The sequence below is a fragment of the Grampus griseus genome, assembly GCF_964374135.1.
Source record: "Grampus griseus genome assembly, chromosome: 11".
In the NCBI taxonomy this organism is placed as follows: domain Eukaryota; kingdom Metazoa; phylum Chordata; class Mammalia; order Artiodactyla; family Delphinidae; genus Grampus; species Grampus griseus.
Window position 1 is genome coordinate 91,399,405 of NC_139005.1, and position 70,181 is coordinate 91,469,585.

Here is a 70,181-nt window from a genome sequence, read left to right on the forward strand (position 1 = left end):
CTCACAGTTTCTGGTTCAGGAGGTCTGAAGTGGGCCAAAGAATTTGTGTTTCTAACAAGCTCCCAGTACTGCTAACAAGTTTCTAACTGCAGGTCTTGGGACTGCACTTTGAGAACCACTGGACTAAATGCTATTAAGAAGGTTACATTATGGTAAGTGAAATAAGTCAGAGAAAGACAAATACTGTACCATACCACTTATATGTGCAATCTAAAAAAAAATACAACAAGTACTTCCCTGGTGGCGCAGTGCTTAAGAATCCGCCTGCCAATGCAGGGGACACTGGTTCGAGCCCTGGTCCAGGAAGATCCCACATGCCGTGGAGAAACTAAGCCCATGGGCCACAACTGAGCCTGTGCTCGCGAGCCCGTGAGCCACAACTACTGAGGCTGCGTGCTGCAACTACTGAAGCCCACCCACTTACAACCCGTGGTCCGCAACAAGAGAAGCCACTGCGGTAAGAAGCCTGCGCACCACCACAAAGAGTAGCCCCTGCTCGCCACGACTAGAGAAAGCCCGCATGCAGCAACGAAGACCCAACACAGCCAAAAATAAATAAGTTAATTAATTAATTTAAAAATTACAACAAACTAGTGAATATAACAAAAAAGAAGCAGACTCACAGATATAGAGAACAAACTAGTGGTTACCAGTGGGGAGAGGGAAGGGGGAGGGGCAATATGGGGGTGGAGGATTAAGAGGTGCAAACTGTTAGGTATAAAATAAGCTACATATGAAATGATATGTTTTATAACATGTGGAAATATTTTGTTAAAAAAGTCAATATTTTATAAAAACTATAAATGGAGTATAACCTTTAAAAATTGTGAATCACTATACTGTACACCTGTAAATTACATAATATTGTACAACAAATATACTTCAATAAAAAAAAAAAAGAACGTTATAGAACCAGTAAGGGAAACCGAGAGTCAGGCATAGAGGCTACACAGCAAGAAGCAAACCCAAACCACACGATGGGACAGCTCCAGGGAAGGCCCACCTGAAGGTTGCCCACTGACCTGAGGTGCTGGGCACCTACCACCCCACCATTCATCGCTCTTGCTAGAAAATGGACTTGGCATGTCACCAACCCCAACCCATCATCCCCAGCCTGGTGCCTGCAACCCAAGTCTCTTGCATGTGTCACTTCTAACTGGCAGAGCCTGAGTCTTGTGCCTGCTTCCCAGCTGCAAAAGAGGCAGGAAAAGGAGGTAAGAATCATAATGTGAAAATGTTCCCAAACATAGGAAGGGTTTTCAAAAATGTCAGGCAGCCACAGAGCCCGATGAACATGGATTTAGTGTGCCTACTTCATGTATATCAGGAAAAATTGTGATGGGGAAAATTGTTATTTACAGTCCCTCCCTGCCATTGAAAGAGGGTAGATCTTAAGCAGGGTCCTTTGTCTACTTAGGAGGTAATAATAATCATCACTAACATTTATCTGGTGTTTATTCTGTGCCAGGCTTTGTTGTTAAATGCTTTATAGATATTAACGTATTTAATCCTCAGGACAGCTCTTTCTGGTAGACATTGTTATTAGTCACCCATTTAACAGATGAAGAAATTGAGGCATGTAGAGGCGAGGCCGCTTATCCGAGGCCACACCTGTAATAGGAATTAGAACTGAGATGTGAACCCAGCTCGTCTGACTCTGGAGATTTGCTCTTAGCAGCGATGCTCAACTCCTTCCTGGGGTAAAAAGGCTAAAAGACTCCAAGAACTCGTGCTACATAGAGAAAGAAAAGTAGTGAAAAGGCTAAATGTCAGAGCCAGGGAGACTAGAGTGGCTGCCTAAGGAAAGGGGGAGAGAGAGAGAGCTATTGCTGCCCAGAGCGGACTGTACAGGGAGAATCAAGGGGACTAACGGGCACTTTTGTTCAATTTCCTGCCTCCTGTGCACTGTAACCCTCCTTCACAGCCCCACATGACTCACTAAAGTCTCACGGAGTTGTTTTGCCTGTGGAAGGAGGCCTGAAACCCCTGAAAGCTCCTGCCAGGTGAGCACAGGGATGAGAGCAATAGCTCCTCAGGGGGCTCAGTCACATTCGGGAGATGGAATCTTCCGAGAGGGGCAGTCATTTGCCTGAGGTCACCCAGCAAGTAGATATTAGAGTCTGGATTTGAATTCAGCTTAGCCTGCCCTCAAAGCCCAGACTCTTTCCACTAGGAAGCCTGAATGGTTGGTTTCCGTATACATTCTTTTTTAAAGTTCTTTTCCAGTATGGTTTATCACAGGGTATGAAATATAGTTCCCTGTGCTATAGGGTAGGACCTTGTTGTTTATCCATTCTATATATAATGGTTTGCATCTGCTAACCCCAAATTCCCAATCTAACCCTCTCCCACCCCCCTCCCCCTTGGCAACCACAACTCTGTTCTCTATGTCTGTGAGTCTGTTTCTGTTTTGTAAATAAGTTCATTTGTGTCATATTTTAGATTCCACATATAAGTGATATCATATATTTGTCTTTCTCTGTCTGACTTACTTCACTTAGTATGATAATCTCTAGGTCCATATGTTGCTGCCAATGGCATTATTTCATATTTTTAGTGGCTGAGTAATATTCCATTGTATTTATGTACCACGTCTTCCTTATCCACTGAATGGTTGGTTTAAAGTGTTCCATGCCCCCTTGAGAAATGTCCTTGTCCCAGAGGCATAAATTGAGACCCTAAAGAGTCTAAAAAATGATACAAATGAACTTACTTACAAAACGGAAACAGACTCAGGACATAGAAAACAAATTTACAATTACCAAAGGGGAAAAGGGCGGGGAGGGATAAATTAGGAGTTTGGGATTAGCAGATACACACTACTATACATAAAAGACATAAACAACAAGGTCTTACTGTATAGCACAGGGAACTATAGTCAATATCTTGTAATAAACTATAATAGAAAAGAAAAAAAAAGAATTACTGGATGGGCTTGGGGGAGGGTGGGCAGGGGCTTTCCCAAGAGTCTGTTACAAGTCAGGGCCCCAGGGGGACTCTTCCCCATGGCTTGTAGGGAGCTGACCACTTCCCACCCCCCGCCCCGGGCCCAGCCAGCTTCCTCCAAATTCTATGGCTGGGCCGTTACCCATCAGGCCATCAGTGGCCATGACGGTGATGTTTATTGGTCAATTCGATGTGGTGCTGGCCCCAGGCCTTAAGCCTCACGGCACAGACGCAAAGAAAACCCAAAAGAAAATCTGCGACATGTGGGAAATTCAAGTATTTCCTCGGGGCCTCGTCTGCCTGGTCTCAGGAGGTTTCTGCCTGTCTGTTGGCCTTTGTCTAAGCCTCTCTGTCTTTTTCTCACACCTCTTTCTACTTTGTCTCTAACGTGCTCTCCCTCTCCTGCTTCTCTGACGCTTTTCTCCTGCCTCTTCCTCTCTGCATCTCATGCTCTCCAATCTTCTGTCACCCTCTGTCTCTGGTTCTCGCCTCTGCCTCTTTTTCTCTTTCTCTCCCAACTCCCTCTGCCTCCCTTCCCCTTTGCCCTGTCCTTCCTCTTCTCCATGCCTGCCTTCCTCTCTCTCCCCTTCTCCTCTTCCTCCCTCCTTCCTCCCCCATCCCTGCCCCCTCTCCCCAGGAGCTCCTGTGCAGAGACCCAGCCAGCCTCTCTGAGAGACAAGGCTCCCCAGGGGCCCAGCAGGAAATGCAGTTTCCCCTCTGACCCTGTCAGCTGGCCTGGGGGGCTGCAGCATGCCTCCCTCCCGCTCCACTCAGGCAGCCTGTGCAGGCTCCCGGGGCTCAGGAGGGAGGATCTCACTTTTGAGGGGCTCTGAGGACCGCCTTTCCCAGGAGCGTGGAGAGAAGGGAGCTGGGCTGGGGCCGGGGGAGGGGGGAGGAGAAGCCCAAGTTCACTGAGCACCTACTGGGTGTTGGCACTGCATCAGGGCCTGGGGGCGGGGGGAGCATCAATGGCTACAGTCCCTTTCCAGGAAGACAGAAGGACCCATAAGGGCAAGGAACTGGGGGGCGGGGTGACACGAACCAAAGCCTGGGGGCAAAGAGCGGTCTCTGCAGAGCTGGGGCTTCCGGGCCATCCAGGGGGGGAAGAACCACCCGCACGGGTTTGCGCTGTTCTTAATATATTTTTACATCCGCTGGATGACCCTTAGGAGAGGCGGTGGGGTGGTTAGAAAACGTCCAGGGGTCAGAGTCAGAGGTCTGGCTTCCGATTCAATTTCCACCTTGCTGCCTGCATGACCTTGGACATGTCCCATGACCTCTCCCAGCCTGTTTCTTCATGTATGAAGTAGGTGCAAAAGACCTGCTCACTGCAGTGTTACAGAGTAGATGGGGGGATTAAAGGAGGGGTTATTGGAGAGAGCTCAGAGCCCTGACCCTTGAACCTCGGCCCCGTAGCCACCTCTTCTTTGCCTCCTGGGTAGCCTCTGTCCAACTGTGGTGACAGGGGCGTGAAATCCCTGCAAAATGTCAAGTGTGTATTTAGCGTCTTCTATAGGCTCTGCTCTGCACCTGCCCCCCTTCCTGATCTCCTAGTTTCATAGAGATCTTTTTTAAAAATTTATGTTATTGAAGTACAGTGATTTACAATGTTGTGTTAATTTCTGCTGTACAGCAAAGTGACTGTTTTATATATGTAGATATTCATACATATATTCTTTTTCGTACTCTTTTCCATTACGGTTTATCACAGGATAGTGAACACAGTTCTCTGTGCTGTACAGTAGGACCTTGTTCTTTATCCATTCTCTGTATCACAGTTTGCATCTGCTAATCCCAACCTCCCCCTCCATCCCTCCCCCACCCCACCTCCCCCTCCCCTTGACAACCACAAGTCTGTTCTCATAGAGATCTTTTGTAGAGGAGTGGTCCCAGCACAAGCAGCACCAGAACCACCTGGGAACTTGTTAGGGCACTTGTTAGTTAGTTAGTTAGTTAGGCCCCTCCCCAGACTAACTAAAGCAGAAACTCTGGGGTGGGGACCCTAGGTTCTAAGGAGCCCTGCAGGGGCTTCCAATGTTCAGTCAATTTGAGAACCCTGGGATGGACCCCCACCTGCAAGGTAGATACGCTAATAGTATCCCCGTGGCACAGGTGAGGTTGTGAGGCTCAGGGAGGTGACTGGCTCACCCAAGGCCACGCAGGTAAGAGGTGCTAGAGCTCAGGCTGGAACCGAGAAAAGTCAGTGCTCTTTCCACGTCGCCCTGCACCTCCAGCCCTGGACACTTCACAGGGCCCAGGGCACAGGTGCTTCCAGGGAAGTTCCACCCAGCCACTCCCAGGGCACTGCCCTGCCCAGGGACCTCTCCCTCTTCACCTGCCATGTGTCACTTGGTGCAGGGCCCTGCATTCGGCTCCAGTCTCAGGGTCTGATAACTAATTTACACTCAGGTAGAAATGGCTGATAATTCCTTCAGGGGTGCCTGCTGCTTTTTAGGGGCTGTTCATGGTAACCAGGAAGAAAGAGAGCTCATGGCAGGGTTCCAGGCTCCTTGTCAGGAACGCGTGTGTGTTTTTGTGGGAGGGCTGTGGACCTCCAAGCACAGGCAGAATGGTGTCAATGGTGTCGTGGAAACAGTACAGGCCCTGCCACAGCTGGGTCATCCCTGCCTAGGAGCCTGGGCAAGCCACTTCATTTCCCTAAACCTTCATTTGCTTACCTGTAAACAGGCAGGATTCCTATCTGGTTCCCTTAGGAGAGTCCATGAGATAGGCTTTATCAGGTGGCCCTGCCCTCCCCGGATTGCCCTGGCAGGCTGCTGTGAGCAGAGCCCAATCAGGGCAGAGTCACCCCATGTTATAAAGTAGGCAGGTCCCTTTCTGGGACAGCACTTACTGCCACCCATCTGTACCACCTGCCAAAGGACTGCCCAGGGTCTGAGTGCCTGGCAGTCCCTGCTTCTGGAAGCCTTTTGTGTTGCTGGTCTGAGCTCCAGGCGAGCCCTGGGCTGGGAGTTAGGGCCCTTAATGTCTGCAGGGAGAAGTCATCAGGGAAGGCTTCCTGGAGGAGGCGGTACCACAAAAGAAAAGTACTCAGAAGTACCTCCCTGCAGACATACATATAGAATGACCTCCCCACCCCACCCCCACACTTCTTTCCTTGCTCTAGTAATTCCCCCCTTTCAGATCTGTCGGGAGGTTTTCATTGCTCCTAGCACAGTGCCTGACACACCCAATAAATGGGGGTTGAATTCATTTGAATTCCAGTCAATCAGGAGAGGTAAGAGAAAGAGAGATGAAAGGGGTACCAGCGGCTTTCCAGAGATGGGGGCCACAGCTGGAAGGGGCTCTTTTCCAGGAAGGCCTGCAGATGGCAAACAGCTGGCCGAGGGTGTCTGTGACTCACCCCACTCCCACAGGCTGGTGGATGCTGCAGTCAGGCTGAGACAGGAGTCAAAGGCCTAAAGGAATTTTGATAAGGACAACACAAGCCCTGGAGTATTTCCAGAATGCAGGAGGTTAAGCGTGCGGGGAGCTGGGTCAGGACAAAGCTGGGTCAGGGCAAAACTGCCTGATTATGTTACTTATTTAATTTATTTGCCTGGATAAAATATTCACGTGGTACAAAATTCAAAAGGTACAAAGAAGGCACCATGAAAAGTCTCCCACTCTCCCATTCCTGCCACCCAGGCCCGCTCCCCAGAGGCAGCCTGTGTTTCCAGTTGCTTCTACAGACATCCTTCCTCTCCTTTTCTCCACTTTTTTTTTTTTTTTTTGCTGTACGCGGGCCTCTCACTGTTGTGGCCTCTCCCGTTGCGGAGCACAGGCTCCGGACGCGCAGGCTCAGCGGCCATGGCTCACGGGCCCAGCCGCTCCGCGGCACGTGGGATCCTCCCGGACCGGGGCACGAACCCGTGTCCCCTGCATCGGCAGGCGGACTCTCAACCACTGCGATACCAGGGAAGCCCCCTCCCTTGACCTTTGATGCTCATCGTGACCCTGCCTCAGCCCACCTGTCCCAGCTCATCTCCTGATGTTCTGGCCGCCACCCTAACAGGCCACCCGCTTCCTTGCCTCCACACTTCCCCGCTGGGACACTTTGGGTCACGTGGAAAAAGTCAGGTAGAAGAACTGGGTCCAAATATCCGCTGTGTTACCTGCTGTGTGACCTTGGGCAAGTCACGTCACCCCTCTGAGTCTCCCTTTCCTCAGCTGTAAAGTGAGGAAAGGTCTAAAGCCTACGTCTCAGCCTAGCGCCTGCCACACTATAGACTAATTAATGTGCGATATTTGAAGGAAGGAGGGAAGGAAGAGGGGTATTTATTGTGCCCCCAGCGTGACACTGAGGGAGACACAGTGGATAGTGTGGTGAACACGCTGCTTCGCTGGAGATTTTTCTCGAATGGGCTGCGGATGTGGTTAATGGCAGCAGGCGGTGAAGTAACTGGGGCTTTGCAACCGTGGGCAGGATTCGCCCCCACCCCCGCAGCGGAGCCGATGACCTTGGGCCAGGAATGAGGGTGGGGAATTACCCTAATGTGACAGCAGAGGAAAGGAGACCTTCCCAATCCGCCCTCCCCCACCTCCCACCCCAGTCACTCGGCTGCAAGTGGTGGGAGCCTGAACTCTCCTTTTACAGGCCACCCTGGCTCTCCCTTGCGTCCCTAACACTTAGCATTGGAGGAGGCGAGGCCGGGGGCCCTCAGAGAAGGCGGTGAAAGGAGAGGCCTTCACAGGCCTCACCCGCAGCGAGGCCCAGCCCAGCGGCCCTTGGCAGTGCCCCAGCCTCAGGTGTGCCCCTCGGCAGGGAAGGCCTGGCTGGGCCTCTCTCCTGCCACTCTCTGTGGGATGAAGGGCAGAGCAAACGCCCCCAGTCTCGCTGGTCCCGCCTGGACTCTCCACCTGCCAGCGCTTCTCAAACCAGCAGCACCTGATGTAAAAGGAGCGGGAGGGCGCGGGGAGGGGAGGAAGGAGGGGGCCGCGGCTCAAGGACTAACCAGAGGTCCCCTCGACAGTCCCTTCGGGTCTCCATTGTTTTCTTCAGAAACCTTGGGAATTTTGCTTTCCACTCCCTAGTACCTCAGTGTTGGTTTTCCTAGAACCCGATTCCTTCCCCTCCTGCCACGAAGGGTGGGAATAAACCTGACTGCAGAGAGGGTACCATTCCTTTCTAGCCGTGGCATCCCTCACGCCCTGGCACAGCCCCTGTCCCACAGACACCCTCCTCCCTCCATACAAGCCAGCCTTTCCTTCCTCTCTTCCCAGATCTTACCCCGCACCGCGTCACCAAAGTCCTCTGAACCCTGACCTCCACTGTGCATCACGGTCATTTGTTTCTCTGGCTGCCTCGGCCTCCACAGTGGCCTCCCTCGAGGGCGGGGCCGCAGACTGCCTCCCATTGTGCCCCCAGCCCTCAGCACAGGCCTAGCGCTTAGGTGGACCATGTGGGGGAGAGATGAGAGAATGAATGAATGAATGAACGGGAAGGGTGGCGGCCTCTCGGGGGCTGTGGTCAGCCTCCCAGAGGTGTTCCCATCCTAATCCGGGAAACCTGCAAATATGCTGCCTTATAAGGCAAAAGGAACCTTGCGGGTGTGTTTAAGTTAAAGATGCAGTGATGGGAAGAAATTCCGCTGCGGACCACAGCTTCAGCCTGGGCCTGAACGTTCTGCAGGCCCTTCCTGATGGCCTGCCTTGCCGATTTCAGGCCCGTCTGGACAGCTCCCACAGCTGCAGGAGCCAGGTCCTTACCATCGGTCCATCCATCACTCAGTACTGTCCACTGAAAAAGAGCGCACCCTGAAAGGTGAGAATTCTGTTATATTCTGTGACCTTACTGAGACCACAGCCCGGGAGGCAGCCTCTCGGGTAGCTCTGAGGGACTATTGCAAAGAAGTAAAGGAGGAGCCAGGATATAGGAGTTTTTGCTGAAAACAAACGAACAACAAACGAACAACAAAAAACACATGTAGTCGAACATCAAAAGATTACTGCTAACCACAAAAAACCCAGACATCTCAAGTTAATGATAGTTCTTTTCTGTGTATGGGAAGATGCAAGCATCTGGAATAACTGGAATTATTCCTTTGATGTACATCTTCACTATCTAGGGCCAGTGGCCTGTTTTCCTCCATCCTGAATCCCCTCAGCGTGCACCTTTGGAAGTAGCTGCAGGGGCTGATGGCCTGATGGCAGGCAATCTTCATTGTTCGCTGAAGTAGTAGGTGACCTTTTTTTTTGTCCACAGCATATATGTAGCCTACTGGTTCTGTTTCTTTTGTTGAATCCTGAACGATGCATGGGGCAAGGGAAATTGGCCTCTGAGGTCTCCATCTGGGAGACCACTCAGAATGGGGTCCTGGTGGGCAGAGGGGAGCCAGCCTAGGAACAGTCTAGGACATCATGTGCCCCTCGGCTGGGGTCTACGTGGGGCCCGGGTCTCCATGGAGGCTGGTCCGCTGACCTTGGCCGTGGGAGAGGTGGAGGTGGAGTATAGATCCCACAGGCAGCTGAGCAAATCCAGGAGTGGGGGATGGCAGGCAGCAGAGCTGGGGAATGGGGGAGGGGAGGGGGTAAGGCCTGGAGCCCCTGGATGCTGGGAGAGGTCTCTGGGGAAGAGAGAGTGCCTAGAGGTACTGGTAAAGCTGGACCAAATCCTGCCCATCTGACCAGCTGTGTGGCCGAGCTGGGCCCTGGGGACCCAGCAGAAGATAAGGGGCAGCCGCTGCCCTCATGGGTCATACTGTCCCCTCCCCGGGTTGCCCAGTAAGTGCGGTGCCTGGCACACAATAAATAGTTACTGAACACATTGCCTGAGACGAGGCTGTGTCCATAGAGACCCTAAAATGAGGCATTTGACATGAAGTCCTGGGAATAGAGAAAAGGATGGAACAGAGCTGGGATGAGAAGGGCCCTGGACTGGGAGGTGGGGTGCCTAGAGGCCGAAGGACCAGCCCTCCCCACGCCCCGGTAGCCGGGAGCCAGAGCTGGAGCCACTGTGGGAGGGACAGTTCCCTTCCTGCCTGCTCTCCATCCATCCACCCTGTGGATCAATTTCCTTTTTAGGGACAGACCTCTCCTCCCCCACAGGGTAATCAGAGCCAGGATCTCTGCCGCCCACACCCCAGACCTCGTTTTCCCCCGACCTCTCCTAGGCTGTGGTTTTAGCAAACAACTGGATCCTTCTAGAGCTGGGAGGCCTGGCCCCTTCCTTCTTAGTGGTGGTAAGAAATTCTCTGCATTCCCGAGTCAAGGGGCCAGAGGCCATTCTTGCTCAGCCCAGGGACAGAGCCTGAGATGCAAAATTAAGTCTGAACCCTGACACCCCTCCCAGGCTCTCCAGATCCTTTGGCTGCCAGCGCACAGCCCTAGAATGTTAGAGAGACAGCTCCTGTCTTCAGAGCTGCCCAGAGGAGGGTCCTGCCTGATTCCTGCGGGTCTCCCAGTGAGACCCCGCCCAGCCTGGCACTGAGGAGATGCCCCAGATGAATTTATTGATGGGTAAACAAGAGCAGGGCAGGTGAGACCTGGGGTGTCTGTGAGGCGCTGCACCTGTGTCGATAGTGAGCTTGGGGAGTGTGCCCCGGGAGTCAGGAGCGGCTGCAGGCCAGCTGTGTGGACTTGCATTTCCTCCTCGTAAAACCCTACCACTGGACTATCGTCACATACTCATAACTCAGATGAGAGGGATGAAGCCCAGAGAGGGTAAGTAACTTGTCCAAAGGCACACAGCAGGTAAGTGCAGGGGCCAGTCCTGGGACTTCAGAGTCCCCACTTTTAAGCACTAGGCACATTGCCTCAGGGGAGAGAGGAGAAGGAAAGGTCTGGAAGGGGAGCAAGATTGAACAAGCTCTACCTCCCAAGGCTGTGAGGCCTCTGGTTGGTGAGTCTGGGGTGGGGGCCCAAGGAGACAGGAGGCTGGAGAGGTCAGCAGGGGACTCAGAGTTTCCACACTCACATGTCCCATCTATTGGGTTTCCAGGTAGGGTGTCCTTTGGAGAAACAGTTTGCTGCTGATACATACGTTGAAAAAACGCAGAAAAAAGAAAAAGAAAAACCACAGGCTCAGCCGACCTCTAAAGCCCTCCTAGCAGTAAGGTTTGACGATGACCCGCATCAGGCCTGGGGGCAGATGGAGGGCGACTTGCTCAGGTTACTCCCGAAGTGGTGGGGGCAGGTGTGTGGGCAGCAGACGCGCCGGGCCGGGGGTCAAGACGTCCCTGTCCTGATGCAGACCCTGAGGCTCACCTGCAGCCTCAGATAACGCGACCCCTGCGCACCTGGAGTGTTGCTGGGTCTATAGGACAGTGACCGTCTATGGAGCGCTTGCTAGTACATCACCTCAGTGACTCACCCCCGAGATTCACAAGGAGCCCTTTGCAGATGGCTCCTGGGAAAATGATGAGGACGAGCTCTTACATCTGGACCACTCTTTACAACTTGCAAAATGCTCTCGCATACCTAATCCCCGCCCCCCCCCCCACCCGAGCCTCACACAAGCCCAGAAGACGCAGGCTTTATTATCCCGTTTAAAGACGAAGAAACTTGGGCTTCCCTGGTGGCGCAGTGGTTGAGAGTCCGTCTGCCCATGCAGGGGACATGGGTTCGTGCCCCGGTCCGGGAGGATCCCACGTGCCGCGGAGTGGCTGGGCCAGTGAGCCATGGCCACTGAGCCTGCGCGTCCGGAGCCTGTGCTCCGCAACGGGAGAGGCCACAACAGTGAGAGGCCCATGTACCGCAAAAAAAAAAAAAAAAAAGGAAGCAGAGGTTGGAGCCATGTGATTTGAAGATGGCGGGTGGGGCTATCAGCCAAGGAGTGTGTACAGCTTCTGGAAGCCAGAAAAGGCAAGGAAACAGATTCTTACCTGGAGAGAAAGAATACAACCCTGCTGACACCTTGATATTAGCCCCATAAGAGTCATTTTGGACTTCTGACCTCCAGAATTAATTGTCAGTTAATACATCTGTCTTATTTTAAGCCACTAAGCGTGTGGTACTTTCTTACAGGAGTCGTAGACGATTCATCCAAAACCCAGGGATGCTCAGAAGACTGCCGTGGTAGGTATGGGACTCAGATGCAGTCCTTCTGTCCGCAGGAACTGCGCTCAGGCTCCCAACCGCGACGTTGACTCAACAGCCGACCAGAGTCAGGAGTTGAAGGCACCAATGCCATTGTCCTTAAGGAGAAGAAATGACCCTGGTGGTGAGCCTAGGGGAATTCTGCTGGGTTTTTTTTGTTGTTGTTGTTTGTTTTTTTGCTGTACGCAGGCCTCTCACTGTTGTGGCCTCTCCCGTTGTGGAGCACAGGCTCTGGACGCGCAGGCTCAGCGGCCATGGCTCACGGGCCCAGCCGCTCCGCGGCACGTGGGATCTTCCCACACCGGGGCACGAACGCGTGTCCCCTGCATCGGCAGGCGGACTCTCAACCACTGCGCCACCAGGGAAGCCCCAATTCTGCTGTTTTTAAATGTCAGAAATGTTATGGGAAAGAGGAATGTTTTTGGCTGGGCACAGCAAAGAGTTTCCATATTTTGAATCAACGCTAATTGATGAGCACTGGCTGCCTGGAGCTCTGTGCTGAGCAGGATCTTGAGGCCAAGCCCAGGCTCCCAGGGAAATTGCTCTGTGGTCGACTAGCAATGTCTGCCTTGGCCTTGCCAAGGCTGAGCAGCAGTGTATGCTGATCTGGATTGGATGAGTTCCCTGGAGCTGGCCCTGAGTTTGATTCATCTTTTTATGCCCAGGGCCCAGCAGTGTGCCTGAAACAGAGCAAGCACTCAATAAATATTTGAGGGAAGGAGGGAAAGAGGTCAGAAAGGAGAGAGAAAGTAGGGAAAGAAATTTATGTTCAGGGAGGCCAGGTCTAGGGCCAATAGGTAGAATTCCTGGCTGGAAAGCTGCTGATTTGCCTCCCCAGCATCTCTTACGTTCTTGTTCTGATCACAGCAATCCTTTCCTTTGGAGATCCACCCCTCCCCCTCATTCCATTTGGTTATGGCAGGACTGCCAATCACAAGGTCCTGGGGCAGGCCTGTGACTAAACCCGGCAACCCAACTTTAGTTCCCAGAAGCTGAACCTTGATGAGAGGCACTCGGGAGAGAGACTGGAGAGGTGGTCCCCAAACCCAGCCACGGAAGAGGAAGTGGTAGAGTCCACTTCTGTGGGACTCCTGAGATGGAGCTCAGACACTCCTAACGTTAAAGTCATCTCTTTCAGAACCAACAGCCAAAAGTACAGAAACCACCGGGAAAAGAAGCGTCCTGGGGAGGTTCAGGCATCTGACCCTCCCTGCATTCCAGCAGCCAGGCTGGTTGTGTTCCAGTAAACACTGCCACCCCCATTGTTTTCTGCTCAGTTATTCAGAGTTCTTTTCTGTGGCTTGAAACCGAAGAACCCCAATCAATATTATACAGTCTCTCTAGAAGGAGGAGCCGGCCAGTAATCAGAACTGTTCAACTTTGGAGAAGCTCTGTAGTTGGGTGGGACTTGAGAAAAGAGGGTATAGCGGACTGAATGTTTGTGACTCCTCAAATTCCTATGTTGAAGCCCTAACGGGATTGGAGGTGGGGACTTTGGGAGGGACACCCCCATGATGAGATTAGTGCCCTTCAAAGAAGAGGGAGAGAGCTAACCTTCTCTCTCTCCATTTTGCGAGGATACAACGAGAAGACAGCTGTCTGTGAACCAGGAAGAGGGCCTTCACCGAGAACCTGCCCATGCTGCCACCCTGATCTTGGATGTCCAGTCTCCAGATCTGCGAGGAATAAATGTCTGCTGTTTAAGCCCCCCAGCCTGTGGTGTACTGGTATCACGGGTGGCGCTGACTACGACACAGGGACTGCGGGTCCATTTGGTAGGAATGTCATTGCATCAGTTGGGAAATGGGAGGGAGGGTCGAGAGCCCCTTAGGCAGTGAGCCATGGGTTAGATTCCCTCCCTTCTGGCTGTGGCCTTTAGGCAAGTCCCTTCCCTCTCTGAGCCTCCGTGTCTGTGAAATGAGGCGATGAACACATTTATCTCACAGGGTCTCTGTGAGGATAACTGGGAGATGCACTCAGCACAGTTGAGGCTTCTCCCTTCTCCAGGGTGTACACCACGTGGAGTCACACCAGATGAATATCCCTTCTTCCCTGCAGCACAATTAGCGCCTGCCTGCCGTATGCCAGCACAGCACTGAGAGTGTTACCTGTATCCCTTCATTTACTCTTCACAGGGGTAACGACTAGCCTCAGTCCACAGAGGAGGGCTCTGAGCACAGGGAGGTTAAATCTGCTTTCCTCAAGACCACCCAGCAGGCCAGCAGGGGGCTGGGCTCGAACCCAGGTACTTTTCATTGAAAGCCCCAGATCTTATCCAGGACTCGCCCTGCCTCTCCTGGGGAGAGGCTCCAATCCCTCCCCGCTGTAAGATGCCCCGATTGCAGACACAGGGTCTCAAACCCACAGAAGGGTCTCAAAGCCCCAAGAAGCTGTGAGTCCCATTGGAGACAAGACGCCTACATGGAAAAGGTAAGTGAACTGAGAAGGCAAAGCCTGTGACGAGGACCAGGAAGACTCAGGGAGAGCCCCTCTGCCTGGATTTCAGGCCATATCCAGTGTCTCCAGAAAAAAAGGACTAGAAGCCACCACCCTAATCCTGAGGCCCACAGGGAAGCAGCAAGTTCCTGGGTAAAACAGGTTCCCACAGGCTTTATCCTCCCCTGTGACTCCTCCAGGTGGCTCAGGCTCGAGTGTGGCGGGGGAGAGGAGGGAGAGGGGTCTCCTCTTATCTTGGGGTGAGGGAGGGCTCCCCTCCCACACACACACACACACACACACACACGAGGAAAGGGCAGGGCAGGTCAGGTTCAGAGCTGATGGGTTACAGGACTCACCTGGTCCCGCCCCCTCGTTCCGCAGCCCAGAGGGTGCAGTGTCTCCAGCAGGCTCCACAGAAAGAGGGTGGCCGAGTGCAACCAGGACACAGGTCGCCCGGGTTGGGGTTCTGGCGAGCACACAACCCAACTTCTCCCAGACAAGACATTTCTCCAAGCCCTTTCCCCCTTTCCACCAAGATGTAACAATGAAAAGAAAGAGCACTGGATTAAGAGCCAGGGACCTGAGTCTCCAGACTCACTCTGAGACTAACTCCCACGTAATCTTGGGTGAGTTCCCTCCCCTCTCTGGGCCTCCATTTCCACATCGATCAGACCAGGGAGTTGGGCTCCATTTCCAAGGTCCCCTCTAGCTCCAATGTTCTGAGAGCCAAGGATGATGAGTTGCAGTCACCTCCAGCCCATCTTTCCCCCATCTCTCCAGAGGCCTCAGAGATCCTCTGAGATGGAAGAGGAACTTTTTTTTTAATTGAAGTATAGTTGATGTACAATCTTATATGTTATAGGTATACAGTATAGTGATTCACAATTTTTAAAGGTTATACTCCATTTATAATTATTTTAAAATATTAGCTATATTCCCTGTGTTGTACAATATATCCTTTGTAGCTTATTTTATACCTAACAGTTTGTATCTCTGAATCCCCCACCCCATCTCGCCCCTCCCCGCTTCCCTCTCCCCACTGGTAACCACTAGTTTGTTCTCTGTATCTGTGAGTCTGCTTCTTTTCTGTTATATTCACTAGTTTGTTGTATTTTTTTAGATTTCACATATGAGTGATATACAGTATTGGTCTTTCCCTGTCTGACTTATTTCACTTAGCATAAGGCTCTCCAAGTCCATCCATGTTGCTGCAGATGGAAAGATTTTATTTCTTTTTACAGCTGAGTAGTATTCCATTGCATGTATGTACCACACCTTCTTTATCCATTCATCGGTTGATGGACACTTAGGTTGCTTCCATGTCTTGGCAATTGTAAATAGAGCTGCTATGAACATACTGGGGTGCAGGTATCTTTTTGAATTCGTGTTTTTGGTTCTTTTGGATATATACCCAGGAATAGAATTGCTTGGTCATACGGTAGTTCCATTTCTGGTTTTCTAAGAAACCTCCACACGGTTTTCCGCAGTGGCTCACCAATTTACATTCCCACCGACAGTGTACGAGGGCACATGGAAGAGCAATTTGGACAGAGGCTTGGACGGGTGGAGGGACTGTGGCCCCTAGAGTCACCTTCTACTAAGCCAAAGTGCTAGCCTGTGTGTGGTTGGCACAGGCAAGAGCACAGGGGAGAGCTGGCCCCTGGGGATGGCACAGAGGTCAAAGCCCAGATGTGGCCTCAACGACCCACTTCTCCTTATCCTACCCCAGCATTCCAGGACCCATGGCATTCAAAGCCTGGCAAGGGAATTGGGTGCCAAGTAGAGATTTCTCAGAGCAAAGGTGGGGGGGCTGGGGGGCTGGGGAGGGGGAAAGCAGGGGGAAATGTCCCGAGGCTGCTCTGCTCTTGTTTGGATCTCAGACCCACCTGGGAGCTCTGTCTGGGAGCACCCTGCCGCCATGGGGTCCTGGTGATGGGGGATGGGCACACGGATACGGAGGAGGCTGGTGGAACTGCCCCACCCTCTTAGGCTGCTTTACTAGTTAAAGTATCTGTGAAGGGAAGGGCCACCTCTCAGGATCCTAAAAGTTAAAATTCTTTATGAATCGAGCCTCACAGCATAGACCCTTAGGTTTGAGGCTGGAGAAGAACTCTTGGGTCAATGTTTTTCAAACTGCAGGTTGTGACGCACTGGTGGATCTTGAAATTAATTTAGTGAGTCACACTTAGATTTTTTTTTTTTTTAATTTATTTGGCTGTGTTGGGTCCTAGTTGCAGCACGTGGGATCTTCGTTGCAGCATGAGGGATCTTTCGCTGCCATACGCGGGCTTCTCTAGTTGCAGTGCATGGGCTTCTCGGCATGCGGGCTTCTCTCTAGTTGTGGTGTGCAGGCTCCAGAGCACGTGGGCTCGGTAGTTGGGGTGCGTGGGCTTAGTTGCTCCGCGGCATGTGGGATCTTCCCCGACGAGAGATCGAACCCGTGTCCCCTGAATTGGAAGGCAGATTCTTAACCAATGGACCACCAGGGAAGTCCCTGCACTCGGAATTTAATAAGAATAATGATCACACCGATAACAAAATAGAAGAGAAAATATCAGAGTAAGAGTAAATTGTCTTATGAGATTCTTGTTTCAATTTTGGGTGTCGTGCCAGGTTGTGATGTAATGTACATCTTACTCCTGGTCACAGTCAAGAAACCTTGAAAAGCCACTGCCTTAGGTTCCATGTCTAACCCTTTGCTCACCAGCAGGAGAAAGTGAGCTGGCATGCAGGGCCCTTCCCATCTGGCCCCAACCTACCTGCCTCAGCTCCTGGCTCACCCAGGAGAGCTCATGTTCTGGACACACCCCACTGGGGACCCCACCCCAGCAGCTGCATTCATTCACACGTCTTTGCCTCCTTCAAATTCCCCTTTCTCTCAGCCTGACGCCCAATCCTGGCTTCACCCAAGGAGGCCCTGTTCACAGTTCACATGATACTCCACTGGGCAGGATAACCCCTTCATTGTTGGCAGCCCCATGATTTGCCCCAGCACAGCACTCAACCTCTGTAAATCAACTGGTCCATATTGGGGAGGGGGAGCGGAGCCAGGCGGGGTGGGGGGTGGGAGAGCTTAGCACACTCTGATTTAATGAATGAATGAAATGTTTCCTTTAAAATAAGTGAGGGTATATTGACTGAAGGTTGAATTGCTCTGGGTCTGGGGGTCCTGGTGCAAAGGTTTACTGCTTTTAATAGTCATCCAACAATTGCTGTGTACCTACTAAGCGCCATGTACCGTACAAGCTACTGGGGACACTAGACCATCCGGAGTAAGGCGACTTTCCTTGAGGAATTCATGGTCCAATGTGATAGACAGGCATGTCAATCACCATCCCAGTGTGATAACAGCCCCAGTAAAGACACATGCAAAGGGACCCCATGGAGCTGATGACTATGTACCAGCATCTAACAGGATGACAAGAGCCACCAGGGAAAGGACTAAAGCAGTCAGGGTGGGATGGGGGTCTTCCAGGCAAAAGGCAAAAACTCTCCTGCTACTTTGTAGATTCTTTATAGCACCTGACACTTTAAAATAATTTTTTAAACACTGATTTATTGAACTCCTCCACTATACATTACGCTCCAGGAGAGGGGGCTTGGCCGCTGCCTTGCTGTGCCGCTCACCACTGCTGAGCACCATTTCTGGTGCTGCATCCTAGCGAATTAATTAGTTGCTGAATGAACATTCAGGAAACTGCAAATGGCTCAGGTTGACCTGAGAGGAAGTGGTAGGAAAAGGGGCTGAGGGGTCTGTGGGCCCCAGACCACGGTAAGGCTGCCCTGCTAAGGGCTGGGTCTTTTTCCTGCAGGCACAAGGGAGACCCGTGGAGGGGTTTATAACGGAGACAGGTAGTAAGATTCAGGGTTTAGAAAATTCCTCTAGGGACTTCCATGGTGGTCCAGTGGTTAAGACTCCGTGCTCCCAATGCAGGAGCCCCTGGCCGGGACCTAGATCCCGCAGGCATGCCGCAACTAAGAGCCCTCATGCCACAACTAAAAAAGAGCCCGCAGGCTGCAACTAAGACCCGGCACTGCCAAATAAATAAATAAATACTAAAAAAAAAAAAAAAAGAAAGAAAGAAAGAAAGAAAAGAAAAGGAAGAAAAAAGAAAATTCCTCTGGCCCCAGTGTGTGGAATGCGTTCCTGGGACCCAGGTGGGCAGGCAAAAAAGCGAATGGAGAAATAACCCAGGCGGGGTGACTTGAGTCTAGAGGCAGCCGAGTGGGGCGCTCTGGCGCGGAGGAATTTGCATGCTGCAGGCGGTGCGCAGCCAAGGCCAAGGCCAATCTGGGCTCCCTGGGGGGGATCAGCGGCTCACGCCTCCCCTCTACCCGCTGCACATGGGCAGAAGGCCTCCTCCACTCCCCAGGCTCAGCGCAGCGGCAGGCGGTCCAGGTCCAACCTCAGGCAGGCAGCACGCTCAGTTTTGCCTCTGCACTCTTTATACTTTCATCTGATTTTTCTCTTTTAAAAAGTCAGTTCACGTTTTAACACATGCATGTATTTTTTTAAATTAATTTCTTTTTTGCCTGCGTTGGGTCTTCGTTGCTGCACGCGGGCTTTCTCTAGCTGCGGTGAGCGGAGTAGGAGCTACTCTTCCTGTGGTGCGCGGGCTTCTCATTGCGGTGGCTTCTCTTACTGCGGAGCACCGGCTCTAGGCCCGTGGGCTTCAGTAGTTGTGGCCCGCGGGCTCTAGAGCGCAGGCTCAGTAGTTGTGGCACACGGGCTTAGTTGCTCCGCGGCATGTGGGATCTTCCCGGACCAGGGCTCGAACCCGTGTCCCCTACAATGGCAGGCGGATTCTTAACCACTGAGCCACCAGGGAAGACCACATGCATGGATTTTTAAAGTGAACATTAGATGAATGTATGAAGGATTATTGTACTATTATTCTCTATGCCCCTGTATGTGTGAACATTTTCATACTAAAAACATTAAGCAAATATGTCACCACCATGTATATATGGAAAGCCAAGTGTCATAGTCATTCTAAACTCTCAATGGAAACTCTTAAATCATCACCACACACACATACATACACAAGTCATGTGTTTAAATTTACCTATCTCTTGCCCAAGGCTCCCAGTCTGAGACCTGTCTTTCCTTTGCTAAAAAGAGATTGCTAAAGTGTTAGAGACATCTGGCAAAACCCTCCTTGACGCTAACCAGGATTTACTGCAACGTGAAAAAGAAGCACCTCGTTGTTTTTAAAAACTGCACCCACACTCCCTAACTCTGGCAAACAAGTCCAAGGGCTAAGGCTGAACTCAGAATCACAGACACCGGGGTTCGGGTTACCTGCGACCCTCGGGGACGCGAAGCCAGTAAGCAATGTAGCTATATTCGAACCCAAGTCGTGTGCTTCTTGAGTGTTGGCTCTTACTGAGCCATTCCATGCAAATTGGCGGAGGCCACTGACTTTTTAAAAGTTGAGTTCCACGCCAGGCACTCAACAGGCGCCCGGTGTGCTGGGCCGTCCTTGAAAGGGGGCTGATTTCCTCCCACCCCACGCGGGTTTTCAGGTAGCCCAGCACTACCCTCTTCCCCAACTTTCTGCCTCAACCACTCCTGCCCGCTCGCTCCGCGGGCCCAAGACTCCGGCGAGCGGGACGGAGCCGGTGCAGGTGCTCGGGACCCGGGCCTGGGCCGGGTGTGGCCGGGGTTTGTGCGCGCCCCAAAGGGAGCCGGCGCCCCAGGGCAGCCGCCCCCGGCGGCAAGGCGAGGCGAGGAGGGGCGACGCTTCCCGGCAGGAAGGCGCTGAGGGGCGCGGCCTTGGAAGGTTGCCCCCGGCGGTCGGGCTGCAACGAGAGGCCGGCAGACGAACGCAGGTGACGACAGCTCCTGCCACTGGGCGCTCGACCCGTGCTCACCTTATATGGGCAGGCGCGGCGCGGCGCGGGCGGGGCCGGGACGGCGCGGGCGGGGCGGGGCGTCCTACCCTGCGGGCCCCGCCCCTAAGTCAAAAGAACCTCTGCGGGAAACTTTCCTGCAAGGGTGGGCCCATACGGTGATGCCCCCTGGTGCCCAGAGTCCCTTTCAGGACTCCCCCCGCGCACGTCTCCAGGCTGAGACCCGCGCCGGCCCCGTCTCACACGGGCTGAACTTGACTGACTCCCTTTGTGATTGTGGGCGGGCTTCTTCACCTCAACGCGGTCGCAGGTCCTTACTGGGGAACCTGGGGGGCGACGGGGGTAGCTTTAGTGACCGCATCTTGGAGCGCTCACTCACCGGGTCTTAGAGTCAGACGGTGCGCCTTCCCGGCCGGGTCTGTCCCAAGTGGATGCCTTTCCTAGCTCGCACTAAGGAAGTCTCTGTAACCCCGGGCTCAGCCTAGGGCCTGGCTAAACATTAGCCATTGATTCATCGGAAGTGTTTGGTTGATTGAGCCCTTCCTGGTGGGACGAGACTCCAAACCTAAGAGGAAGTGTCCAGCATCAGTCAGCCCACTGGTTCCCTGACCTCCTGTCTTCTCCCTCCACCTGCTCCTCACTGCCAAGATCATTTTACCACCCTAATCTGTCCAATTGCTCTTTACAGCCCTTCACAGACGCCCAGGCGCCCACAGGCTGTGTTGAAAGGGGAGCAAAATATACCACCCCAAAATATGGTATATGAAACATGAGAGAAGCTCTGAAAACTGAGTGTAAGTTACCTTTTTGGAAGAAAAATTTACATTTATAAGGGAAATCTCTATTTGTAAGGGTGTCTCCCTCTCTGTACCAGGGAGAGTAGGATGGCTCTTAATCTCTAGAAACTCTTATCCAAGGAGAAGGTAAGGACTTAAATCTGCATAACAACCTTACCCACCTTTACTGTGCTTTTCATGGTCACCTCCCATAACTGACTCTCAGCCCCAACATTTTTTTTTTAATTTAATGAGTTTACATCAAAAAATTAGGTGGTCATTTTACATTTAAGGAATAAAAATTAAAAAAAAAAAACCAATACAGAGAGTAAGGGGATTTTAACCAAGTTTACGTTTCTTTTTGCTATGGTTTTTAACAATTCATCTCATCATATTGCAATGTGCAAATGCATTTGCAGCACCCATTACAATCATGAAACTAAATTTAAGGAAGTACATTGTTACTAATGGCCCTCAGAGGAAACTGATTTACCTTCTATTAAAAACTCTACAGTGTATAAGCATTACACGGTAATGCCAGTTAACCACCATTTTTCGCAAGAACCATCACCAAAGTTTTCTGCAAATGAGCCCACAAAGAATTAAATATTTAAAAGGTGAAATGTTCCTTATTCTAACTCTAGCAAGATCTTTCTTTTTCATTGTTAAGAAACACTTGAAGAGTTTTAAAGCAAAAGCTGTTAAGAGTAGAGTCCAGATAGCTAAAACTGTAATCCTGAGTTCAAACTTACACATACGTCTTTTGTAAACAGTTCTCAATAAAATATTCTCTCTCCCCAGCCCCTTGCCTCTAATCTTGAATCTTTTCTTACAAAACTTTGGTCAAGAGTAGAAATATAACCAGGCAGATGTATATGCCACACAAGAATGGTAAAGCCCAACAAATGAGTTTGAGTTTTAGAAATAGAAAGCAATTAAAATGTACTCAAAGTTACATTAAGAAAAGCTTTCACTGGGTAATATTGAAACAGTCACAAAGGTTACGAAAATACTGATATCAAAGTGCAAATGATTACGATGTTAAAATAGACAAAAACTACTATACCAGAGCCTCTTTTAAAATGAAAAATAAAGAACACAACACACACACGAGTAAGGACTCTTTTCCTGTTCTACTCAAGAATCTGAGTCTTTATATTCATAGGGTTGGTTATGTTGACATCTAGTAGAGTTTCTTATGACATCTGACAGAGTCTCATTCCAATTTCAGATGGCGGCTCTTTAAGGAACCTCTTGGTTTCGGTCACATCTTGGTCACCGTACAATTTCAAAGTAGTGCAGTATCGCCATGATGTGCTGAGGCGTGAAGACATATCCCATGTACAGTGCCATCCCCACATGGAATCCAGCATGGAATTGAACACAGTCCGCTCCCAGAGCTCCAGCATGTACAGTGCCATGACCGGCAGCTACTGGTAGTAGAACCAGGACATCTGCTTCCAGGCCCGCACCAGCGCCATCCCTGCCACGCACCTCCCGTGTTGCAGCCAGTCGTCAGTCTGTCCGGCCAGAAGAGTTACTCAGTTTCCTGGGAATCTCCCATGTATACAGAAGGTATACATGTTACTAAGCTTTTGTTCGTTTTTCTCCTGTTAATCTGTCTTATGTCAATGCATTTCCCTGGAGGCATCATTGCTGTTCCGTGCTTCCCTCCAAGAAAACCCTTCCTTCGCACACACTCAGACATATGCTTATCCTTCAAAAAGGTACCTCTTAATGTCCTCCCCCGACTTTTCTACTGATTACTTAATCTTTCTGAGCTTCAACTTCTTCATCTGCAAAATGAGGATTAATTAATGAATTAAAAAATTAATGCTCACCTCACTATGTTATTGTGAGGGTCCAATGAGTTAATGTCCGTACCACGCTCAAGACAGTGTGTTGAACAAATTCATCTGACTATGTTCACCCACGCTCATGCTCCGAGTTCCACGAGAGCTGGGCTCTTCTCTCTCCACCGTGCATATCCTGCGCCTGGCACAGGTGCCGATGTTTTGTTCTCGGGGGGTGAATGAGTGAATTTCAGGTGGTGGGGGGAGGGGTGGAGGTGGTCCCTCACCGGAATGGCCACCACTCACATTGAAAAAGTAGACCACGCATCTGCTGGGATGTAGCATCTTCTGACTTTCCCTCCACAGCCTCCCCAGGGAGCGTCAGGGCACCCCGGGAGGGATGTAGGATGGCTCTTGATCCCCTTGTGTCCAGGTGAACCTCTGAGGCATGCGGAGGTGAAATTACACAGTGAGAGGCAGAGTCAAGACTCGTCCCCTTTTAGCACTCAAAGTCCTGTGTCCCGGGGACCCCCTTAAGTCTCAGGCAAACCAGGATGGCTGGTCATTCCAGATCAAGTTCCAAACCCTAGTCTGTGAGGAACCCCACCTCCGCCCTCCTCTGGGCCTGTGTCATTGTCTCCAAGATTTTTAGTGAGTTTCCTGAAGAGGAGACAACGCCTTCCAGCCCAGAGGGCCTGGGCCGCTAAAAAAATCAGTCTCCCTCTTACTCTTTCTTACTCTCTCCAAAATTCAAACTCACAGCACAACTGGGGTGGGGGGGAAGAGAAGGGCGCAGACTTGGGGCTAGGAGTTCAGCTCACTTTGACAGCCTCATGGCCACTCCCGTGACTGGAGAAGGAGGTTCCTCAGGGCTCTCAGGCTGGCGGGGGAGAGGGACGTGTGGACCTGTGGCATCAGTCTGGTGGCTGGCCAGCTGGAGAAGGGTCTCTGAAGGGCAACCTCCTGACCTGGCCCCTCCCCAGCTGGCCTCTGGCTCCCACGCCATCTTCCTCCCCTCCCCTCGCTGGGCCCGGTTTCCTCTATTAAGCAGGGGAAGGGAGCTGGTCTCTGAGGGCCTTCCCGCCCTGAAGTTAGACTTGGGGCCAGCAGAGTGCTGGGAAATGCAGCCCCCAGAGAGGAGCCAGAAGAGGTCAAGCCCTCTTGAGCAAGTGGTGGCACGGCCAGGGCCTCACATGTGCAAAGAGACTCATCTTCCCAGGCTGCCCCAGCCCGAGCAGACCCAGCTCCCGCCCCGCTGGCCTCATCCTCCTGGGCCACTGTCCAGGGCAGCTGCTTCTCCGCTGGTTCCCCAGAGGCCCCGGGGCCAGCGCCGGGACACAGAGGGCCAGGGCTGGCTCAACACAGCCTGCCCTCCTTCCCCTTGCTGAGGAGGAGACGCCCACTCTTGTGGCCTGAGACGCGCATCCCTGACGTTGGCCTGGCTATGGCTGGGTGGTCAGGGCCAAAGGCTGAGTGAACACCAGGCCCTCTGGGCAGCTGGTCCCCTGCCTGTAGCCACCGTGAAGCCCCCCTACCCCCCGGGCCACGTGGTACTCAGCAGGGCCAGCAAATGCGGACATGGAAGGCAAGGCCTTTTGGGGGGGACTTGGCAGGGAGAAGGCACCCCCAGGGGGACTCTTTCCCGCTCCCTTCCTGTAGAAATACTCTCCCCATCAACCTCCCTGCCAACCTCAGTCAAGAACAACCTCAAAACTGGCAGTGGGGGGCTTCCCTGGTGGCACAGTGGTTGAGGGTCCACCTGCCAATGCAGGGGACACGGCTTCGAGCCCTGGTCCGGGAAGATCCCACATGCTGTGGAGCAACTCAGCCCGTGTGCCACAACTACGGAGCCTGCGCTCTAGAGCCCGCGAGCCACAACTACTGAGCCCGTGAGCCACAACTACTGAGCCCACGTGCCACAGCTACTGAAGCCTGTGTGCCTAGAGCCCGTGCTCCCAACAAGAGAAGCCACCGCAATGAGAAATCCGCGCACCGCAACGAAGACCCAACGCAGCCAAAAATAAATAAATAAATAAATTAATTAAAAAAAAGCTGGCAGTGGGAACCCAGAGCCAGCTCTGGATTCTCTCCTCTTGCTGGTTGACCCCAGGCAAGGCCCCCATCCTCTCTGGCTCCCTCTCCCTCTCCTGGTCCAGCCTCAGTAGATTCCTTCCCTTATTTCAACATCACAGGGTCCCTGTGAGATGGGAACGATTAATCCAGGAAATAACATGAGAGGAACAAATACATCTGTTTCATGGGGAGGGAGTACTCGGTGGCCCAAGGACACAGAGGTGCCCAAAGTCACATGGGAAGTGGCAGAGGTGCTGGAGCCCAGCCAGGCCTCCTAGGTGAGGAGAGAGGGTCCTTTGTAATAGAGTCTGGGTGGTGGGATGACGATGAGGGCCAGACCAGCCACAGGGCCTGGCATGGAGCAGCTCCCTAGTAGGTGACACGCTTCATCCGTTGCTTCATTCATTCATCTTGGGAGAGTCCTCTTCTGTGCCTGGCCCCATGGGAAGGGTGTGGGCAGGGAAGGCAGCCCAAAGAGCTGAACCAGGAGGGACTTAGGGCTGTGATCTTTGCAGCTGCGTTTTCTCAAAGCCTAGTCCACAATCCTCTGCATCTAAATCACTAGGGCTTTAAAAATGCACATTCCTAGGTCCTACCCCAGACCCATGACCATCACCAGATCCTTATAAAAATGGTTGCTTTGGGGACTTCCCTGGCAGTCCAATGGTTAAGACTCCACACTCCCATTGCAGGGGGCACGGGTTCGATCCCTGGCCAAGGAACTAAGATCCCACACACTGCACAGCATGACCAAAAAAAGAAAAAGTTTGCTCTGGACTTGGGGCATCTCAGAAATGTCAGAATTTGGGACATGGAAATTTTTCTTTTTAATAAACTTATTTATTTATTATTTTTGGCTGTGTTTGTTGCTGCACGTGGGCTTTCTCTAGTTGCGGCGAGCAGGGGCTACTCTGTTGTGGTTCGAGGGCTTCTCACTGCAGTGGCTTCTCTTGTTGTGGAGCACAGGCTCTAGGTGCACGGGCTTCAGTAGTTGTGGCTCGCAGGCTCAGTAGTTGTGGCTCGCGGGCTCTAGAGAGCAGGCTCAGTAGTTGTGGGCATAGGCTTAGTTGCTCCATGGCCTGAGGCATCTTCCCAAACCAGGGATTGAACCCGTGTCCCCTACAATGGCAGGCGGATTCCTAACCAATGCGCCACCAGGGAAGTTCCAGGGCTTGGAACTTTCTAAGACAAAGGTGGCAGAGACTAAAAGGTGGCTGGAGGTGGGTCAGGTCTGATGACATTCTTGCTGCTCGGCCTCCCCTCCCCCAAAGTAAACCAGCAGGTGGGAGGTGCCGGTGGAGGGCTCCAGCTCAGGTTACAGGCCTGGGGACACTCCTTCCGAGCTCCCAGCCACCATAAAATGCTCCCTTTGACCTGGGAGTCCCACATCTATAAAATTTAAAGGAAGAAATGAGCTCTGTGTCCAAACATGTTCATTCTGGCCTTATTTATAATGGATAAAAAAATTAACTGAAAACTCCCTAAATATTGGACCATGGGGGAAAGGTTAAGGGTGTGACCCTCGCTGAGTGACGTCCCCTGGCTGGGGATACACTAAAGGGTGGTCATGGGAATGCAGAGAGCCGCAGCTGTGGGGTGGTGGGAAGGCTGTACAGGAGGAGAGCAAGGGACACGGGAGTCAGATTGTCTGGTTTACATCCTGGTTCTGCCCCTTCCCAGCTGTGTGACCTGAGGCTGTAACTGAAGCCCTCTGTGCTTCAGTTTCCTCGTCCATAAACTAGAGCTCATAATAGGACCTACCTCCTAGGATTATGCGAGCACTGAAGGAGTTAATACACAGAGTGTTTGCAACAGTGTCTAGAACCCCTCGTTGTTAGTCACTACTGTTAAACTACGTAAAACAGGCTGTTATGGGCTGAGTTGTGTCTCCCCAAATTCATCTGTTGAGGCCCTAACTCCCAGGACCTTAGGATGTGACTTTCTCTAGCACAGGAAAAAAAAAAGAATGTGACTGTAGTTGGAGATGCAGCCTTTATAGAGGTAATTACGTTAAAATGATCTGATCCAATATGACTGGTAGCCTTATAAGAAAAGAAAATTGGGATACACAAACAGACATGAGGGATGCACACACAGAAGAAAGACCTTGGGAGGACAGAGTGAGAAGGCAGCCGTCTGCAAGCCAAGGAGAGAGGCCCCAGGAAACAACCCTGCTGACACCTTGATCTTGGACTTCTCACCTCCAGAACTGTGAGAAATAAGTTTATGTTGTTTAATCTACCCAGTCTGTGGTACTTTGTTAGGCAGCCCTAGCACACTAATGCACATGCCTAGAAAAGTTTAACATGATACTTACCACATAACAGCTCTATGTTCTAACATTACATTTATTATCGCATGTCAATCTCTCAACCATGAGGAGGTTATGTACTATCCTCCCATTTCAGAGATGAAGAAAACTGAGGCTTGGCTAGTGAGGGGGAGGGCTAGGATTGGAACCAGGTCTATGTGACTCCAAGACCCCATTCAAAGCCTGGCTCCATCCCCCTTGGTGGGGCCCCACTCAGCCCCTTCCATCCCCAGCTTTCCTCCTTGGACAGATAGATCATGTACTTTCCCACCTCTGTGCCTTTGCACATGCTGTTCCCTCTGCCTGGAATGCTCTTCCTACTGCTTGCCTCTCGGGCTAACTCCTATTCAATTCTCCTAAACAAAACCATTTATTTATTTATTCATTTACTTAGGCTGCTCCAGGTCTTAGTTGCTGCATGTGGGATCTTCATTGCAGCATGCGGGATCTGTAGTTGTGGCATGTGGGACCTTTAGTTGTGGCATGCAGACTCTTAGTTGTTGCATGTGGAATCTTAGTTGTGGCATGCATGCGGGCTCTAGTTCCCTGACCAGGGATCGAACCCAGGCCCCCTGCATTGGAAACACAGAGTCTGACCCACTGGACCACCAGGGAAGTCCCAACAAAACCTTTCTTGAACCTCACTTCCTCTCAATGCTTTACCTGACAGCCCTGCAGATTTGCTCCTTTTCAGGGCTTCCAATCATTCTGTGCTTTATCTTGGAGACGGTATATGTTACTTGTTTCTATGGCGTTTATACTTTACATTGTATCCATGTGCTTGCTGTAAGCTTCTTGAGGGCGGGGGCTGTGTCCTCCTCTGCTTTGACTTCTAACTCCTAGCACCAGGCAGCCCAGAGAGGCATCCACACACACTGGCTGGCTGAGGTTAGGGGGTGGAGCTGCCATGCTGGGACTGGAGAGAGTATTCCAGCCTTAGCAGTAGATCCTAAGCAAAGCAATCTTCCGCCTCCTGCCCGGGGACTGGGTGGGGGAGGTAGATGAAAGAGACGCCCAAAGTCCCCACTCTTGGCATGAGAACAGGGGTCCTATGACCCCCCCTGGGGGTAGCACAGTGGCAAAGGGAGAGGTAGAGGGGTTGGGTCGGGCCACCGCACCCTCCTTTCCCAGGGTGTGTCCTGGGCACATCACACCACCTCTCTGGGCCTCAGTTTCCTCATATGTGAAATGGTAACAAGAGTTGCTACCTCAGGTGGGCGCTGGGGGCTTAGATGTGGGTGGCACAGCTGGCAGGGTGGGACACAAAGGAACCGATGCCGGATTGCCTGCTTGCCGGATGCTGAGACACGCAGCGGACCACAGACGGACAGCTACTTGCCTGTGGGCAGCCGGGATGCCGGCTAAAGGTGGGGAACCAGCTCAGTCAGAAATCAGCAACTGTGTAACAGTGGCAGCCTTGCTCACAAAAGGTGCTCCCATCCGTGGCTGTGTGTGGACAGCTGGCTCAGAGGCTGAGCGAGAGGCCAGTCAGACGTGGCCGGGAGGCATGGAGAACAGGGGACCAGACTCAGGGTGAATTCCAGTGGCCATTCTCCAAGGGTGAGGTCACCACCTAGCTCCCCAGGCTGCCGGAGCCACAGGCACCACTGAGCCGAGCTCTAGAGCAGGAGGGGGTGGAGGTGGGGGTCAGAGCCAGGACACAGAGCCAAATAAATACAAGACCCACAGCCTGGCACCGCGACCGGCCCCTCCCATTGTGAGGTGCTGGGGTTCTTATCTCGGGAAATCTGGTGTTTGCTGTTTAAGATGTAGCTTAGAGTTGGGGGAAGCTGGGGGGAGGGGAAAAGCAAAGCAAAGGACATTTCTCAAGAGCCTGCTGGGTATAGCAGCAGGTCTAATCCTCAGGATGACCTCATTCCGTGGTGACTGTTATTAGCCCCACTTTGCAGATGGTGCAATCGGGGCTCAAAATGGTGGAAAACTTTGCCCCAAAGACAAGATGGTACAGCTAATGGGTAAGAACACAGAGACTTTGGAATCAAACACATCTGAGTTCAGGTCTGAGCTCTGACACCTGTTCATGCCGAGTTACTTAAGCCCTCTTGGCCTCAGTTTCCTCATCTGTAAAATGGTGATAATGATAGCCCCTACCTCCTTGGGTGGCTGTGAGGGCGCGGTGAGATGGCACAGGTGACACACACTCAGCGAGCGCCAGCCACCATCATCCCCATTTTGCTGATGTGACAACTGAGCCTCAGAATGGTGATGCCCGCCACTGATGGGTGGCAAGTTCAGGGTCTGAACCCAGATATGATTCTTCCGGCCCTACTTACACCACTGTGGACTGACTGATGGTGGCCCCCAGCTTCCAAAAGGCTGTCAGGAGGTGGCTGAAGAGGGGAGGCTCCCAGATTTCCGGCAGAGACATGGAAGCCAGCCTGGGGACTGGGGTTCAGGGTCACACCTGCAGCCGGTGTTCCAGGCAGCGGAGAGGAACTGCGGCAGCATGCCTGGAAGCCCGGCTTGTCCTCAGCATCCTGCCCTCTGCCAACATTGTTCTCTGGACCTCTCAGCCCAGGGGCTGAACATTAGGGGTTTCCGGCAGCCTGGCCAAACTACCTTCACTTTCCGGAGAAGCCTTCGCCAGACAGCTGGGGTAGGGGCTGAGCTGGCCCCGAGCCCCGAGCCCCAGGCAGGGCGTGCTGGGAAGGGCACTGGCACGGCCCCAATAACATGCCCTTGACCTCAGGTCCTGACCCCGGAGACTGCCCTTCTCAGAGACACGGCTGCCCTCCTCGCTCCCGCTCCTGGAGCCCAGGGAAGAAAAGGCCGCGACTCATCTTCATTTCAGGGTTGGCTGAAGTCAGGGCAGTCGGCTTCAGGTCCTCGTCACAAACATTCTGCAACCTGGGCAAGCCTCCGCCTCCCCGTGCCCTTCTGAGAGCCTAGAAGTTACCCCAGGCCCCCTCGCACTCTGACATTCGTTTAGGGTGACCTGCTGCCCTTTGCTCTGTTGTCTTAGAGCGTGAGCTTCTTGGGGCTGTGGTCAGTTTCCCTCCCATGTTCATCGGCGTAGAGGGAACCCACAGTAGTGACCACCGTTCTTCCATCCAAATGTTTCTAAGACCTGCTAAGGCTCTTTGGTAGTGAGCATTCCCATCCGGAACAGGGTCTCGGCCATTCCGCTGATGTCACTCAGCGCTGTTTCCTCATCTGTGTAATGGGGAGAACTGCCTGGCAGGGGAGCTGTAGGGGTCACAGGAGAGAACATAAACTCTACAAACTGAAGCTTCCACCTCTGCTCCCCACCCCCCCCCCCGCCTCCGGATCAACTGGATAGACTTGGTATTACGAGAATAAGCATACAGAAGCCACACCCCAGGACGTCTCGGGGCTGAGGGGGAGCCCGTGGCTGTGCCCCCTTTCCTGGGCTTTGCACATATCTGTGCTTCAGAGGGGAGGGGGGTGTCCCCTTGACCCCAGCAGAGCTGCCAGGCCCCACAGCTGCACTGCCAACCCCTCTTCCACAGGCCCAGGAGCCCGAGGCACCCAGAGGGCAACGGTGGGGCCGACGATGCAGAGGCAGCGGTGTCCTGGTGAGATCAGCGCCGTGGAATTAGTCAGCCGGGATCACCCTGAGGATCCTGCACTCACAGCCAGTGACTCATGCCGCGTCCAGCCTCACAGGCGGAGAAGCCAGCTGAGGCGGCACCATCGCACCTCGCCCCGCAGCACACCTTTTAAGGAGAGGGCGCTCCAGGCAGCTCAGAGGCCTTTGCCAGCCCTTCTCCACACCTGCCCGGGGCGGGTACAGGGGCCAGACCCCCACCCGGGTTCAAATCTGGCATTGGCACGTTTCAGACGTGACCTTGGGCAAGTCAAGTTCCTGGAACCGGTGCCTTCACTTGTAACGTGGAAATAATTCTTGCCTCGCAAGAGAAGAGAGGAACTAAAGGAGGCAGCGTGTATGCAAAGCGCTTGGCAGTGGGCAGCTGTGAAGGAGCGGCAGAGGACAGTGGGAACGGCCGGGCTCGGGAGTCAGGCGGCCCGGCTCTGAATTCTCGTCCCAACCCTTACCCGCTGGGCGTCTCTGAGTTACCCAACTCTGCATCAGTGCCTTTTCTATAACATGAGCTGAAGCTGCCTGCCTTGTCAGCCCGCGGTGAGATTAGGATCACACGCTACCTTCCGTAGGGCGGCGGGGGAGGTGCAGGCGCAGGGCCAGCCCAGGTGCCTGTGGACTTCCTGTCTTGGACAACGTCCCCACCCTCCCTGAGTGGGTGTCGTGCGTGAACGGGAGCGATGATCAGTGCTTGCCTTGTGGGGCTGCCGGGGGGGGGGTGGTGCTTAGAACAGAGCCTGGCACCCAGGAAGTACCCTCTACGTACTGGCTGTTCTTATTTATCTTACACACGGCTCTTGGCCTTTCTCCACGAATGCCAGCTGCTGGTTTACTCCCCTTCCACATGCCTGTGACAGAGCCCAGGCCTGCGGCCTTCCAGAGGCCACAGGCCCTGCTTCTGAGCCAACTCCGCCCTCTGGCGCCAGTCACAGCAGCCTTCCCAAGGCAGTCCTGGGGCCGCCCCCTCAAAGACCCTGCGGTAACACAGGCAGTTCCAATAGGGACACCAAGGACACTGAGAAGAGTGCACACAGCACCCCAGGGCCAAAGGGAAGGGTGCCGGGATACCCCTGCCGCCTGGCACCCAGTGAGCGGGCATCTGAGCTGGGCAAGTGAGCCAAAGGGCAGCTTGGCCACATGAGGAAGAGGGGTGGGCTTTCCCAGCTGGTAAGCCTGGTGTGCCTGACACCCTCCTTCACGGGCCAAGGCGGGGCTGGGAACAAGAAGGGGCAGAGAGCCTGGCCCTGAGGCCTCGGAGTTCCTGTGCGCACACACACAGGAAGGACAGCCCACCTCCCAATGGGCTGGGGTGGGGAGAGGGGCAGGCCAGGCTTCTGCAGGAGTGTGGGCCTGTCAGCAGAAGAGGCCCCCCTGAGGATCAGTTATAAGAGCTCAGGCTGCAGAGGCAACCAGCTCTGGGTAGAAACCTGGGCTCTGTACCCTGACAGCCCCTGTGTCCTCATCTGCATAATGGGGACAACAGACACCCCTCTGCCTTACTTGTATGTAAAGGCATCTTCAGAACAGTGGCCACCACTGAAACCGGTATTAGTCACAGGAGGGGCTGGTCGAGGGCAAGAGGGTTGTGGGAGTCAGAGGAGAAAACAGGGGCAGAGCCTGGGAAGGGGCCACGGTGCTCCCAGGGCCCAGACAGAATGGAAGCCGTCGACAGTGCAAACCCTAGTTTTATTGGTCCAGTTCTTTCCGTGAAGTCTCCTGCTCGGAGAACTGAAGGGCCAGATGATGGTAAAGGAGGGTAGTGTCTCGAGCCTTTCAGAGGCAAGGGTTTGCAGGATGCCCCCAGCCCAACACACGTCCGCTGCCCCGGCGCCTGGGAGGAAAGAGGGAGGTGGCTCTTTGGGGGGTGGGGGTGGGGGGTGGACATGGTAAGCTAGTGCAGGGCCCAGGGTCTGTTCTTCACAGCGGGAGGTAGACGGGACCACATAAAGTTCTTTATTACAGACCTACAAAAAAATGAGGGAATTATGTATATTACTCTCACTTGCTTGGGTTTCTTTTTTCCTTCTTCTTCTTTTTACAAAACAGCAGCAGGAAAGAAAAATGCAGGAGGCAGATGAGCCAGGCACCGGGGTTCAGATCAGAAGGGAGCAGGGAGACCAAGCCGTTACTGCAGGCTGGCCCCGGGACTCTGTCCCTGCAACCTGGAAGCGTGGCGACCAGCCCTAGAGGGAGCAGACAGAGAATGGGTGGGGAGACGTCTGTCCCAGCTCGGCGGCGGCACTGCTCCTTGGGCAGCCACCCTGGCGGTCAGCCGGGTTGGGAGCACTTGAGGCTCCTGTGTTTGGAGGCCTGGTCTCCAAAGCACGGGCCCACGGGGGCCAGACAGAGGGAGGAGGCAGGAAGGGCCAGCACAGAAGGGCTGTGAGTGCTATCGGGGTCCCCCGGGAACACGGGGCCCAGGCGGGCAGGGGCAGTCAGGACGCTTCCCTGCTTGTCAGCCAATCAGCTTCTTCAGGAACGCCTCCAGCTGGTCCTCATCCTTGATGCCCACAAACTTGTCCACCACGTCTCCATTCTTGATGGCCAGCACGGTGGGCACAGCTGACACCTAGGTGGAGGGGACAAAGGAGGCCGAGTCACTCAGAGGTGAGCTCCTCTTGACCGTTATTCCCAAGCTGTGGGGAGAGGGCTGGTGGTTCATGCAGGGCAGTGGCTGCCCAAAGCCACGGGTGGGCCCCCTTCCCTTTGCGCAGGGTACGGCAGGGCCTGCAGGTCCGCTCCTGGAGAAACTTTTCCACTGTGGGCTCCCAGCAGTACCCTTCCTCCCCCAACTGTGTGCCTGACTCACTGTCCCAGTGGTTTGGCTGGAATGACAGGAGAGATTAAAATAACCCGTGCAGCTGCAGGCCAGAGCTGTGGGCAGGGAGGAGCTGAGGGGCTAAGAGAACCGCCCCGAGGGGCGGCCTGGCACACGGGGACCAGGAGAATTGGAATCCTGGCCTTGCCACTCATCAGCTGGGCGCCTTGGCCGGGTCACGCCAACTTCAGAGCCTCGGCGCCCTCTTCTGTGAAATGGGGATGAGTTTCTATGGTGCAGGTCTAGGACAGGGATTAAAGATTTGGATATAAAGCTGCGTAGTCAGGAACTCACGCTCTGGGGCCGGCTGAGCCAATCTCAGGCCGTTCTGGGCGAGCCATTTCATCACTCGAAGTGTCCGTGTTCTCATCAGCAAATGGAGATACTACTGGGGCTTATATTAGCGGGCATAGGGGCTGAGCCGGCTAATCTCTGCAAAGTCTCAGCACAGCGCCCTGCACTCGGTACGGTGCCCGGCACACAGTGGGCACTCAACAAATGAAGGCCACAGAGGGCACGTCACAAAAGGAAAACCCAGGGTCCCGCGCAACCTCTTTCAGCTCCACGCCACGATGGTTAACAGGCTCCAGAAATTCAATGACTCACACTGGGCAGTGTGGGAGGAGGGGCTCAGCCTTGTGAACCTAAATTTATTTATTAGGGGGGTTGGACATTCTTGGCCTGTGAAGCATTTTCTCAAGCTCCCCCAGGGGACCTGTACAGATCACGTGGTATGTAAATGAGGCCCAAGACCTGCTCTGGCATCGCGCATTCTGCTGCCTGGGCTCCCCACCTGGCATTGATGGCATTTGAAAAAACTATATAAACAGAACAAAATAAACACAAACTTTTCTAACACACAAGTTAACTACAAAGTAACTTGTAGTTACTTTGTAACTACAAAGTAGTTACATTTACAGTTACATTTGTAGCGATTTCTACAAACGTACCAGTTCTTCAGTGTCCTGAGTGCTGTCCTGCCCATGAGTCACCCTGGGAAGCCAGGCCTAAGATTTGGAACGTTCTGACTGTGCATATGTCAGTTACAAAACAGAAGCGCGGGCCTGACTGGCCCAGTCTCAGTATGTGGCAGGCTGTGCGCCTCTCTTCTAACGGGCTTTGGGGACAAACACAACAGGTAAGATGACAAGAGTCCCTGTCCCTGTTAGTGCCTTCAGGTGCCCTCAAGGCTGTCCTGGGGCTGCTGTTGGTGGCAGCTGACACGCTTCCCAGAGGCAATGTGCAGGCAGACCCACCTGGTGGTGGGCTGACCACCACACGTGCCCCTGCTCATGGCGCCACCACTGGCTCCGTCCTTCGCGCCCCTGGCACGTGTGATAGCACGAAGTGCAAGTCTGAGCACATGGCTGCCCCGTCTGCAGGCCCAGAAGGGGTCCTTCCAGGATGCAGTCCCTGGAGGCGCCCCGGGCCCGCACATGCAGTCTCCTGCGCCCTCTACTGGTCTGTGGAGGCAGCGGCCTCACATCCGGCAGCTCTGAACTGAGGCCCAAGGCTCAGGCACGAACTGCTCCACTTCGCCCATGCTGGATCCCATGCTGTCCTGTGCTTCTTTAACTGAGGTAAAACTGTATCTCAGTGTCTGAGCAGTGGTCTAATTGTTTTTACCGTCCTCCCTCTGAGCAGGACGCTGTGCTCACTGAGGTGGCTTGGAGTAGACTCAGTTCTTCTCCAGAATTCTAGATGATTCCCTTTACAATCGCATTTGTGTAAACTCACACGTGTGCTTACACACGCACAGACCATGCTGTAGTTGGGTGTACAGCAGACACACTGCAACTGTATTTTCATGACAACCAAAATCTAGTCATTACTGATCAAGGGAGTTCTTTGAGGTTTGAGCCTAGATATACAGACAGACAGACAGACAGACAGACAGACAGACACACACACACACACACACACACACACACACACACACAGAGTCATGGGCCTGCGAGAAGCTGGATTTTCTAGGACACTTCAGGGATACCTGGGCTGTGACTGGACTTCCCTCACCCCCAAGGAGGAGGATGTGGCTTTGCTGACCCTGAGTCTGGTTCACAAATCTGGAAGGGCTGGTGCCTGTAAAGACTGCCTTAAATGGAAGTGCACAGGTCCCTGGCACATTCTTCTGGAAAGGCAATGTAAGTGTAAGGGGATCGCGGTGGAGCGAGAATTCAGCTCCCCTCTCAATTCTCGTGCCACTGAGGGAACCAAGAGGCCGGAGAAGAGATGAAAAGATGCGCTAAGATGCGCTGAGCTCCTGCTCGTGAAGCCACCTGGAGGCTTCCATGCTTGGCTGAAGGCCCCGGGAACTCAGGAGGCGTAGGGGTGTGCGTGTGTGTCTTCCCACCAACCTGCAGCCCCCCAGCCCACATTGCCACTGAGCTTGGTGTCCCTGCCTGGTCTTCTCCCGTCTCACCCCAATTTCCTCCATTTGTGAAATGCAAAGGACCTCCCGAGGGACAGGCGGACGGGCACAGGGCTAGTTGTCACAGGAGACTGGTGACCTCCTCCTCGGCCAATTGCAGAACACAAAGGAAAAGGTCGCTGTCACCCCGGCAGCCACATACTGGTGCTTTTTACGTGTCAGGGACAACCCGGACCATTTGTGTGTGCTGGCTCATCAACTCCTGCCTCAACGTGGGCTCATTTTACAGATGAGAAGACTGAGGCTCAAAGGCTGAGTGACTAAGCGATAGGGCTGGAATTTGAAACAAGATCTGTGTGACGTTGCTGTCGTGACATCAAACTACGTTATACCTCGGCCCAAGAGCAAGGGATTGGAGATAAAAACATTGAGTCCCAGCAGGGCAGGGAGGGATGTGTGGGGAAACATTAAAAGGATCTCATGCTTCAAAAGAGAAAGGCCAAATGCTTTTGGATACAGGAGGGTTCTTGGAAAAACTATTACTGAAAGAATCGAATCCAACTATATAACATCCTGGAGAAGGCAAAACTACGGAGATAGTAAGAAGATCAGTGGCTGCCAGGAGTTCAGGCGGAGAGGGGAGGAAAAGGTCAATCAGAGAGGATTTTAGGATGGTGAAACTCTTCTGTGTGAGACGGTAATGGTGGATACGTGTCATTATCCACTTGTCCAAACCCACTCGCTGACGGCACCTCCCCTAGAAGGCCGGCCCAGAGCTTCAGGGTTTTTGCTCCTCGATGTCGGGTCCTGGACTCCCGGCAGTGGCATCACCTGGAAGCTTGTTAGAAATGCAGAATCTTGGACCCTTCTCGGACCCACTGTATCATAATCTGCTTTTTAACAATATCCCAGGTCATACTCATGTTTGAAAGTGCTGATTTAGAAAACTTTCAAAATAAGGGAATATGGTAATGACGGAAGTACTGTGCATTCCAGCGATGCGTTATTTCGCTAATACTGAAATACTATTCAATGAACTGTCTATGAGGATATGTGGACCATTAAAAATTCAAATAAAAAATTCAAACGAGGTACCCCAAATATTGACAGTAGTTTGTTTCTATGCTAAGATTATTGCTACTTGGTTGTTTTTATAATGTTTTTAAAGGGCATTCTCTGAAAGATGAGAAATAAAAGGATGAAACTCCAAGTGCGAGGCGAGCAGCAGAAGCCCCAGAAGAAAGCATGTAGGTCTGCAGCCCGATCCGCTCTCTCCCCAGGGTCTGAACGACTGGGGGGCACCCAGCAGAGGACCTGAGGCGACGGGGAGCAGAGAGCTCTTCACTCCGCCAAGCCAAGCGGTGCGGGGGGGGGGCACCCCAAGGCCCCGGGCCACTTTCCCTTCCCTCTCCTTTGGGAGATGGTGAAATTCTAGGGTGGACAGTTGACTGAAGCATAGAGTGTGGAGGGAGGGGAAGAGGGTGTGTGCTGGGCTTGGGGGTGGCAGGAGAGCTTGGGAAGAATTATATTCCCTGAACAACTGAAAGCAGTCTCTCCAAGTCCACCCACCATTCGGAAAAGGCCTTCAGGCTTCGGAGGAAGCTGTCCCAGGAGGCACTATGGACCTCTTAGCTGAAACTTCTTCCTCAGACTCTCTTCAAAACAACAGGTGTGAAGGAAGGAAGGAAGGAAAGGGGTCGGGGAGGGGTCAGGAAGAATCCCCACTGGAGCTTCCTAAACCCTGCAATGACATCAGCCCAGGACCTGGCAAAACCAGGAGGCCGGGTCCAGGGGACGTGGGCCCAGCAGCCTTGAGGAATTTCTATATGACGCCGTACTATGCGGACAGTGGACGGAGGGAGAAGACCCTACAAGAGGACCTCTCCCCCACCACACACTTCCCAGGCTTAACCACAGGGCTTCAGGGCCCGGCCGTACATCACCTGGAATGCAGGCTCCCTGGAATGCAGGTGGGGTGGTCTTGGGGATTCTCGCCACCCGTGTGGCCACAGCTGGAGGAACTGGGTGATTCTTTTCTGTATCCTTACAGCTACTACAGTTGCTGAGACACGGTCGGGGCTCAGGATGTTGGCCTAAGTTCCACTGCCTGAAGCTGAACCTCAGGAGGGAGGGAGCCTGGAGCCTGCCCATCACCCTGGGGTGCCCAGAAGCTCCAGCCCTAAGCTCACACCAGAAGACCACACCCTCACTCCCACAGCTGCCAGTGGGTCTCTGGGGGAGGGAGGGGTAAGCAGTGAAAGCTAGGGGCCCCTAAATGGTCAGACAAGTACCCTCTTGACTGGGCAATCAGTGGGAGAGCTTTTGAAAACAAAAACAAAAAAAGTACAATTCATTGCTTCCCTGGAGCCCTTGTAAGCGGCCCCCGGTCACCCAGTGCCATGGATAGTCTTACTTTGGTAATATCCCCCCAACCATCTGCAGCCGTCATCTGTGGCTCTGCCTGCCCAGCATCTTTTTCCTTTGCCTCTGGTCAGCGAAGCTGGCTTTTCCTTTGAGTGACCACCCCAGCCCCAGCTCCACGGCAGCCAGCCTATTCTCACCCCCACCCCCATCCCTTTCCTGCCACAGGGACTGGCTGGAGGGTGGGCATCTCTACTTCGCCTGGTCTAGAGAGCCGAACCTGGACTTCCAAACTCTGAGAAAGAGAGATGCCACCTCTTTCCGTCACTTATTACCAGGGAGGGATGTAGTGCACTCTGGCCAGATCTAGATGTTTCAAGAGAACCAGAAATCTGGATGTTCCTGTAAAATCTTCTGAGTTTTAAATAACAGCATCTGATTCAGCATTTAAAAAAAAAAAACAAAAACACTTTGAGGGCCAGACCAATCAAGCTAGTGAGCCAGATGTGGCCCACAGGCCACCAGGGGCGACCCTGGCTCCGGAATAATGCCATCCAGGCCCCTTCCAATTGGGCGGCAGTCGGCCTTCCCAGCTGGCTGTCCTCTCACCGCTTGCTCGGCCCTTCACCGTGGCCATCCAGCCACAAGGGACCGCTCCCCTTTCTCCAACTACAAAGTGGCCTCCGAGGCCCAGAGGACGCTCCGCATCCCACGCATCTCCTGCCCCTCTTCCTCTGGCAAGCCCTGCTCCAGGCACACAGGCCCTGATGTTCTGTGCGCACACGCGTGCGGCCCTGACCTCAGGGCCTTTGCAAAGGATGTCTGCTCCACTGGATCGCGCTTCCGAAGAGCGGCCTGGTTCGGTCCTTACTCTCTCCAGGTCTTCGCTCAGCTGTCAGCTTCTCAGCGAGGCCTTCCCGAGCCCACCCTTTAAAAAAGGAAACCCTCCCCAGCCCTGTGCCCGGCACTCCCACCCCCGCTCCTGATTTCTTTTTCTCCACGGCACTTATTATCTAAAGCAGGGATCAGCGAACGGTGGCCCACGAGCCAAACCTGCTGCCCGCTGCCTGTTTTCGTAAATGAAGTTTTACCCGCACGCGGCCACGCCCATCTGTTTAGATACTTTCTATGGCTGCTCTCGTGCTACACGACAGGTGAGTATTGCAACAGAGACCAATGCCCTGCAAAGCCTCAAACGTGTACCACCTCGTCCTTTAGAGAACAAGTTTGTGGATGCCCAATCTAAAATACTAGCATGCAGGCTCCACAAAGGCAGGGATTCCGTCAGCTCTGTTCACTGCCACATCCTCACCACCAAGTAACAGCCCTGGCCTCAAAGGGACTCTGAACACGTGTCTGCTGAAGGAACGCACAAACCAGTCAGGCACAGAACAGCTCATGTCTGTGTTTGCTGTGCTCTCGGCCCTGCCTTCTTCTCCCATCCTTCACGGCTCTGCTCAGAGGGTCCCTCTACCGTGACACATTCCCCATCCCCTTTACTCCCCCACCCCAACGCCGGGGACAAGGAGCTCATCTTAGTTGCGCCAGAATCATGTACCCCTGGCACGCCGTAGGGCTCACAGATGGATGGATGAATCCATGAATGAGGGAGGGCATCAACTTCCCAAGATTCCGAGAAAAACCTGGTGTTTGGGGTCACACATCCCACTGCCTAAAGGTGGTGAAGAGAGACAGGAGGCTCAGAGGACCAAGGGAGTCACATCTGAAGTGCTCTGAACCCCTGAGGTCTCTAGAAAGAATCAAGACACCCCCTTACTGGCTTCCTGGCGGCCCCCAAGACGTCCCCAGCTACCCTGTGGCCCCAAGCATCCCCACACCAGTTGCCCCGTGGCCATCCCCTGCCGAAACATACCTCATACTCTATGGCGAGGTCTGTGTGGTCGTCAATATCCACCTTGGCCATCACCACCTTTCCATGCTGCTTGGCCACCACCTTCTCTAACCTTGGCCCCAGGATCTTGCAGGGACCACACCACCTCGGAAGGGGAAGGAGAAGCATCCCGTCACAAAAGCGCTCGCCAGTCAGTCTACGGTTTCCCAGGACCTTCCCTTGACCCACATCTTTCCGAGGGACTGTCTGGCCTCATCACCTCTGCTTACAGTGTTTGGATATTAACCTGTAATGCTGACATGCCAGGTAACTCCAGGAGACTCTGCAATTGGGAAATTTTTACAGGTCCTGGATTTCTAAAACACGGGCCTCATCCTAAGACTCTTAGAAAGGTCATTTCACGTATTTCACTATATCTGAAAGAAATACACTGTCATATAGATGAAAGCGGGATTTGAAGTTAAAAGGTTTAGGTTCAAAGACAGGCTCCTGCCAACCAGCTGATTGTTCTGAAGCTTCAGTTTCCTCATTTGAAAGCGAGACTCTGGATCTAGAAGCTATGATGAGAAATCAATTAAGACAACGTGGATAAACATGCTTTGTAAGCTGCAGAGTTACTTCAAACACCTCACGGACTCGGAACTAAGGGAACTGAAACCAGTAGCTAGGGAGTATCTACGACTGCCAGCCACTGTGCCAGGACCTTCTCAGCTTTTACTACACAGAACCCTCAACCCTGCAAAGGAAAAGAAAACGTCTTCCTAAGAAACTGAGGCCCAAACAAGTTACGAGACTTGTGCAAGGTCTGGGACTGCATCCAAGGTTGTGTTCCAAGTGTCTTCTTTTAGCCCCAGGTTACCCTGTGATCCCCCAGGCCCTCTGTCAACTGCCGTCACTGCACTAACACAGGTGTTCCCCTCTAGATGGTAAGCCTAGACTGTCATCTCTAAGTACGTGCCACTAAGGGCAGTGCCTGGCACTGAATGAACAAACTCACCCCCTGCCTCCTTTATGGGGAAGAAGATAAGGCATCACCCCACTTTTCATCCATTTTAGAAGCCTTCTCCGGTATGCTCATCAGACCAGGAGGGCAGGACAGCTCTGCCTTTCATGAACCCCCGACTGGTGACTCCTCTTTTATTCTCAGCCTTTAAACCCTTTGCATTCAGAGATTTTAATGAACTCACAACACCTAAAAACCCAGTCTGCAAGACCTTATCTCCTATCAAAGTGAAGAGAGGGAGGCAGAAGGACACCACATGGCCCGCCCAAGGCAACACAGTGAGTCAGAGAAAGAATGGGAAAGAAAGCAAAAGAATCTGTCAGTGGTTTGGTTTGCGCAAAAGGCCTTCCAACTTCTAACTCTGGCTTCTTTCAGGATGCCCCATTCTGAGGGGTTTGTCCAGTAGTTTTGGAGTCAGGCGTCTAGCCAGGCCTCAAAGGTCCGGAAATGAAGAAGGCCAGGCCAACAATCAGAAGGCCACAGACATTTAAATATCCCTAAAACAAACTCACACAGCACTGGAAAGAAACTCCTGCCCATCCCCTGCATGCCTGGGCACCACTGCGGTGGCACTGATAACTTTTTGCCAGCCCTTCCCAGGTTAGGTGGCAAGATGTTAAAATAAAATCAACTCTCTAACGGGCCAGGAACTGGGATACACCACAAGTCAGATGATGCTGGAGTCATATTTTTCCTGCTTTGGTCCAAGCTGAAGATGACCGGGGCCATTCGGGCAGTGAGATACACAACATAAGTGTTTCGCAGCACCGATCACAGTGAGTTCTGAAGATTGTTTACTAGTTTGTCTCCTGCCAAACTATACTTAATCTTTGAGAGAAGGGATTGGGTCTCATCAATCTTTGGAATGAGAAGAATCCAATGTAGCACTGAGACATAGCAGGCTCTCAATAAACAAATACCTGAACGAGTGATACCCCAGTCTTCTGCCAACTCCCAGGACTCACTGTGCATGGAAATCCACAACCACTGGTGTCTCACTGTTGACAACTCGGTCTTGAAAGTCTGGTCCATCCTGGATGTTAAAGGTCGTTGTACAGACTCTGGTGGTGTGTATTGACCGGGCTTGGCTGGGTGTTACTGTCAGGTTACTGGGACTGCGCTGTGGGGTCTGCAGGGCCCTGGACGCACGGGGTGCCCACCGACTCTGAGAGGGCTCCCTGCAGATGACGGAGGCCAGGAACCTCCTCAGGAGAAGCCGCTGAGCCATCTGTGAGGGGAAGAGGCAGGAAGAGTAGGGGCAGTCAATACACCATTAAAAGAGAGGTATACGGGAAACTCCGAGGCTCAGGTAAATCGTGACATGTCCAAAATAACCCAATTATTAAATGAGAATCAACGTTGGAACCCACGGCGGTCTGAGAAGTCCTTACTCTATCGATTACTTTTTTTCAAAGTGTTTTAATGGGAAATTTAGGACAAAGGGGGTGGCTGTCAAAGGATCAGGAAAGAGGAACCGCAACAATTCAAGGAGGAACGAAGAGGCACGGGGTAGGAGGGGGGAACTAAAAAAGGAGGAACGTGTGTGTGGAAGGAACTGGACGCCACCAGGGACCCCGGCTCCCCGGATAGCAAGTTCCCCCAGCCCAAGGTCTCTGTCCGCTCGGCCGCCGGCCCGCACAGGAGCGCGCCAGCAGAGTGCCTCAGCCGCCTTGACACCACCTCGCGCCACCCCCACGGGCCTCCTACCTCCCTGCAGCGAGAGCAGAGGCATGCACAGCGCGGCCCTCCCCACCGGTCAAGGGCACTCCTGTTGTCACTTCCTCAGGGGAGGGCCTTAAGCGTCACTTCCGGGCACAGGCTACCTAGAGCAAGCCTTTCTGCAACGTGACGGGAGGCGGGGGCGAAGCCTCAGTTAGGAATCGGAAGAGAAGGGCTGTTGGAGGGAGAGACCGGAAGAGGGGCGGGCCCTTAGGGAAGGGACCGGCGAGAGGGGCGGGTCCTCAGGGAGAGGGACCGGAAGAGGCAGGCGGGCTCCAGAGGAGGGTCCGGAAGAGGAGGTGAAGGAGGAGGGAGCGACAGGGAGGTACTAGTTGGAGAAGAAGGGCGGGAGGGAGGGCTGGTTCTGGAGTTTGCAAACTCCTGTTGCGGTATATGTCAGCCAGCATCGCACCCCTTTGTCTCATTGTCTCAGTGCGGCTTCGGAGCAACAAGAGGACGCTTTGTGGCCATTGTCTGTCACTTGCGACTGTATAACCTCGCGGTTTCGGGCAAGTCACCATGCCCTTGGGGGCTTCTGTTTCCCAATACGTGACATAAATGGCTGGGCTTGTCCTCCACCCAGGCTCCTCAAGCTTGTCTCTTTGGAGTGCTGGGGAACTGGGCCCGGACAAGTTGCCAGATGGTGGTAGTACTTGGAGGGCCTGCCTTTGAGGCCCCACAGAAAGTGTGGTGACCTGTGAACCTGCTTGGGCCTGGGCCTTGCTTTCACACCCATTGTCACTGCCATAGACAACAGGGGTCCAGACACCTGTGTGTCCCAGGCTGGTGTCACAGTCACCCCTTGTCTCCCCTGCACCCTGTACCTTACCTTACAACCATTCCTGACCTGTTCTATGAATACATCAATGCCTTTTCCTTCCTCCTTGCCTTTGCTTAATTTGAAATGCTTTTTTCTCTGTACACTTGGTAGAGCACTTACTCATCACCTCTTCTTTGAGCAGCGTTAATTGCCTCCTTCTCTCCGGTGCTTTGTTCATGGTTCTTAGTAACACAGTGCATAGTGTCTGTCTCTTCCACGAGACCATGTGCTTCCTGTGAGTAGGGATTTGTAGCTTTGACACATCTCCATATGCCCAGCACCAACCTGATACAGTGCCTGGCTCACAGAGGATGTTCCATAGATGCTAATTAAACCAAGTATCTTTTGATATCCCAGGGAGCAGTTTATAGTCTGAGAGGTTCCAGGACTTGTCCAGGGTCATGAGGCAGGTAAACTGGCAGAGCCCTATCTCACACCTCCACTCCAGCCAGTGGGAATCACAGAACCATAGTTCACCTAAATGTCTCTCCCATCCCTGTGCTTTGCACTTGCTACTCCCTACAACTGGAAGGCTTTTCCCTCTACTGTCCATCTGAGAAAATGCTACCAGGTACCAGATGAGGCATCGTCTCTGGAGACACAAACCTGATCCTCCTCGAGCAGGGGTAGATTCCGTCCACTGAGCTTCCACAGCCCCTGTGTGTCTATCAATCACCAGACTCAGTACCCTGGATTGTTACAGTTTCTTTATTCCTCACTCACTATAAGCACCTGGGGGTCTGTGTCTCTCCATTGCTTACTTGGGAGGCAGCTATGCTTACCACTCTGTCACCAGTGCGTCAATGCTTACTTTGGGACTTGGAGCATCGTAATAGGTGCTCAGTGATTATTTGTTCCGTGAACAAAGAGCAGGGACCCAAATCACATCTTTGACTCCAAATCCTACTTACCCCACCACATTGCATGGGCCCATTGTGCCCTTCCAAAATCATTGCCATGTTTTTCTCCAGCTCATCTTGGCCACATCGTGCTGTTATTTGTCCTCTGTCCAACTGGCAGGTTCACTGCCTCACTCCCCAGGCAGGCAGGGCCACAGCCACAGCTGTGCAGGGACCTCCCTCTGGAATGGGGTGATGGACTCCTTGGAACAGGTTCACATCCCCTGCTCAGCCTTCCGCTAAATAGAGTTCCTCATCCATCACAGACAGGAGACCGGGGGAGGGCGTGGGCAGGCGTGGTCTCCTCCACCTTGTCTGACCTCTTCCTTTTGCCAATGCCCCGGCCGAGGACTGGAGCCAACAGTGGTGATCCACAGTGGGACACCGGTGCCCCTGCCTCTCCTGAAGTCAGTGTTCTTTGGTGCAGCTGTTCCTGCTAATGCCAGATGCCATGTGGCAGGGGCACTCCCACCCTGCCTCTTTCCATTTCGGTTTTCCTGTGTCTCCAGTGCTTTCTCTTTCAGAGCCTCCGATTAACCCTGTTTAGCATTTTCACAGCATTTTCTGGAAGGCCGATTTCCCTGATTAATTCACATTCCAAATTCCAGAGGAGGACCGGTCCTGTTTATCCATAGTCCATAGTCACTTCACCTCTGCTGACCTCAGGCTTCTCAGCTGAGAAATGGGAAGAATGACGCCTTCCTCATAGAGGGCTGTGAGGTTGCAGGAAGGATGGAGCACAGGGCCTGCCATGTTGTTAGTGCCTGGTGAGAGTGAAGGCATATCCTTCCCACCTGCAGGGCGAGAACCTGCGAGAAGGCTGCACAGTAGGCCGCAGAGGGTCTCCTCAGCTCTATGGTGGCTCATCTGCCCAGCCAGAGCTGACCTGGCCTGGCTCCGGCTCAGTTACAAGGAAGGCTCAGGGCACAGGTGCAAGGGGAGGGAAGGAAGCCAGGACTGGCAGCCTGAGCTAGGGTAAAGCTTCTGCTACCTCTTACTTATTTATTGCAGTGTTTTTCAGCCTGCGTGACGTGAGCCACCAGTGGGTTTGAGAAATCAATTTACTGAGTTATGATCAGCTTTTAAAAAAATAATCAGAATTGTCAGAGTATGTTGCATGTTATAAGTATTATTTTGTGAAATATTTGTTAGTGTTATGTATATATATATAGCTGTGTGTCCTAGGTTGTGATAAAGAATGTATTTCTTACTGTGGATCTTGGTCAAAGGGTTTGAAAGCTACTGATCTACTGAAGAGTTACCAGACATCTGACACTGTTCCAAACACCCGATGTATTAGCTCATTTAATCCTACAACGCTGTGAGGTTGTTACTGTTACAGCCCCCATCTTATGGATAGAGAAACTGAGACACGTAGAGGATAAGTAGCTTGTCCAGGGTCACCCAGATAGTAGGAGGTGGAAGCTTAAAGTTGTACTTTAGATCCCCGAGCAAGGATCTGATTTGACCCTAGGCTGCTGCCGTTTTCCCACCAACCTCTAGGGCCAGCCAGCCGATCTAGGCCACCAGAGGGCAATGTGGGGCTCATACCCTTGCAGCTGGTGGCGGGGCAGGCAGCAGCGATTTTCAGCTGTGGCTGTAAGCGGAGGTGCCCACATGGTGGCAGTGTGGTCTCACAGCCTCCTCCAGGGCAAGCCAGGCCACTAGCTGGGCACAGTCCTGGGATCCCAGCTCCCTCAAGTCTGCAGGGGACAGGGCTGTGGGATGGGTACATTTCAGTGACCATGTGTCTGAGGATTTCACGGCTGGAGGAAGGCACCTTCAAAAAACCCAGAGGGGGGCTTCCCTGGTGGCACAGTGGTTAAGAATCCACCTGCCAATGCAGGGGACATGGCTTCGAGCCCTGGTCTGGGAAGAGCCCACATGCTGTGGAGCAACTAAGCCCGTGTGCCACAACTACTGAGCCTGCGCTGTAGAGCCCGTGAGCCACAACTACTGAGCCCACGTGCCACAACTACTGAGCCCGTGCGCCTAGAGCCCGTGCTCTGCAACAAGAGAAGCCACTGCAGTGAGAAACCCGCACACCACAACGAGAGTAGCCCCCTAGCCCCCGCTCTCCGCAACTAGAGAAAGCCCGTGTGCAGCAACGAAGACCCAACGCAGCCAAAAATAGGTAAATTCATTTAAAATTTTATTTTAAAAAATGTAATTGAGAGTAAATATAAACATGAAAAATTAAAAAACAACAACAACAACACAGAATTCCCTGGTGGTCCAGTGGTTAAGACTCTGTGCTTTCACTGCTGAGGGCCCGGGTTTGATCCCTGGTCAGGAAACTAAGATCCCACTAAGCCATGTGGGGCGGCCATTAAAAAACAAAAACAAGAGAGAGAGAGATGGTGGGCCACGTGTAAGCTGACAGTGAGTTTCTCTTCAAGAGGTAATGCTCCTAGAGCAGGGGGCCTGTTAGGGACGGGGCCGCATAGCAGGAGGTGAGCGGCGGGCAAGGAGCGAAGCTTCATCTGCCGCTCCCCATCTCCCCCTTCTCCCCACCCCCACCCCCACCCCCGTCCGTGGAAAAACTGTCCTCCACGAAACCGGTCCCTGGTGCTAAAAAGGTTGGAGAGCGCTGTCCCGGAGTATCTTTGTTTTCAGTTCCCATCTTGATAGCAATTGCTGCTTTTTGTGGTTTGTTTTGAAACACTGTTGCAGGACAATTGGAACCATGTTTTACGTTGTGCAGTTCAAGAAGCTGTTTTCCTGTGTTTCATGTTCCGCCGTGTTTCCAGCAATTGCACAATGTGTTCGCCGTGTTTCCAGCAATTACACAATGTCCCCTCACCCCTTTCTGAACATAAAGACTTGGCACTGGAACAGTGACGTGACCCTCGACTCCTAGATTGGCAGCTGCTCCCTCCTGGGACGGTAGATCCGAGTGTCATGGCTGTGACGTAGGGGGGCATATGCTGTCACCTCCCTGGCCCCCGCCAGTGCCCTCAGTAGACACATGCGGGCCGGGGCACCAGGGCACCGGGGCTCATTCCGGGTCCCGCCCCCTGTTGGGGTGAGGCTCCTCACGTGTTCCCACCTGGTTGGGTCCTGGTGGCTCAGATTCTGCTGGGCAAAGCCTCGCAGCTGCGAGAGGCTGGAGGAGGTATCCACAGAAGGGCCTTTCCTCTTGGCCAAATGCCTTTGCCTCCCTCACCCTTCGGAGCTCTCCTGCTCCCATCCTTGAATAGGGGCAGATATGGGGTAGAAAAATGAGCCCTGGTCCAGAACTGGAACTATATGCTTCCTCACTAGCTCTGCCCCTAACCCACTGAGTGCCCTTGAGCACATCTGTCCACCCTTCTTGCATTGTTCCTTAGCTGTATGAGGCTCCAACAGTGCTTACTCTGCAGAAGGATTAAGAACTTTCGTAATAATGAAATCACGGCCAGCACAGCTGTGGTCCTGAACACATGCCTCCCGAATGTTCTAGCACTTTTCCCATTTCAACTCATCGTACCCTCACAGTAAGCAAAATACTGTCATTAGTCACATTTTACATTTTACCTGAGAGAAACTGAGGTCATGAAAGGATAAATAACTTACCCTAGGTCATGAATCAAGCAGGTGGCAGGGCCGAGACTCACCCAGGCAGACTGGCCCCAGGAGGTGTATGTATGCTTAACAACTTAGCTCTACTATGTCTTTCATATTATCTTTAGATAAAAATTAATGTGTAAATACTCTTTGAAAAGGTTACCCTTTAATGTAAATATTTGGTCTTTTTTTTTTTTTTGGCCACACCATGCAGCCTGCGGGATCTTAGTTCTCCGACCAGGGATCAAACCTGGACCCCAGGCAGTCCAGGCAGAGAATGCCGAGTCCTAACCACTGGACCGCCAGGGAATTCCCTGTAAATATTTGGTCTTATTATAGGCTTCACCTGGTGGTGCAAATCTCAGACTTGTGCTGGGAAGACATGTCTCAGGTGTGTTGGCATTAGATTGGTGGAGCCCAGATTGGTGAACACATGGGCTTTGGAGTCAGATGGACCTGGATCGGCATCTTGGCTCTGCCACTCACATGCAGTATGATATAACCCATCGAAGGCTTGGTCTTCTCATCTGTAAAATGGGGCTTGCAGTATGTACCTCAGATGTCGTTTATAAGTGTGCAAATCAGGTTTTAGAAAAGTGACTTACCAAGGGCACATGGCTAGTTAGAGGCAAGGGCAGGCCCATCTCAGATCATTTGACCACAGGTCCTAAGGTTTTCCCACTGACCTACAAGGATGTGGTGGGGCTAGGTCTGATGTTAAGTGTATTTGTCTTTAGTTTGTGAAAGTGTCACTGCCAAAAGTTACAGTGAAGTCCAGTGAATAAAAGTGACTTAGTTTCCTGAGCCTTTGCTTCTTTATGTATCATTGGACTTATAATAATACTTACCAATATCCTAGGGTTATTGTGAAGAATTAAATGGGGTAGTGCAAGTAAAGAGCTCATAGTAAGCGCTCTTAGATTTCAGTCTTGAAATTTATTGAGGCTTGCTTTATGGCCCACCCTGTGGTGTGTCTGTGAATGTACCATGGGCACTTGAAAAGAATATCTATTCTACAGTTGCTCTGTGGCATGTTCTCTAAATGTCAGTGAGGTCAAGGTGGTTGACAGATGTTGTTTAGATTCTCTGTGTCTTTATTGATTTTTCAGTCTAGCTATCCTATCAGTTGTTGAGAGAGGGCTGTTAAAATCAAGTATGATTGTGAATTTATTTCTCCCTTTAAGTCTGTCTGCTTTTAACTTTCCTTTTAAGTCTGTCAAGTTTTGCTTCATCTATTTTGAAGCTTTGTTATTAGGCGCCTACACCTTCATGATTGTTTATCTTCCTAATGTATTGACCGTGTTTTCATCTTGAAATGTCTCTCTTTAACTCTGGCAATACTCTTTTGTCTTGAAGTTTACTTTATCTGCTATTTATAGAACCATTCCAACCTTCTTGTGATTGCTGTTGGTCTGATATATCTTTTTCAATCTTTCTACTGTCAGCCTACCTGTGATTATATATATAAGTGCATCTCTTATAGACAGCATATAGTTGGGTCTGGCGTTTTTACACATCTTGACAATCTCCACCTTTTAAAAGGAATGTTTAGTTTGCTTACAATTAACATAATGATTGATATGTTTTGATTTAGGTCAACTATTAGTTTTCAAGTATTTGCGTTTTCTGTTTGTTCTGTGTGTCTTTTGTTCTTCTGGTCTTCCTTTCCACAGTTTGTTTGCGTTAATTGAATATGTATTTTTAGAATTCCATTTTAATTTATCCATTGGTTTTTTTAGCTGTACCTCTTTGCATTATATTTAGCAGCTACTCTAGGGATTATAGTGTACATCCTCAATTTTCCATAGTTAATATTGTACACATAAAATAATGTAAGAACCTTGCAACTAGATTGGCCCATTTACCATCCTTTCCTGTCTTTTATGCTGTTTTCTCATATGTGCTACAGCTACAGGCTAAGAAGCCTATAATATAATATTGATGTTTCTGCTTTAAACTGTCATATATATATTTTAAAGAAATTATGATGAAAATACAATCTTTAATATTTACCCATATATTTGCCCTTTCCGGTGCTCTTCAGTTCTTGAAGAGACCCAGGTTTTCATCTGATATCATTTCCTTTCAGCCTGAATAACTTATTTTAGCCTTTGTTATAGTTTATATATGCTGGAAATCAGTTCTCTGCATTTTAGTTGATCTAAAAATGTCTTTATTTGCTTTAATTCTTGAAGAATAATTAATTAGATATGGCACTATGAGTGATAGGGTTTCTTTTTTCCATTTGTGTTAGCAATTTAAAGGCATCCTTTCACTGTCTTCTGGTTTCCATTGTTTCCAATGAGATGTATGCAGTTATCTGTTTTGTCGTTACATGTGTGCAAAGTGTTGTTTTTCTCTAAGTTACTTTCAAGATTTTTTTTTTCCCTATGTTTGGTTTTCAGATTTTATATGATGTGCTAGGGTGTGATTCTCTTTGTATGTATCTTGCTTGGGGATCACTGAGACTCTGGACTCTAAATTTATGTCTTTGGCCACATTTGGGAAAATTCAAGTTTTTTCCTGTTGCATTACTCTTATCTCTTCTTTTGAAACTCCAGTTACACATATTGGAGCTCTTCACATTGTCTCACAGACCACTGGGGCGCTTTGATTTTCCAATTCTTTCATTCTGTGCTCTTCAGATGATTGAATGCTTTCTACTGAGCTCTCTTGAAATTCATCGATACCTTCCTGTGTCATCTCCAATATGCTGTTAAACCCACCTAGTGAACTTTTTTCCCCATTTAGTGAACTTTTAATTTCAGATATTGCACTTTTTCAGTTCTAGAGTTTCCATTTGGTTCTTTTTTATAGTTTCTATTTCTCTATTGAGATTTTCGATTCATTTATTCATTATGTGCATATCCTCCTTTATGCCCTTTTGTGTATTTATAATAGCTGCTTTAAAATTTGGTCCCAGGGTGGTAGTTTGCCTGCCTCTGCCTTAAAAGGTTGGAGAATACCATCCCTTTCCCTCTAGCTGGAATGTAGATGTGTTGGCTGGAACTGGAGTAACTATTTTGGATCACAGAGTTGAAAATGGCAGAGGAATAAGGTAGAAGTTTGAGTCCCTGACCCTGTGGAGCCGCATACCCGCCCCAGACCGCTCGTGCCCAGACTGGTCCATGGGAGAGGACTAAACATATCTCGTATAAGTCACTAGTATTTGGGGCATTGTCACAGCAGCCATATTAATAGCTTAACTGTCTTATTTCACAGAACCTACAAGACCATCAAATACAAGTTGCACTGTTATTTTACGTGTCACTAAGAAATAAAAACAACTGCTGTGCCAATTATTGAGCTCTTGTTTCTCAGCCCCAGGTCCACTCTTCTATATTCCGCTTTACGATAACAGGGCTAGAAATCTGTGAACTGCACTTGGCCTCTGCCTGCTGGCTAGGTTCTGCCAATAAGGGTCATTCGAAGGAGACCAGTAGGCAGGAGGAAGGAGAAGGGCCTTGCTCCTTCCTGTTTGCTTCCTATTTGTTCTTACGACTGTCCAGAAGCAAGGGCTCCTCAACCGGGCAGCAGCTGTTGATTCCACCCTCCAGAACCAGATTCATCATACCCCTCAAGAGGTACCAGCACCAGCAAAGCAATGCCTCCTCTGCAAAGTCTGGGTCCCAGCCACTCTCAACATTCCGCACCATCCTAGGGGTGCTGCTGGATTTTGCATTTATTATCTCTGAGTTATCTCAGCATCCCCTGTGCCTTTTAAGTCCTCCAATACCTGTATAACAAATTCTTTACATTAAATTTCCTCGTTTGAAATATGTTGTGTGGCTTCTGTTTTTCTGATGGAACTTAGGATAACAAAAACTGTCAATGATTACACTATGACACAATTTTTTTATCACAATTTTTATTTTATGCTTATTGAAAGAGCTTTTTAAATTTATTTAGTAAAATTTAATAGCTATGCCTTGTGCATATATAAACAAGACAATACAAGTGAATTCATCTATGTGTTCATCTTCCAGGTTGGTGAATGCGTGGAAATGCTGGGAGATTGGGGTGCTCAGAGAGAGCATGGAAGCTCCACACCCTCCCCACATACCTTGTCCTTTGTTTCTCTCCATCTGGCTGTTCATCTGTATCCTTTATCACATCCTTTAAAAACCGGTAAATGGGGCTTCCCTGGTGGCGCAGTGGTTGGGAGAGTCTGCCTGCTAATACAGGGGACACAGGTTTGAGCGCTGGTCTGCGAGGATCCCACATGCCGTGGAGCAACTGGGACCGTGAGCCACAGGTACTGAGCCTGCGCGTCTGGAGCCTGTGCTCCACAACAAGAGAGGCCGCGATAGTGGGAGGCCCACGCACCGCGATGAAGAGTGGCCCCCGGTTGCCACAACTAGAGGGGGCCCTCGCGCAGAAACGAAGACCCAACACACAGCAAAAATAAATTAAAAAACAAACGAACAAAAAAAACCCTGGTAAGTGTAAGTCACAGTTTTCCTGAGATCTGTGAGCCACTCTAGCAAATTAATCAAATCTGAGGAGAAGTCCTGGGGACTCTGATTGACAGCCAATTGGTCAGAAGCACAGGTGATAGCCTGGCCTTGTGCTTGGCCTCTAAAGTGGGGCGGGAGCAGTCTTGCGGGACTGAGCCTTCAACCCGTGGGATCTGACGCCGTCTCCAGGCAGACAGTGTCAGAATTGGGTTAAATTGTAGGACACCACCTGGGGTCGTGGAGGATTGCTTGGTGGGGTGAAGGGTTCGGTGTGAGTAGTAAAGAAGACACACAGGAGGAAAAGAAATTGGCTTTTTTTTGGTTGTTCTTAATACAGACACCTTTATCACTCTTCTCTCTTAGAAAATTCCCAGGGTTTTGGGTACTCTGTGCTAGAAACAGGGATGAAGACCAATATATATATATTTTTATTATAAATCACAACCTCACAGGTGGGAATAGAGGGGAGTGGACCAGGATATGATCCCTCAACACTTCTCCTTTCTATGTCCTGAGGACTTATTGCTTGTCTAATGTCTATCTTCTCTACTGGACTGGAAGCTCCAGGAGGAAAGAGATTCTGATTCTCTTATTCTCCATTTTAGCCTCCAGATGCCCAGCACAGACGCTTTACTGTTACTGTTCTGTACACAGAAACTGGTGTGACATCACTTCCACCATGTTCTTTTGCTCAAAGCAGTCCCAGAGGCCACGCTAATTCAAGGGGAGGTGACACAGGCCTCACTTTTTTTGGCCGCATCGCATGTCTTGTGGGGTCTTACTTCCCCGACCAGGGATTGAACTGGGGTGCAGCAGTGAAAGCGCTAAGCTCTAACCAATGGACCGCCAGTCCCCCGGACCTCATATCTTGATAGGAGTTTTGTAGAATTTTTGGTCATCTTTATTCTACCACGGTGTCTCACAGCGGAGGCTGCTGGGCACCTCTTCTCCTGACAGACTGACTTATTTAAAACTTAAACATGGCTGGTTGGTGTTAAGGGGCTCATCTCATGCATTTTTGTAGTTGCTTTATTTCTAAACTACAGTGGTGGATTATAACACACTGAATATTTTGGTACTGCATGGCCATTTTTTTTTTTTCCTGTTGGTGGGACTCTTTGCATCCAATTAATTTGCATGATTTGGAATGCCTTGAGAGACTGGTCTGAGATGGAATATCTCAAAAAGAATGAAAAAGCAGGTGACAGACTTTTGAAAGATTTTGTAGTTGGCCTCTAAGCTTGAGGCTTTCTCCAGAAGGGCGTGCAAATCCGTCTTATTCATGCAGAATTGAGAGAGGAGTGAGACAGTCCGTTGGTCCTTTCTTCCCTGCTTAAATACATCTGTTGCATGCTATTTTTTATTTCAGGGTTGATGGATCGGTTTTATGATGTCCTTGGATTAAATACTTGGGCGAAAGCACCTCATATATTTGTCCATCAACTTCACTTTGTAGCAGATTTACATTCCGTCTGGGATGCCGGATTGACTTCAATGCTTTTTTAAAGCCTACAGCCTAACAAAAATCTTTCCCCAGTCAGCATTTTTACCGTATTTAAAAATGTAAGTGTTTGCAGTGAAATGATGCAGGCTCTGGTTTCTTTTCTAGGGAAGAATCTAACTTGACTTTTGGGGATGATGTAATTGGTCAGAGAACTGAGGATCCTAACTGAGGCTGAAGCCGCATCAGGGCTGGTACTCTAGACTCCAGAGCTTCCCTCTTCTCATCTTGAGTCATCCCACCCTACCTGTGTCACAAGACATCTGGTTTGGTGGAGTGGATTAATACTCTTTTTGAGGGTACCTTTTGTGGAGTCAGCATCTCAACGCTTCTCTGCCTTCCTGTGGGAACCACACACTTTCTCAGGTTTGGCAATTGCTTGGTCTCTTAATTTCTTGTAACCCAGTGTTCACATGAAGGAAATTCATAGGGATGGTGGTGAGGAGATGGTTGCTTTAACGGTTTAATATTTAGAGGATGGCTCAAAGGAGGTGGATTTTCAAAACACCACACCACTGACTTGCTGTGTCATCGTTTTCAGCCTCAGGTTCCTCATCTGTAAAATGGGGAGAGTAATATCTAGTACCTCTTAGGGTTGTGGTGATAATTAATGTAGGCAAGATATTTCATGCATGTATTAGTTATCTATTGCTGTGTAACAAATAACCCCCCAAATTCAGCAGCTCGAAACAACAAATTTATCTCGAAGTTTCTGTGGATCATGAATCAGGGAGCTGCTTTGCTGGGTGGCTCTGGCTCAGGGTCTCTCATGAGGCTGTGTGTGAGGTGGTGACCAGAGCTGCAGTTATTCAAAGGCTGGACTGGAATACAGTCTGCTTCCAGGCTCACTCCCGTGGCTGGTGGCAGGGCTTAGTTCCTTGCCATGTGGGCCTCTCCATACTGGATGTCCTTTCAAATTCAACATGACAGGTGGCCTCCCCCAGAGTGAGGGACTCCAGAGAGAGAGAGAGAGAGGGAAAGCACAGCCTCTTGATAGATGAATGCCACAGTCTTTTTTATACCCTAATCTTGAAAATGACATCCTGTCACTTCTGCCGTATTTTATTTGCTAGAAGTGAATCACTAAGTCCAACCCACACCTAACAGGAGGGGGATTAAGCTCCACCTCTTTGCGGGAGAAGTATCCAAGAATTTGTGGACCTATCTTTAAAACCACCACAGCACAGTTCTGGGCACATAGTAGATACTCAGTCAATGATTAGATGTTACGATGAGCTTAGCAGACAAATTCACATCTTGGTGAGTTGATTTCCAGGCTGACTTTAGGGACACCCCACTTTTATCAAGCAAAAGGAATTTGGGGCTCATATTAACCCTGAGATAACATTCATTTTTTTGTCACTTGGGAGGGAAAACTCTTCCGGAGATCTCTGTTGTACTGGGTCTGTCAGTCCAAAGAGTCTAGGAGAGGAACACACACTACTTAAAACATTCACTTCTCAGGATCAAGCACATTTTCTCCCCGACACTCAGTGCAGTGTCTCCCCAACTGGGGCCAACGGACGATGCCACGGGGACCACCTGGACCAAGGGGGCAGAGCGTACCCTCTGGGAAGGGCTCCCAGGCCCTCTTGCCCCCAGTGACTTTACATTCTAAAAACAGATGATTTTTTAAAATAAAGGAATTTATTTCACCATAGAGTATAAACCCAAATTTAGGCAAAAGAGGAAAAAGGAAAAAAAAAAAGACCTCTACAAACCTAATACTACCACATTTTATGATATTCTCTTTTCAGTTTCCCTTGTATATGATTTTCCATTTTATATAGTTATAAGCAGTTGCAACTACAATTTTATATCCTGACTGTTTTCACTTAACTGTCACACATGTATTTGTATTATACAGTCCTTTACCACTTTTTAGAGTTCTTGAGGGCTGTATAATATTCACTGGCTGAATGTACCATAGTTTACTTAACTATTCTCCATTTTTCTCATTTATTTCAATCAGTTCTTAATATAATAGATATTTGCTTATTATTTTTATGTGTTTTATTCTGCCATAATTATTTTACCTTTTAATTTTTACCATTTTCTTTAAAATAGACACATTAGTCATTAATTTGGTACAGGCTAGATGGTGTACCTAGAAATATTAAAACTTTTCTCCTGGGGAATTACTCTGTTGCTTCTAAACTTGGAAAGCTCTTTCTTTTTTTTTTTTAATAACACCCCCTCTTCACCTCCAGTTTCTGTATAGCTTTGAAAAATTCACCTGGAATTAATGTTGAAGTAAGTATGAAATAGGGGTCTAAAATGAGATCTATTTTCTTTCCCACAATTACTAACCCATTGGTCCAACATCACTTATTGCACGGTCCTGTACAATCTTTCCTACTGGTTTGTGATTCCCTTTTTTAAACTTAAAAATTTTTTTACATCATTCTTTTTTTTAAAAATTAATTTATTTATGTATTTATTTTTGGCTGTGTTGGATCTTCGTTGCTGCGTGCGGGCTTTCTCTAGTTGCGGTGAGTGGGGGCTACTCTTTGTTGCAGTGCACGGGCTTCTCACTGCGGTGGCTTCTCTTGTTGCGGAGCACGAGCTCTAGGCACGCAGGCTTCAGTAGCTGTGGGACGTGGGCTCAGTAGTCGTGGCTCCCAGGCTGTAGAGCACAGGCTCAGTAGTTGTGGTGCACAGGCTTAGTTGCTCCACGGCATGTGGGATCTTCCCGGACCAGGGCTCAAACCCGCGTCTCCTGCACTGGCAGGCGATTCTTAACCACTGCGCCACCAGGGCAGTCCTGTGATTCCCTTTTAAAATCACCTCCATCTTACTTAGAATAGGTTCTACTTCTGGCCTATTGTTTCACTGATTTGTCTGTTTTGCATGAGTAGCTTTATAATATTGAAAAAAGAAGGAATGAATGAAGTCAAGCCTTGGCTGGAAGAAGAACTTGTTCTGGCTAGAAACAGCTAGATCTGCTAGAAGGCTGTCCTGACTTGACAAGAAAAGGAACTGAGGCAATGAAGTAGGAAATGTGAGTTCATACAGCACAGTGGGGAGACAGCAGACACCAAAGATGGCATGCGTAAGGCCACCGCAGGGGGCCAGGATTTACGAAAGAGGCCGGGGGTGGGGCAGTTGCTAGAAGGGAAGCTCTAGACAGGACAGGACTCCAGCAAATGCAGCAGCGGTCTTCACAGGAAAAGTAGTTCTTTGTTGGACGCCAACTATTCATTTGCAGGAAGAATACCAGGGAATGTGTATCTCTCATCGGCTGGGCAAGAGCTGAGTCATGTCTTATTAAGCACAATAAGGCTGGTGATATGTTGATGGAAGTAACAATCTGGCACATGACGGGGAAAGCAGCAGATGTCACGTGGTTAGGCGTCAGTAAACTATTTGTTACAGCACCTCGAAAGTTTATTGGAACCAGGGGGTCAGCCAGCCTTCAGTAACTGGGTAGGTGAGATGTGTGTAACAGGGTTTGATATTATGGGTATGGTCCTAATTAAGAGATTTATTTATTTTTAAAATTTTATTTATTTTAATTTTGGCTGTGTTGGGTGTTCGTTGCTGCACGCGGGCTTTCTCTGAGCCGAAGAGCCACAAGTACTGAAGCCCGTGCGCCTGGAGCCCGTGCTCCGCAACAAGAGAAGCCACTGCAATGAGAAGCCCGCACACCGCAACAAAAAGTAGCCCACACTCGCCGCAACTAGAGAAATGCCCGCGCAGCAATGAAGACCTAACACACAGTCAAAAAAAAAAGGACCAGTGAGAAAGCAATCACCTGTGATCCTGGGCTTTGAAAAACCACCATGATTATTTTATGTACAACTGCTTTCCCATGGCTTACTCATCAGTGGGACTAAAAAGTCAGATGGGAGAGTAAGAAGGGACAGATTGCTGGTGAGGAAGGACAATAAAAGAGCCAGAACAACTCAGGGAACCAGAAACTAAATTCATCACTGTTATCTTACAACTGCATTTATAAATGGTTCCTCATACATGCTGAGCCGGGCTCCGTACGGAACAGTGGCGTGAATCACCTCCGAAAGAATCCCCCACTGAAAGACAGCACGGTGACAATTTTACAAAACTTGATCGGGCAGGGCAGAGGCGAGGCGCTGTGCAGGATGCCAGAGGAAAGGGGAGTAGGATGAAAGAGAAGAGAACACAGAGGTGGAAGGCAAGTGAGGGAGGGCAGTCCTGGGGAGACAGCAGCTTGCGAGAGACCTGATTAGATAAGACAGCCCTGCAGGGAGCTGTCCTATCTCGGCCTGACAACAGCCCGAGGGCCTAGGACAACCCGGCTGCCTCACTGGGATTCTGAAAGCAGAGATGGGGGCGGGGAGAGGCAGTGTGGTGAAGCCGGACAGGCTTTAGGGCTACCCGGATGGGGACTCCTGGCTGGGACCCTTGTAGCAGCAAAAATAGAAATGAGAGTTTTCTTTTCTGATAAACAGAGAAAACAAGGGAACAATGAACAGGCTAGGGAAGCAACTTAAACAGGCCTGAAAGAGTTAAGCAATCTTGGTTATTTTTTAGCTGTTAGACTAAGAAACACTTGTAGCTAGACTTGTCCTTCGCAAAGCTAATTACTCCGTATGAATTACACTCCACGCCTGGCATTCTTGTCCCTCTACTCTTCCTTGTAACATTCTTCATTTCAGAAAGGTCACGGGCAGATAACCTCAGGGACACCAGACCCGGTTGCTGAGCCGCCTGACGCCAGCTTTGGCTGTAAATTTGCAGAAAAAAAGAAAGAAATGCAAAACCTTAATTACTTTGAGCCTTATCACCTGCCTCAGACCACGAGTCCCAGCGCTACAGCCTTGCCCTATTCCCCAGAGAAGGGGGGCACAGTTCTGGAGGCACTAGCCTGCTGTGTTTTCCCCTTTGCCTGGCAAAGAATTAAAGCGATCTTTCTTTTTCTTCCATAAACTCTGTCTCTGTATTTCTGTTCGGCACTGGTGCAGAGAGCCAAGGTGGTTTTTTTGGCAACAAAATTTGGGGGCTCATCCAGGATATGCTCGCGGGCAGGCAGCCCCGCAGGGCCCCTTGGCCTGATTGGATGCTCGGGGATCTCTCTCCATGCCAGCCTGCCAGCCTCCTTCAGGAGAGCAGACGGCCGGGGGTTTCTCTGAGGCCAGATCGCCAGGGACTCCCTGCTGCAGGGCCGTGTCCCACCTCACCCGATCCGCCGGCAAGGCTGCAGATCTCCAAAGCTGTGGCGGAGAACAGGGGACGTTGCCCTAGCAGCTGCAGAGGCTTTTCTTTTTTTTTTTTTTTGGCCTTAAGGACACCTTCTCTTCCCTTCCCCGCACCCGCCAGCCCGGACTTCTACTCCGAGAAGACTTTGATCCTCTCGGAGGATCAGGAAGATTCTCGCAATTTTGTTATGTCGCGACACACCCGCCAGCACTTTGGTAAGTGCCCCAGGGCGCACAACTGAGGCCTTTTGACTCTGTGCATGTGGGGAACTTTGGTTCCAATTTGGGGAATTCTCGCTGTGAAGGGAAATTCTGTTTGTAAGGCACCGTTTTGGACAAACGTCACGTGGAAGTCACGTTTGGGGCATTTTGCCGTTTGGCTTTTGATTTCTGGGCATCTCTTTGCCATCCTTTTGGGGTGTCCCTTTGCTCTTTGTTTTACTTTGTGACTTCCCGCTGGCGAGGTTTTGGTTTGGTTTGTTTACTTTGGTTTGAGCGCACAGACATCTGTTACTAACTTTTTGAGCTAAAATGGGAAGCGCTTCCTCTAAGGTTCCACACCCACCTGGGAACACTTGGAGAAAAGTTTAAATGACTGGTCGACCTATAGCTATGATCCAATGGGGAAAAAAAAATGGGTCTCTTATAATTAGATCTTTATTGCCACAGGATGGGGAAAATGGACTGAGGTTCCCTTATGTTCAGGACTTTTTCCCTTTATTATAATCCTGCTCTAGGAGGCTCCACAATCAAAAGCCTGAGGGATCAAAAAAAATCTCTCCTAACGTTCTAAATGATCCCCTTCCAACTCAACCAGCTCTCAGGAGGGAACGAAGCTTCCCCAGCTCCTCCAAGTTCCCTCACTCCTCCAGAATCTTCTCATCAAACTAAGACCCCACCTCCCCAGAGAGACAAGCCCTGCTAGGACATTTAATCAGCCAGTCTGCCCCTGTTATTAGGGTCAATTTGAGCACTATTTGGTCTATATTTTAGCTATGAAACTATGACTACAGAAAGAGAAAGATGATTTCTGACAGTTTGGCCACAATATTCTTTAGACTCCAGAGAAAATTGGTTAAAATAAACTTTTTTTGAAATTGCAAAACCAGTTCTTTTTGCATGTGCAATGAGAAAAAGCTAGCTTGTTGAAATTTTTTTTTTTTTTCAGAATCCTGACCCTGAGAGAACACAAATATGCCTAGGAGAAAGCTTGAAGTGAATTCTTATCATGTCCTTGAGATACAAACACAGCCCAGTTTGCCTGAGACTTCAGCTTTGGGTTAATTAGTAGAACTTCAAGCGAGGGGAAAGAAAGGGGCAGAGACATTTTAAGCCCCAAGTGGAAAACTATGAGATCTGTGTTTGTCTTGATACATGTGTATATCTCAGTATGTGTCTTTGTCTTTGGATAATACTGCTGACGTTAATTTGTAAATGAGCTCGATTTCATTGACTTAAAAGAAAAGTAAGTGCTTACAAATCAAACAATTCTAAATACAAGAGAAATTAAGCTAACTGAATTCTAGGTTCTCGTGAACTCGGAAATATTCAGTATTAAATTAATACCTGGTGTTAATGCTTCTTGATCCAATTAATATAGACATGTCTTTAGAGTCATCAAGTATAATAGTTTTATTGTGCCTAGGTTTAATATGAACTAAATAAGATCCTATTATATCTGTTGCAAATTTGTCAGCAATGAAAGTAACTTGATGTGAAGAAATTTTTAAGACAAGAAAACACAAATGAGGTAAGAGCTCTGGGTAAACTTTTTAGGAATAAGTATGTTTTAGGAATGTCAACTTAAGAATAATCCGTCCAGATGCTCGACAACTTGAAAATTTAGAATTGTGCTAAATTAAGTTAAATGATGGAAGTTTATTGAATAACTAGGCCATTTCCAAATAAAATAAGATACTAAAACATCCCAAGGAGAGATATTAAACTAATTAGGTTCATTGGGTATGTTAAATTACACGGGAAGTATTGTCAAATGAGTAATAAATCTTCTTAGGTTATATTGTACGGTAAATGTTACTAATATAGATACTCTAGAAATTATATGGGATTCCTAAAGTTCTGATATGTCCTGGTAAAATGTTATCAGTCATAAATCCAGTTATTATCTTAAGGTGTTGTATGTCACAGCAGTAGCCAAGTTACTTTGTCAAATTACATTACATTGTAATCAGATCTTAAATGTGTCTTCTTAAGTCTTTTATCATTATAGACAGTTATGGTTTTATTCTGATGCCTTTGCAAAAACACTTCCTCTTCAAGAAGATTTATAGAAAGGACTTTTGATAAATACAAGTTTCTGACTTGTACTGAACTGGGTAAGAAATTGGAGAATTCTAGAAAAAACCTGATGGCTTCATAAAAAGTTAACAAAAGAACAAAATGAACTGGTGAATATGGTTATAATTTTATGGTTTCTATCTGAAAAATTACTGGTTTGAATCTATGTTTTCCAGGTGTGAGGAAAACCTTCCCATCAAGCAAATTATGGCTTACAGTAATTTGGTAAATTATACTTTTGTAAGCAGAATTGAAACATTTATCTTTTCTCTCTGCCTGCTCCCTCCAGAGATTGGAAACTCTTAGGTTCCCAACAGCTTTATCAGATAAATTAGGAAGGCTACATCACTAACAGGTACAGAAATCTCAAGTTATTTTGGGGACCTTGAAAAGGAAGGAATTCACCTAGATCTGGTAAGCGAAATCTGTGACAAGCCCTTGGTGTGACTTTCCTGGTCCTGAGAGGTCTTTTAAAAGTTCAGTCTGAGACTCCTTATAAAAATTTCAGTGAGCAAAAAGACTGTATGATCGATTACAATTATATAAACCATCAGGCCATGTTAATTGAGAGTAGACTGAAATTTGATTCTCTCTCTCTGTTAAGAGAAAAAAATTTTCTTGGAATGCTGCTTTAATAACAGACTATGTAAATTTCTTTGCCTTTAAGTGATTTGTATTTGCTTTTAAAATCTTTTGTTACTTTGGTAAAGTAAATAAGTATTATTTCACAATGATCTATGAAGATTTTGGCACATGTAGATAAAGTTCATCCTGCTTCTACAAAAATTAACCCCCCATTGTCAGACTTTTGCTATCCTGATGTCTTTGTAACATGGCGATGGTCTACTCCTAAGTCAGAGAATTTAAAATGAGTTAAAAATTGCTGTAAATCAGAGTCAGGGCTATGGAAAATCCAAGACGGCTGCTTGGCTTTTTCCAGCTCCATGACAAACCTCATTTTTATGTGATGGGTTAAAGCCTTCCCTGGCTGCAGGGTTAATGCCCTCACAATGGAAACAAAAAAATTATGCTTCAATGAAGATTAAATTCTAGTTTTGTTAATTAAGGTCTGTGTTTACCAAGACTCACTTTCTGATAGTTCCTTGCTGTTATGTTATACTGCTAAGAAGTGTAATAGAATTGTTAAAGGACACTCTAAGTTTGTTTCTAAAGCTTATCTCAGTAATCTATCTTTGGATGAAGATCAGATGCCCCAGACCTATAACCAGGGGATTATGCATATTGGAAAAGACATAATTTTTTTTTTTTTTTTTTGCGGTATGTGGGCCTGTCACTGCTGTGGCCTCTCCCGTTGCGGAGCACAGGCTCCAGACGCGCAGGCCCAGTGGCCATGGCTCACGGGCTCAGACGCTCCGCGGCATGCGGGATCCTCCCAGACGAGGGCACGAACCCATGTCCCCTGCATCGGCAGGTGGACTCTCAACCACTACGCCACCAGGGAAGCCCTGGAAAAGACATAATTTAAAGGACTATCTCCAACCTGGATGGAAGGACCCTTATCAGGTAGTCTTAACTAGCTCATTCACAGTGTAACTAAAGGGAATTAACTCTTGGATTAATTTTCACTCACAAAGTACCCCTGTACTGGACTGACCTTTAGAGAGGATGCCTGATCTCAAAATCACCTTAAAACAATGCTCAGACGAGGAAACTGTACTCACACCAGGATGAAAAGATGACAATCGGAGTAGACAGACCAGGGCTTCCCTGGTGGCCCAGTGGTTGAGAGTCCGCCTGCCGATGCAGGGGACGTGGGTTCCTGCCCCGGTCCGGGAGGATCCCACATGCGTGCGGAGAGGCTGGGCCTGTGCGTCCAGAGCCTGTGCTCCACAACGGGAGAGGCCGCAACAGTGAGAGGCCCGCATGCCGCAAAAAACAAAACAAAACAAAAAAACGATGATATATAGTTCCATATGAGATTAATGATTGAAATAGCGTGACTCTAGATATGGGAAGAAGCTACAAGAGGGAATATTGTCCTGGACCATAAGAGACTATGAAGACAGGTGGTCCAGAGACTTTGGGATGCTAGTAAAGGCCTAGTCCCGTGATAGCACATCGAGTGGCCTATCAGAAAAATCTTCGCCAGACCTGGGAATGAGCATTCCTAGCACCGTGGGATGAAATGGTCATGAAATGCTGCCCCAAAACCATGGTCAAGTTTATTACCATGAAGGGGCCCTGCTGACTAGAAACTAGCACTTGCCACCTACCTCTACAAAGATTAAATCATGGCCACTGCAGCTGGTGACCTTCAACACCCCCTGAAAGCAGTTCAGGGTGGAGATCAGGAATGAAGCCCTCTGTGCTCTGGGAAAAACTGGCAGAGCGGGCCTTCAGATAGATATTTTCAGAAAAATTTTCATGAGCCCAAATTCTTGCATCTTCTCATACCTAGAAAAACACTAGAATTGTTAACGGTGACAACTGCTTTGGTTTATGTGTTAATACCACATCAAAGGTTAAAACCTAGTTGGATAAACCTAGACAACTGGCTACCTGGCTTAAGTGATCTGTATTTGTTTTTAATCTTTTTGTGACTTTGGTTAAATAAGTAAGTACTGATTCACAGTGACCTGTGATCCTGTTGTGTTTTAAAACAGTTTTGATATTTTTAACAAACTTCCCCAATATTAAAATCCAACCAAAGCTCTTTTAGCCTACAGCTGACTCTGGGATGCTTTGAAGGAACATCCTGAGACATCTCAGAGATGAATGTTAAACTAATTAAGTTTATCGGGTATGTTTAATTACTTCAGAGACATTGTCAAGTGATTGGAGATGAACCTTAGCTTACAGTGTATGGATAAATGTCATTAATATAGATATTCCAAAATTTATATGGAATCCCTAACATCTGATATGCCCTGATATAATGTTATCAGTCATAATTCTAGTTATTATCCTAAAATGTTATGTCACAGAAATATCCAAGTTTCCTGCCCATTGTATTGTACTCAGATCTTTAACCATGCTATTTTAAGTTTTGTCCTGATGCTTTTACAAAATGAAGATTTTTAAGAAGACTCATAAAAAACAAATACAAGTTTCTTTTTTTTAAAAATTAATTTATTTTTGGCTGCATTGGGTCTTCGTTGCTGCACGTGGGTTTCTCTAGTTATGGCGAGCAGGGGCTACTCTTCGTTGCGGTACGCAGGCTTCTCATTGCAGTGGCTTCTCTTGTTGCAGAGCATGGGCTCTAGGTGCACAGGCTTCAGTAGTTGGTGGCACGTAGGCTCAGTAGTTGTGGCTCGCGGGCTCTAGAGCACAGGCTCAGTAGTTGTGGTGCATGGGCTTAGCTGCTCTGCAGCATGTGGGATCTTCCTGGACCAGGCTTCGAACCCATGTCCCCGGCATTGGCAGGCGTATTCTTAACCACTGCGCCACCAGGGAGGGAAGTCCCCAAATATGTTTCTGATTGCCTTTAGATAATACCACTGAACTCTGTAACAAATGACAAAACTCAAAACCTGATTACTTCATCCAGATCAACAGGAATCAATTACATGGGACTGAAGGAACTGATGAATATGATTTATAACTTTATGACTTTGGGAAATATACTAGCTTTAATCTTTGTTTTTCAAAAAAAAACCTTTTCTCTTATGCTATGATGTACAACAAGTTGATAAGGTATACCTTTGTAAACAAAGATGAAACAGTTATCTTTTTCTCTCTACCTGTTCCTGCCAAAATTTGGCGTCTCCAGCTGGCCCTCCTGTGGACTTGATGGTTTATTGCAACTGGATTACAACTAGTTATACTAATAATTGTTTTAATTTGTTCTTTGTTTCCAAATTGTTTGTACTTCGTGTCTCCCTGCTGCACTAAGACTTTGTCAATATTACTAGCTGCATTACTTATATCCTGTCTATTTTATAAGATTGTTGTCTCTTACAGTACCCAGTGTGTAACCAGGCCTCCAACAAAATTGATGATGGCTAAACATCTTGAGGAAACAGATCACATTTATGACTCTTACAGAATAACTGTAATACTGTGTTTCTAGGTATGGGAAGGAGCAAAAAGGGAAAACATTTCCTGGATCATAGTAGACTAGTAAGACAGAAGATCCAGAGAACCTTTAGTTATCAACAGGGCCTAATCTGGAAACTAGCACCTGGAGTGACACATCAACAAAAATGTTCACCCGATCTGGGATGCGCCTCCCAGTGCCGTGGGACAAAATTTGGTCATGAAATGTCTCCCAAATATTGGTCAAATTTCCAACCAAGAGGAGGATCTGAGAAATGCAGTATTTCCCGCTACATCAGTAAACAAAGGATGCCACACTCATCAGTGATTGCAGCCACCACTGATGTGAGCTGGTGAGCCCTGAGGGAGCTCAGGAAGGAAAGAATACCTGCCTTTGAGCAGCCATCAGACTGCAGCCACTCCCCACGGTGAGCCCTGAGGAAACTCAGGATGTGAAAACATAGGATATTGGCCCCAGACAGCTGAGGTGCATATCAAAGGAAAGATTTCAGTGAGCCCAGACTCTTGCATCTTCCCATACACAGAAAGGCACTAAGTTCCTAAACTTGGGATATCTGGTTTTCTTTAATTAACAATAATCTTTTGATGTTCAGACCACCTGCTCTTGGTTGCAAAACTTCTGTATAACCTGGCTCCCCGCTCACCTCGTCGGAGCAGTTCTTTCAGGGTTATTTGAGATGCTGCCTGCTGGGTTTGAAGTCTTAAGAATTCCCGCTGAATAAAACATAACTCTCAACTTTTAGGTTGTGAATATTTTTTAAGTCGACAACTGGAAGGCAAAGGAACCACTGGGCACTTAATGGGGACAGAAGTGAGGCCAGCCTGGTGCTCCGTGACAGCTCATTTGCAGACAAGTCCGGTGTGGGAGCCAGCTCCCTTCCATCTGGCAGAAGATGCTTTCTCTGGTCCCCACTTCCCAGGCACCTCTGAACCGAACAGGAGGGGAGACCACCGAGTGGCCGCCCTTCAGCCCTTCCGTGCCCTCCGTGTGGCTTTGGTGCGGTCACTGCGATGATCTGAGGTGTCTCTGGCAATCACGTCGGTGGGAGCACTGAACCCTGGGGAAAGGGCAGGGCCGACTGTGGGCCTGGGCGGGAGAAGCCTGGCCATCAGAGCTCCTCTTTGTTGCTGTCGAAGGGCGAGACCGGAGGCCCTGGAGCCAGAGGGTGCTGTCCTGGCCCGTGGTCGCCAGGTTGCTGGCCGCTGCGCCCCCGGCCCACAGTGGCATAGTCCCACAGGAGCCCGCTCTCCACGCCGTGCTGGCGGAGGCTCTCAGTTCCCACGAGCCCCTGTGTTCTCAGGTACCCCTGCTGGCAAAAGGGTGGCAGCTTCTGGCGTGTTAGGGCAAATAGGAAACAGGACTCTGCACAAAAGCAAGAGGAGACCGGGCTGAGACGTGTGGGGAGAGGTGCAAGGGGAGGGGGTGCCAATGCCCCAGGGGCCTCACCCGGTTCCCTCCATCCCCTGAGCCTGGGAGCTGACTTTTCTGGGTATCTCACATCTGACCTGGGTAGCCGTGGATCTCATCCCTCCCTGAGGTTCCAAGACTGGGAGGCTGCCTCAACATTTTGGAAAAACAAGGCTCCAAAGGAAAGCAAACCAAAGAGACGGCTCAGCTCCCAGAGGTGGGAGGCTCGCATGCTGCTGTGCGTGGCGCTAGCGGGGTGGGAGCTCGGCCACCCAGGAGCAGCCCCTCAGCTTTCTCTTCCAGGAGCCACCCCGGGGGGCTGGGAACTTGGTGGTCAGTTCCATTTTGAGCTCAGAGTTCCCTGCAAAGATTTATCCCCTCAACAATGTCTGAGCTGCAGATACTGTATGTAAAGCGCGATTCTAAGCACTGTGGGGGACGTAAAGATAAAACTGCTAGACCCTCGTCTGCGCCACAGCAGAAGGTTGGTGTGTAGGTCAGATCTGATCAATGAAGAAAGAGCTGTGGATGCGTGTTATTTAGAAATATTAAGAGACAACCAGAAGAGCTACAAGTCATTCCTTCTGGGGAATGGGAACGGAAGTGGGTGAAAAAGCCTGTTAGCCAAGTACTTATATAACTTTGACTCAAAGAATAGAAAGGATGAAACAGAGGTGGGCTCAATCTTCTAAGGGATTTAGAGACAGGATGGGAAGATGGAGTGAGTGTCAGAAAACCAACCTGAGTCTCTTGCCTCAGTGAATGGGCACATTACCAAAGGACGCTGTAAGGCTCACACGAGTGATCAGGCTGTGAGGTGCTACAGGAAAACTATTTCCTACCTTACCTCTGACTTGTAGTACAGAGGGCCCCTGCCAGAATGGTCCATGACCATCCTCTCTGAGCAGGGACGGCAGCAGATGTGGGAGAGGATGGAGAGGGGCAGTGAGGTGGCCTTTCGGCAAGCACCTCCTCCTATGACATACGTCACCCCTTCTGCAGGGGCCAGGGGTGGAGAAGCCCAGCAGATCTGGGTCCAGAACTAGCGGCTGCACACCCACTAACCGGGTGGAGGGAAAGCCCACCCTCTGCCAGCTGGCCCTTTGTGGGGAGGATTCCTTCAAGTTCAAGGCAGTGACACTCAGTGGCCTGTACTGTTGAGTCTATCTAGGGAGTAGGAGCCAGGAGGCTGCAGGGCCTGTGACGATGGGTCGGCAGGAGCCGTAACTCAGGGGGGTAGGAATACACTCCCTAACAGGCACTGGCATCTCCGTGTACTCCTGAAACCTCGAGAAACAGACAGAGGTTTTGCAGCTGAGGTCTCCAGATCTATAGTGGGTAATTTCATGTGTAAGTGTATGGTCAGAGTTTATGTCTGCAGAATGCTAGTACTTCAAAGCTGCTTAGCTCTGCTCTATGAACTACCCCTGTTTGAGCATCTACACGCATTTAGATTATTAACTTGAAGTATTGTTTTAAGCCATCCCCCTTAATATATACATTTTTATTTCAAGGTAGACTGAGGGATGAAAGAAGGACACTTGCTCTCTGACCCGTAGGCCGAGGACTGACCGTCTCTAACCTGGTTTGATACGAATAGTGTGTGAAATACAATCACTGTTCAACAGATGTTTGCTGGACAGAAAAAAGGAGTGGGTATCCTGGTAATTCAGGGGGTTAAAAAAAAAGACAAAAACTTGGCTTGTTTTGCTCAGTTCTTCCTGGGGATCGTGAGACTTCTCTCTCCCCAAGTCCCTCTCTGGGTTTGACTGTCAGAGTTATCTTCCATCCAGTTCACCAATTTTCCCTTCATCTCTGTCTAATGTGCTACTAACCTTGACACTGAGTTTCCAATTACAAATTTATATTTTCATTTCCAGACGTTCTATTTGGACCTTTCTCAAATCTGCCCAGTCAATTCTGGTAGTCCTGCCCTTTCATTCTATTTTCAGTAATCTCTCTTTTATTTACTTACAGATTTTGGACATACTTTACATCCTCTCTCTGACCATTCCATTTCCCACAGTCTTTGTAGGTTTCATCCTACGGTGTGTTGCTTCTGCTGACACTCCCTCATGGTAGTTTGTATCCTTATGTGTGAAGTGATTTCTGCTTGGGAGTTCATGTTCCCGGGAACTTTATCTGGGGGAATTCTTTGAGGCCTAGTTTTAAGGTATGTGTCCTCACAGAAGACTCACATTGACTTCTGTGATTTCTGCACCACAACGGTAGTGTGAACTTTGGCCCCAAACTCACATGAGTGAGGCCTAGTGGATGGAAATTCTCAGGGGAGATATCCCCCCCACTCTACCCAGAGCCAGAAAGCGTGCGTCTCCTCTCTCTCTCTCGGGAGTGCTTTCTGCCTTCTCCTTTACCTACTGAGATCCCAGCTCTATTTAAAGGTCTCTGTACAGACATCCTACCCTGCTCCAGCCTCGTCTTCCCAGCTCCAAGTGCTGGTCAGTTACCCGGGCTCTAGGCCACTGACAACCAGCAGGTATCTCTCATCCAGCGGTGGGTTTGTGCTTTTCTTGGTGTTTAGCCTCTGGGGAGTTCCCTTATTTTCCTGCCGGTTTTTTAAAAAAGACATTTTATTCAGCGTTTGCAGGTGTGCTGTACTGGGAGGGGGTTTCTGTGAACACCGAGTCCTCCCGTCGTAGGAGAGGGAAGTCTTGGGTCTGGGTTTCTAGACGCACATCCTAAAGTTCCACAGGGCACAGATCTACCTGGTCTTCTTCACCCTCCAGCTCAGCCCCTTTGTCCTTCGGGAAACTTAAGTTACCTGCATAGAAGCTCCGGAGATCGGTGTCTAAGCAGTTCTCCAGGAAGCGCCTCAGGGGCAGAATGTGCCCCACCGGGGCCGTCCAGTCCGTCAGGAAATCTTCCACGATGTGGTGGATGGCCGTGGGCCGCGGCAGAGGCCAGCCTGCAGGGCGGAACCTCACCTCCTGCTCTGTGGGGAGGAGAAAGGGCGCCATGTCAGAGCCGAGCACGGGGCTTCCATTCCCAGGGCCACATCCCAGGTGCCTGCCCCCCAGCCCCTCGCGCTCGGCCTTCCTGATGCACCTCTGCATGGGCCATGGTCAGCCTGTTCAGCTGTCCTTCCAAATGTCTGGAGGGTGGA

At 50.1% G+C, this 70,181-nt stretch overlaps 2 protein-coding genes, 2 long non-coding RNA genes and 1 pseudogene across 6 annotated transcripts in view; 2 read left to right on the forward strand and 3 right to left on the reverse strand.

The window, feature by feature from the left end:
- Positions 1–10,186: 10,186 nt before the first annotated feature.
- Positions 10,187–13,693, forward strand: LOC309830314. Its single transcript, XR_014297472.1, has 3 exons — positions 10,187–10,608; positions 12,000–12,106; positions 13,560–13,693. It is a non-coding gene; the product is annotated as an uncharacterized lncRNA (long non-coding RNA).
- Positions 13,694–13,714: 21 nt separating this feature from the next.
- On the forward strand, positions 13,715–21,023 carry LOC309830251. Its single transcript, XR_014297464.1, has 3 exons — positions 13,715–13,757; positions 14,118–14,227; positions 20,963–21,023. It is a non-coding gene; the product is annotated as an uncharacterized lncRNA (long non-coding RNA).
- Positions 21,024–22,325: 1,302 nt separating this feature from the next.
- LOC309829935 (serine palmitoyltransferase small subunit A-like) lies at positions 22,326–22,531 on the reverse strand (annotated as a pseudogene). The gene has a single exon. The product of its transcript is annotated as a serine palmitoyltransferase small subunit A-like (transcript).
- A 9,946-nt stretch (positions 22,532–32,477) lies between these two features.
- On the reverse strand, positions 32,478–43,020 carry TXN2 (thioredoxin 2). Its single transcript, XM_082666585.1, has 4 exons — positions 42,923–43,020; positions 42,181–42,443; positions 40,234–40,357; positions 32,478–33,379 (listed from the first exon to the last, which is right to left on the reverse strand). Exons 2-4 carry the CDS (start codon positions 42,441–42,443, stop codon positions 33,266–33,268), a joined length of 501 nt encoding a protein of 166 aa, XP_082522711.1. The 5' UTR covers positions 42,923–43,020; the 3' UTR covers positions 32,478–33,265.
- Positions 43,021–66,367: 23,347 nt separating this feature from the next.
- Positions 66,368–70,181, reverse strand: part of FOXRED2 (FAD dependent oxidoreductase domain containing 2) — a gene marked incomplete at its 5' end in the record, with an annotated part of 11,611 nt that continues 7,797 nt past the window's right edge. For both annotated transcript variants that reach the window (XM_082665934.1, XM_082665933.1), the window contains 2 exons: positions 66,368–67,012; positions 69,840–70,010. In XM_082665934.1, coding sequence (XP_082522060.1) covers positions 66,759–67,012; positions 69,840–70,010 — 425 coding nt within the window. In that variant the 3' untranslated portion in view covers positions 66,368–66,758. The remainder of the gene's footprint in view (positions 67,013–69,839; positions 70,011–70,181) is intronic.

Excerpts from the sequence above, each read along its gene's own strand:
- TXN2 (XM_082666585.1), bottom strand. The coding sequence starts at position 42,443 with ATGGCTCAGCGGCTTCTCCTGAGGAGGTTCCTGGCCTCCGTCATCTGC. Across the intron at positions 40,358-42,180 it reads GTTGTGGATTTCCATGCACA|GTGGTGTGGTCCCTGCAAGA; the intron begins GTGAGTCCTGGG and ends TCCCCTTCCGAG. Across the intron at positions 33,380-40,233 it reads ACCTCGCCATAGAGTATGAG|GTGTCAGCTGTGCCCACCGT; the intron begins GTATGTTTCGGC and ends CCCTCCACCTAG.